General features: G+C 34.9%; 2 protein-coding genes and 1 pseudogene across 2 annotated transcripts; all 3 read right to left on the bottom strand.

Moving 5' to 3' along the window:
* Positions 1 to 942: 942 nt before the first annotated feature.
* LOC142641323 (WAT1-related protein At2g39510-like) lies at positions 943 to 4,117 on the bottom strand. The gene is made up of 7 exons (XM_075815733.1): positions 3,918 to 4,117; positions 3,708 to 3,770; positions 3,454 to 3,570; positions 3,124 to 3,358; positions 1,857 to 2,018; positions 1,579 to 1,730; positions 943 to 1,147 (listed from the first exon to the last, which is right to left on the bottom strand). The coding sequence occupies exons 1-7, from the start codon at positions 4,115 to 4,117 to the stop codon at positions 943 to 945; spliced, it is 1,134 nt and encodes a 377-aa protein (XP_075671848.1).
* A 9,156-nt stretch (positions 4,118 to 13,273) lies between these two features.
* Positions 13,274 to 40,134, bottom strand: LOC142640095 (WAT1-related protein At2g39510-like; annotated as a pseudogene).
* An 8,925-nt stretch (positions 40,135 to 49,059) lies between these two features.
* Positions 49,060 to 51,761, bottom strand: LOC142641330 (WAT1-related protein At2g39510-like). The gene is made up of 7 exons (XM_075815739.1): positions 51,538 to 51,761; positions 51,363 to 51,425; positions 51,131 to 51,247; positions 50,801 to 51,038; positions 50,096 to 50,257; positions 49,813 to 49,964; positions 49,060 to 49,410 (listed from the first exon to the last, which is right to left on the bottom strand). Exons 1-7 carry the CDS (start codon positions 51,747 to 51,749, stop codon positions 49,203 to 49,205), a joined length of 1,152 nt encoding a protein of 383 aa, XP_075671854.1. The 5' UTR covers positions 51,750 to 51,761; the 3' UTR covers positions 49,060 to 49,202.
* Positions 51,762 to 54,617: the final 2,856 nt, after the last annotated feature.

Genomic DNA, 54,617 nt, shown 5'->3' with positions numbered 1-54,617 from the left:
CCCGATCCTATTCTTTATCGGACCGGATAAAATCCGGCCCATTAGGGTCGGGCCGGGCCGAGCCGGGCTGGGTATCTGCGGGTTTGATCTAAATTACCATCCCTAGTTTAATCTTTCATAACTCAATAATACCTAGTAGATAGCAAAAATGTATCGTCTTCTAGTTTTCTTTCTTTTTTAAGTAATGAAAAAAGAGTTTGGGAATGGCCAGTTAAGGGGAAAAAAATGATTTTCACATGATTTTTAAACCTAACAACCGGGTTGGGTCAATAGGGTTTAGGTTCAAGTCAAAATGGGTAGCTTTAAGTGGATTGCAAATCCTATATGACCCTTATGCGATCGTTTCAGGCCCAAGTCCACCTAATATATATGACATGTATTTTTTTTTCATATGCCAAAAAAAAAAAAAACTTGATTATATTAGTTTTGTCTTCTTTCCAATACAAATTAGAAAATGAATAAACGAAAACACTCAAAATAAAATTAAAGTAATACATAAAATCTAAGTTTATAGAGTTCGAGGTTCACTAATTTTATTGTTATAGAGCAAAAAAAAAAAAAAAAAAAGTCATGCACCGTATGAAGTTATAAACCTCCTCATTTATATTTGTCACAAATAAAATATGAATAAAGTTAAATTACCTATACAATAACTAAATATATAAAGTTTTAAGAATAAAATATAACATGGTACGTAGGTAAAGAAAAATTAATATTATGTAAATAATTACTTTGAATTGTACCTCAATTAAATTTAGAATATAAATTATTAGTGCTTGTGAGGTGCGGGGGGCAAGGGGCGGAGTTCAAGTCTTTAAGGGAGAGTTTTACTTAAATATACATTTAGATTAGATTATAATAGAATTTCTATCTTGTAAAAAAAAAAAATGAAGTCACCAATTCCAACAGTAAGCACATATATATGTACATTATACAATATTTTCATGTAGTTTCATTCGTAGATTTTATACTTATTACATTGATGGCCATAAATTCTTGATTTGAAGTCGTTACCCTTTCATTCATAGTAGCCATATTGGCGGTTGGTACTACCTCTTCATTGTCTGACTTCAATCCTGGTTGATCCTTCCTCTTGCCCCATAAAACCAGATATAGGCCCACAATAATGACAATTGCTCCAATAATCCTACAAATAGTTAAGTTGCCAAAGTTGGCCCATAATCATTTAATTTCTATGATTCCAAATATTTATCCTACATTTTTCTTTAATCAAATGAAGCATATCTACTACAATAATTAAATATTGTATTTTCTAATATATGTCCCAATTGAAACAAAAGATTTTGATTGGACATTCCAATTAAGAACCTTTTCTTATAGTTTTTTATTATTATTATTTTCATTATAATTTAGGCATAATAGTAATGCTAGTAACAACTTTTTTCATAATTATTGATGTCGTATATTGCGATTGGAAAAATATCACTTTCATTTGAGCCCTCATTGTTAAAACTTTTATTATGCACCAATTACAACAAATCATGTTAGCACTTGCAAAAATTGTTGTGTTGCTAGTCTTATTCATATGCCTACTAGAATAGAAAAATCAATGCGCACCTTACTAAGTACATGGTCTCAAACAGAATGAGGGAGCCGATAATTGCAACTATAACTGTGCTTAAGGGATTAAAAGCAGTCAGAAAAACAGGTCCCTTTTCCTTCATTATCAGTCCTTGAATGTAAAGGGCAAACCCTGAACATACTACACCCTGCGTAAAATTTCACTTGTGAGTATAAATGCGAGTCTTAAACCTTTACAACATTTTTTTTATAAAGAAGATTGCAACGAGAAAAGGACATCAAAAGAAAATGTAACTAAATTTAGAATTTCTCACAGTGTATACAGCAGCTAAAAGCTCAACATCAAAGTGTATTGACCAGGCTGCGAGGTTGCCCCGTTCTAATGTAAGGGCTAGTATGGCACTTTCCAGTGTGCCTATCAAACATATCAAAACTGCTAACGAAAGCTCTGCAGGGTATGATTTCAGCGTAATTGCCTACAAAGCAACAATTATATCTCATCACTAATTAAGTCTAACTAAAACGTTTTGGAATTTCTTGAATTTCTAATGAAGACATCTGGGATTCAAATTTCAAATTCCCCTTCCTCCATTTTTTTAAGTATCAAATTATCATTTAAAAAAAAAAAAAAAAAGGTTTTGGAATGTCTTATACAAGAAGAAGTTAATTGTGATGTTTAAAATGGGATTCGTATATCATACTCTAATAATAATAATAACTTTGGTGATTATAAAAAAAAAGGGGACAGTTTTCTTTTAAATTTTTGTGGCAATTTATAAAACCATTTACATGTATTTTATTAAATGACTCATTTTATTATTTAAGCAAGTCGCATAATTCATTAAATAGATCATGTTGCTAAAAATATATGTGGATTGTCTTTTTGAACCTTCACATAGTAGGTTGGAGAAATGTTTCTCCAAACTGGTTTGGAGCTAGGTAAGTTCTAAATTAAAAAAAAAAAAAAAAAAGAGCTTTGGCAACAACAATAATAATATTTATTATTGTTATGCATACTTTAGATGTTGACAAGGTTTATGTGACAAAACTTTTGTCAAAGAGTGTAGCAAATTTTTGTATTTGAGTCGTTGTTGGTTTCTGGAATTCCGAGTTGCAAACGAGGTTCATTCATGAAAGAAATTTGTGTAGAATAATTCTTGAGGTTTTAGAACAATTATGGGGGAAAGGCAAGCAGGATGTTTGCTGAATTTGCATAAAAAATCTAGCTTACTAAGGTTTTGTACAATATGATTGATGGTAACTTTTTCTTTTAGTGGATTTTTCGGGGTTGGATCATCTAGAGTAATTTTTCTTTTGAATTAGATTCTTTGTTAGTTTTTTACTTCGTTATCAAATTTGTGAGTTGTTTACTTTTTTTCATTATTATTTCTTTAAATTTGGTGTGTTATACCTATGGTTGAATTACTGTGTTAGAATATCTATTTAGTCAATTGATCTGCTGCATAAGTGTTTGGGTTTTAAATTAAAATCTTCATTGACCACCAACCTCATCCAATTGTTCGTGCGAGTGCTCATTTTAAACTGAATTGCAAGTTAAATTAATGCCGATTAGACTCTTACTTGAAGAATAAAGAAACCAGACCAGCAGAAATAACCTGCTAGCACCATGAGAGCACCCTTGATGACATCTTGCTTATTTGCTGCATTAGATTCTTGATGGCCATTTCCATCTGTCCATGGCAAATTCAACATAGGTCCTTTAACCTGAGTCATAAGCATAGCTCCTCCAATCGTTACTATGGTCCCCAATACCTTTGCCCGGCCACGCCATCTCCTAATATTTACTTTCTCAAGACTGCAAAAGCATTCTCAAATTTTTGAAGCACCCCATATTTAGTATATCATGTATGCATGCAATGCGCAAACGTGAATGAGACTAAAGAGAATTACCCTAAAATCCAAGCCATTGAAAATGTAAACGCAGGCACAACATTGCACATGGCTCTTGCGAAAGTTGCTGTAGTATACTTCATCCCAGTGAAGAACATGTTCTGGTTGATTACAGGCCTGAGTAGGGGAAAATGAAAGCTTAAGTGTGGTCCAACTGAGCCAAAAAAAAAAAAAAAAAAAAAAAAACAGCAACATGTTTTATTTGAAGCTTAAGAGCGAAAGCTTAATTATTGCTTGAAGGTCCAGATTCTTACTCCAATAAGGAGAGCAACACAATCTTAGCAAAGACAGAAAAGGTCAACTTTGGCCGCCTCTTCCTGTTAGGAGTATTAATTTAAAGTGATTAGCTTTATCATCTCGCTCAACATGTAACACTGAAGAAAAGAGTTTAAACAATGTAAACAACAATAACGAGGAGATCTGAAGCAAAAAAGAAAAGAAAACAATAACAAGGAGATGGAGACCTATCCAAGACAATAGCAAAAGGAGCAATGACAACAGTGGCAATGGCACTCCGGTAGACTACGAACACATGTTGACTCATCCCCTTGTTTAGAGCAAATTTACAGATTATGGACAGCCCTGCATAGCCAAATTGCATTAAAATTACCGCCAAAAATGGTTTCACCTTGTTATACAGTTGAGTCTTGGACTCCATGGACATGTTAAGCTAAAACTTCTCTTATTTCTCAGTTAGCTCTAATGCTTATTTCTCAGTTCGTTCTAATGTGAGGTTCTAGTAAAATGAAGTATGGTGTTCACTTTATATACACAGCATTTTAAAATGTTTTTTTTCTCTCATTTTCTCATGGTTAATTATAACAACTCGTATTTCAAAAGAATTAGTCTAATTACAATTGAGGCTCTTTGTAGTAGTTAATAAAAGTCTAATCAATCTACTATATGCCCAACATGGGACTCATCACATACCCATACAATAAACAATTAATATCCAATCAGTCTTAGACATTATAATTATTGTAATACCACCACACACCCTTGGTGCGATGGTCACTCCACAAGTATAAGTGCTTGTGGGGTGTGAGGGGTAGGCTGGGGTTCAAGTCTCCAGGAGGAAGTTTCACACACATATACATTTAGTTTAAGCTAGAGTAGAAATTTTATCTTGTATAAAAAAAAAATTATTGTAATACTACAAATTGGTTTGTTTCAATATGTGTTGTGTCCCACATCAAATAGGCCTAGAAAGCTTACATTAGTTTAATGATTTTGCCAATGGATTAGTAAATGTAATTTGTATGATTATTTTTATAAAATTTGTTATAGGAACCTATTTTTAACAACAAAAACAACAACAACAACAACAATATTAAAATATAATTGAAAGTTCACTTGGTGTGTAAAACACTAGTGAATGTTTAGACCTCCAATATCAAAAAATAGCAACACAAGCTTATATTCAAACAATATATGTGCGGAATGATAAATATAAGCTATACCCAATTTGGCAAACTACTTTAACACATAAATAATCACAAATACAGCAGCAATTAATGGTTAAAGAGTAAGGGAAGAGAGATACAAACACAAGGATAACAACGACATGTGTTATCGAAGAGGAAACTAAAGAACTTGGTAAAAAGTCTCTTCGCCACTCTCCAAGCGATAAAATGATCCATTAGAGAATAAAGTTGGGATACACGAATAGTAATAGACTCTCTAAGCCTATTTTACCCAATGCACTTAAGCTCTCCAAGCTTCTTGCTCCAACAAGGTTAAGCCTAACTGTGTTTTCTCTAACTTTCTAGATCCCGCAATAAGCCCATTGCATCCGCTATTGGCTTCTTTCAATACTTCCCAAGCTCCAAAAACACTCTCAATACTTTGAATGAGTGTGGGTAGTGTTTGGGTACAAATCTTCTCTCAATGGGTATAACAATGGGAGAGGGAAGGAGAAGAGATTACAAAGATTTCTCTCTAAGAATGAGTAGCTCTCTCTCTAATAAGGTGGGTGTGTTGTAGAAACTCTCTTAGGGTTTTTCTCTTAATAGGCTCCCTACCACTTATGTGGATAATGAGGGTATATATAATATAAGTGATGGGTAAATAGGTCACACTAAAAAATCCTCTAACTAGTGAAATTCGCGGGTCACCTGAGTCATGAAAATAGCTGGCATAGCTAGCACATGACTCTTCAACTTCCACAGCTGACACTTGACTTTTCAGCTTCTAGCATGTGTTCCTCATGTGATTTTTAGCTGTCTTGATCAAATCTTCACTACTTAATACTAAATTCATTACAAATAAATCTCACAAAAATACAAGGAACTAGGGGTGTGTAGCCAACCCACCAAAACCGACTCGACCTAACCCAACCCGTCGGGGTGGGTCAGTTTTTAGGGCTTGGTGGGTTGGGTTGGGTTACAAAATTTTTTTAGATAGCGGGTTAGGTTGGGTTGGGGTCATAAAATTTCAAACCTGTCAAACCCAACTTGACCCGACCCGACCCGACCCACCCATATATTTAATATATATTTAAAATATATTATATAATTAATAATTTTTTTAAAAAATAACCAGCTTTTCCTCCTATCCTATATAAAAGCCAATATTAATGTATATTAGTTCATATATTAATGTAGAACTGAGTTGGAATATTAGTTTATATATTAATGTAAATTTTGTTTATCAACTCATGTAAATTTTGTTTATACATTAATATTAGTTTATATATTAATGTAAATTTTGTTTAATGTAAATCTTGTTAAGGAACTAAATTTATGTATTTACAACACTTTTTATCATAGAATAAACCAATACTAATGTTATGATAAAAATCATAACTTAATAATAATAATAATAATAATAATAATAATAATAATAATAATAATAATAATAATAATAATAATAATTGTAAGGACCAAAAATCACGCAAGGAGCCTAAGCCTACTTCGAATACAATAATTCAAGGCCCAACACAAAGAATTTATAGAGAAGGAACAACACAATAAAGGACGATTGCGTCCCAAGGATTCCACTCAAAATAACAGAGGAATGGAAATGCTTGTTCACAAGTTTTCCCGAGGAGAAACCCTTTACATTCAAATATCAATATTCTTTCTATTTTTAGAGTCGTGTCCTCCTTTTCTCATCCTAGCCTCCTTCATCCCTTTTTATACTCCTTACCTTTGTCATCTCAACCCTTCATCTCCCACCTAACCATTTTCTTTTGTTAACACTTGTATGTTTGCTTGTAGAAAGTGGTGGAAAGAAGCTGCCTAGCTATGATTTACACTGTTTAGGTCACCTCTACATCAATGCAGTTGATAAAGCTGGTTTTCCTCATTTAATGCAGCTAGGACACTAGGTACAGAGCAACCAATGCGGAGTTCACAGCTACCTACCCTCATACCCGATATTTTCACTCTCTGTGTCATATATCACCAGCTTACCCTTTGTACTTCTCCCTACAAACACATATTCACGTCCTCGGGTTCTTGGGTCCTCGGCCCTCATCCTAACTGAGATTTCTTTTATTCTTTAATCTTCATACTCGGTCTTCGGGCTCCCACAATAATAATAATAATAATATATATATATATATATATATATATATATATATATTTAAGGAATTTATATAGTTCTCTCTCTCTCTCTCTCTCTCTCTCTATATATATATATATATATATATATATAGGGTTGGGTTTAATTTATACTTGATGTAACTTTGAGGGCGTTTGGATCCCACGTCTGCGTCTTCAGCCCGCGTTTTGCTTCCTTTTTTTTTTTTTTTTCAAACCCAGCCGCAAGGTTTGACTATTCAGCTATGAACAGTGCACAAATGCACTGTTCATGGGTCCCATAAATTTCAATTTTCAGCCACTTTTTCATTAAAAATGGGTCTCACAGTACTATTCACACATTTAAAAATTATTTTGCTACAGTGTTTTCAGTTTTCAGTTTTCAGTTTCAGCAAAATAAGTTCTATCCAAACGGACCCTTTAAATCATATTACATCACTCAATATTTATTAATTGGATGTGAATTTTGACAAATCCACTATTAGATTACATTATCTTCATATATTCTCCATGCTTGCAAAATTTCAAGGTGATTAAAGATTAGTAGCCATGTTATTAATCAATTGTTTAGATTCAAATTTTGTAGTTTAAAATAATGCATAAAAGATGAGTTTATGGGTCGAATGGTAAATAACATCCAATTAACATGAAAATTGGCATGAATGTTAGAAACATATAGAACATATAATTCAATTGTGAGATTTTCAAAATAAGAATTTTATAACAAGTTATTGGGTGGTGTAACATTACTTAGAGTTACACCAAGTATAACTTGAACCCAACTCATATGTGTGTGTGTGTGTGTGTGTGTATATATATATAATATGCTACATCACTCAATATTTCTTAACTGGATCCCAATTTTGACAAATCCACTAAGGAATTATATTATCTTTGTATATTCTCCATACTTATAAAATTTTAAGGTGATTAAAGATCAAAAGTCATATTATCAATTAATTGTTTAAATTAAAGTTTTTGTAGTTTAAAATAATGCACAAAAGATGAGGTTATGAATCAAATGGTAATTAAATAACATTTGATTGACATGAAAATTGACATGCATATTAAGAACATAAATAATATATAAACTCATGGAGGGATTTTCAAAATATGGATTTAATAACAAGTTATTAGGTGGTATAATATTACTTATAGTTATACTAAGGGTAACTTGAACCTAATCCTATATATTAAATATTTTTTAATTGAGGATGGTTTTTTTTTTAAATTAAAAAAATGGGAGGATGAAATTTTTTTGATTTGCCTTCTAAACTTTGCCAATAAGAGCAGCGTCATTACTGACCTCAAATGCAGAGTTTGCCGATTATATTAGAGCAACAGAGGGAAGAGAGGCCATGCCATCTCGCTCTCTCTCTCTCTCCTGCCTTTTTTTCTAATTAGTTAATGATGGTAACTGGTAAGAGTTATGTTTAACTGTCTTTGTCAAATGACAACGTAATCCGCGCGTCTCATACTTAAAAAGGCAGTGTCTTCTTAGTGTGTTCGCATTTGTTGCGTTATTTATTTATTTAAATTTATTTTGTTATTATTATATTTATTTAATACAGTAACATAGAATTTCATATCATTGTGCTATCATTTGAACCGCACATATTTTAGCGTTAGGTTATTTTAAAGAACTATGTGGATATTTGGTGTAAAGGTGTGAATATTGTTGTAAAATATTTTTGTGTTATTTCATTGTTTACCCCTTAATCCGGCTGGCTGAGAAGAAAGTAGTTGTACTCACCAAACTTGGCTGCCATACTATGACTGGAGGTTTTAATTAGTGGGGTTTACTTTTATTTTTTTACTAAGTTAGTGGGGGTACTTTTCAACCTTAGCTAAAGTTTTAGTCAGAATTAATGATCCCGCCGGCTAAATTAGTGATTATAATTATATACCCCCACTAATTTAGCCGGCGGGATCATTATATATAATATTATATATGATCCCATCAGATAAAGTTTTAGTGATTAAGACTAGCCATGTACGGGCTTTACATCACATGTAGTTGGAACTTGGAAGTGGCATCCTTGCTAGAACACTCTGGTAATGCATCAAGTGATTACATAGTCAAATTCACATGGCAAGTTGAAATTAGAAACGTAATAATTCAACAATTGACTAATTTTTCAGTGGTATCGTATGCCCACAAAAGAAAAAGAAAAAGAAAAAGCCAAAGAAATTTGAAGTTTAATTGTTAGCGTTGGATTACACACTTGACTGAACTTTTGTTTAGTATTGCTGATTAGTCTTTTCTTTTTTTTGGGTTGAGAAATAACAGCATTAATTGGACGTATGTCCTATTAAACATTTGAGATGCCTTGTGTGCAGGGTAGCAGTGGCATTAACTATTGAGGATTTGTAATCATCCTAACTAAAACTAACAAACAAACATATGTACGTAGCTTTTGGACCTTAGGTCTTGCTCTGCTTCATAAAGATTGCACGCGAATGCATTTGAGATCCAAACCAAATCTTGCTCTACTCTAACTCAAATGCATTTGAGTTAGAATGGTGTACTTTCAAATCCAAGACAAAAAATTCAAGTTTAGGATGAAAAAAGTGAGTTGCAATCTGGTTCTTTCGATTGTTGTTCGATTCCTCTTGATCAATCGGAAGTCATATATTAGCAAAAAATCAGCAAACGTAAAAAGTCCATAATTTGTTTGTTTGTTTGAAGCCCAAATTTCGATATGTTTTTTTTTTCAGTATTTAAAGGACATTATAAGTTAACTCTAGATGGGGTTTTTAGAGAGAAAAGAGTGCATCTTGTGCCTCCAATTGTATATCTAAGGTTTTTATTCCCAAAACTCTCTAAAGTCTTCTACTGGCAATATTCCTTGAAGAATGTCAAGATTCAGTATTGTAGAAGTTGCTGCTACAAGATCAACAAGTAAAGGTGATTTGAAACGTTTGAGTGGGATCTCAAAGTCACAAGCATGGGTGCTTGTGTTGCAGTAAATTTAAGGAGAGAAAGAGTCTGTAGATTCGGAGCTTGCATGTGGTTGTGTTAATAAGTTACTACATGAGATAGCAATAGATTTATGGTTAAATTTGATTGTAAAAACTTTGATTCTCTTATAGTGGATTTACTTTACCTTGAAGATAGTTAGGTCAAATTCTCCTCAGGTTTTTACCTTGAAACGGTTAGTTTCATTGGTTTTCCAAGATCATCATATTGTGGTGTTATTTACTTTTCCGCATTTGTGCATGATATGATATATGCTTGTTTAACCTATATTTGAATAATAAACCTAATAATCAACTTGGTTAATTAATTAGGTTAAATAATTTGGTTTAAGGGGTCTAAACGAACAAACAAAATCCATATATTTAATGCGTGCATAAGGTACTTTATCCTAATATGGGGGTAGCATGGGGTGTATTTATTAGTAAGAGGCTCTGATTATTTCACATCCAATAATATTAACACTTTTTCGCACTATGTCTACATGACTGCATTTTTTCGTATCATATATAAAAGTGGATATTTGGTGTAAAGGTGTGAATATTGTTGTGAAATATTTTTGTGTTATTTCATTGTTTACCCCGTAATCCCCAATAGCAACATTTACCACGGAGTACCAAATTGTGCTGGCTGAGAAGAAAGTAGTTGGACACACCAAACTTGGCTGCTATATAATATATAGCAGCCAAGTTTACTTTTATTTTTTTTATAAAGTTAGTGGGGTACTTTTTTTTTTTTTTTTTTTTTTTTAATACAAGGTAAAATTTATACTCTAGCCTAATTTAAGTGTATACGTATGTGAAGCTCTTTCTTAAAGACTTGAATTTCAGCTCTTACCCCTCACACTCTACAAGCATTTATACTTGTAGAGTAATCACTCCACCAAAGGTGTGCGGAATTGTGGGGGTACTTTTCAACGTTAGCTAAAGTTTTAGTCAAAATTAATGATCCTGCCAGCTAAATTAGTGGGGGTAATAATTATAATTATATATAATCCCATCAACTAAAGTTTTAGTGATTAAGACTAGCTATGTACTGGCTTTACATCACATATAGTTGGAACTTGGAAGTGGCATCCTTGCTAGAACACTCTGGTAATGCATCAAGTGATTACATACTAAATCACATAGCAAGTTGAAATTAGAAACCTAATAATTCAACAATTGACTAATTTTTCACCTTCTAGTGGTATCGTCTGCCTCAAATAGAAAAAGAAAAAGCCAAAGAAATTTGAAGTTTAATTGTTAGCGTTGGATTATACATTGAATGAACCTTTGTTTAGTAGTGCTGGTTAGGCCTTTTTATTTTTTATTTTTTATTTTTTTTGGGTTGAGAAATAACAGAATTAATTGGACGTATGTCCTATTAAACATTTGAGATGCCTTGTGTGCAGGGTAGCAGTGGCATTAACTATTGAGGATTTGTAATCATCCTAACTAAAACTAACAAACAAACATATGTAAGTAACTTTTGCAGTAATAATAATAACATCATTTCAGAAGCCATCTGATCACAGTTGTTAGATATTGATATATTGTATAAGTTTTTATGTAATGGATTTTGGACTCTTGAAAATTATTTGGACCTTAGGTCTTGCTGTGGAATATTCATAAAGATTGCATGCGAATGCATTTGAGATCCAAACCAAATCTTGTTCTACTCTTACCATGGATGGAAATCTTCCCTTTAGATTTCGACTTTTGTGTATTATAGTTTTGTAACTAAACTTTGCATAATATAACATTACTCTTTTGTGCTTTTACTCATTTTTGTTTCCTTTTTTATTTTTGTTTTTATTTTTCTTTCTCTTTCTAACTACTTTTTAGCTATGAAGCACGGGTGCGGGTGCGGGTGCGGGTGCTGGTGCGGGTACGGGTGCGGGTGCGGGTGCGGGTGCGGGACTCGGCAATTTTTGAAAAAGGTGGGTGCGGGTGCGGGACTCGGCAATTTTTGAAAAAGGTGGGTGCGGGTGCGGCGGGACTCGGCAATTAAAAAATTATTAAAAATATTTTTATTTATATTTTCTATATATTTTTACTATTAAAATATTTCTTAAAAAAATATTACTATGCCTTGATTCACAAAACAAAGAAAGAAGAAAGCAAGAAACACAAAACAAAACCCAAAACCAAAAAGAAAACACAAAGGAAGCAACAAATATTCAAAATAAAATTGAGGAATGACAGATTTATGGTTTTTGGGTCTCATTTAGAGCTGATTTCGGCTGTTTCGGCATGATTCAAGGCTGATTTCGGCCTGTTTCGGCCGTTTCAGGATTGTTTCGGCTATTTCGGCCGTTTCGGTCGCCGGCCGATACGACCCGATACAGCCGATACGGCCCGATTCTGGCCGAATCGGCGGGAATTGGCGTCAAGTCGGCGCGATTCAAGCCACGTCGGCGTGAGTCGGCTGAAAAAAAGAAGAAACCACATGGTAGACGCGGCCCGACGCGCGAGCAGCGGCGTCCCTCGTGCGTCGCCGCGTCGCGTCGCGTCGGACGTGGGTGCGGCACCTCCGGCACCGCGTCTGTGCATCATTGCTTTTTAGTTCCATGCATGTTATCACATTGATGTATTCAATTTTTTTTTCCTTCTAATATTTAGAAATTGGAATTTACTTAATTATATATGCTTTGTAATTTGTGATATCATCAATCCCACCACCAGTTGAATCGAATCTTTAAAAACAATGTTTATCATACTTCAATATTCTGTGCAGTGATCTCCAGAATCAACGGATAGGAGGAAGGTGGTGGCATAGGTGTGCTTTAACACAGTCTTAAGCATCGTCTATGCAACTCTTTGTTAACAAATAGAGACATACTTTCTTTGCCTTAGACATACTTGCTTATTCCCTCAAAGGTTAGGCCCTTTTGATGGGATAAGTATTGTAAGCTCTTGTGGGTCTTACTTCTCCCTCTCTTGTGTGTGTGAGTTTAACTAAACTAACTTTATCCAAAAAAAGAAAAGAAAAAGGAATACGTAAGAACCATGTAATGGAGATGCACTTGGTGCCTCCTTTAAATTGAAGCCACGTCCAACACGTATTGGAAGTGTAAAAACAAAATTGTTAAACAAAATACTACACATTGATGGGAATTTTTTCATATTTAATATTATTTTAAATTTCTTAAAACTTAAATAACAGAGTTTTAGTTAAGTCAAATTATCATAATAATTAATAAAATAAAATAATTTAATAAGTAATGAGAGTGTAACCACTACTTCTTGGATTTCTAGAACCTTTTTCATATAGAAAACACCAATTTCAACAATAAGCATATATACATTATCCACAATTTTTATGTAGTTTGATTTGTAGATTTTATATTTGTTACATTGACAGCCATAAATTCTTGATTTGAAGTCGTTATCTTCTCATTCATAGTAGCCATATTGGCGGTTGGTGCTACCTCTTCACTGTTTGACTTTGATCCTGGTTGATCCTTGCTCTTCCCCCAAAAAACCAGATACAGGCCCACAGCAATGACAATTGCTCAAATAACCCTACATATAGTTCGTTTGCTAAAGTTAGCCCATAGTCATACAATGTTTATGATTCCAAGGAGATGTTTAAGAGAGGAGTTTGAGTTATATTGTTTGGGTGTTTTTAATATACGTGTAGATAAAAAGTGTGAAAATGTGTGTAATGTTGTTTAAAATGTAATTTATTGTGTTAAAACTAACATGCCTAACAAGGCCCAAAATCTTTTTCGTACAGTTTTTTTTAATCAAATGAAGCATATCAACTACACTAATTAAGCATTGTATTATCAGATGAATGTCCAACGAAACGAAAGATTTTGATAGGACATTGAATTCCAAGCACCCCCCCTTCCCCCCAACATGTCAATTCATAAGAGCAATGTTGGGACACATTCTTGCCCAACTATTAAAATATTATATTGTGATTGGAACAACATTATTTTCATTTGAGTTCACTATTGACACAATTTTTATTATGCACCAATTACAGCAAGCCATGTTAGCACTTGTGAAATATGTTGTGCCATTAGACTTATTAAGGGCCTAGTAAGATAGGAAAATCAAATGCACACATTCCAAAGTACATGGTCTCAGACAGAATGAAGGAGCCTATAATTGCAACATGTGCTTAGGGGAGTAAAATCTGTCACAAAACAGGTCCCTTATCGTTCATTACCAGTACTTGAATGTAAATGGCAAACCCTGAACATACTACGCCCTGCATAAAATTTCATCTTAGACATAGCTAGCTTCACTACATTTTCATAAGAAGCATTGCAAAGAGAAAAGGACAGCAAGAGAAAATTTAACTAAATTTAGATTTACTCAGTGTATACAGCAGCTAAGAGCTTAGCATCTAGGTGTATTGACCACGCTATGAGGTTGTTCCATTCCATTGCAAGGGCTAGTATGGTACTTTCTAGTGTGCCCGCCAGACATATCAAAACTGTTAGGGAAATATCTGCGGGATATAATTTCAGCGTAATTGACTAATTGCCTACAAAGCAACAATTATATCTCATCACTAATTAATTCTAACTAAAATGTTTTGGAATTTTGGTGATTCTAATGAAGACATCAAGGGTTTAAATCCCCCTTGTCCCTATTGTTGTAACTATCAAATTATAAAATCTAAGAAACAAAAAATAAAGGTTTTGGAATGTCTTGTTCAAGAGAAGTTGATTGTAATGTTTAACATGGGATTTGCGTATCATACATTGATAATCATAATAATTTTGGTGATTATTAAAAAAAAAAACAAGACATAGTTTTCCTTCAAATTTATGTGGCCAATTATAAAATCATCTACATGTGGATGATTTTATAATTGGCCGCATAACTTATTAAATCATATGATTTATTAAATTATTTAAATAAGTCACATAGTTCATTAACTAGATCATGTAACTAAAAGTACATGTGAGTTATCTTTTGAATCTCTGCATAGTGGGTTGGAGAAATGATCCTCTAAATCGATTTGGAGCAAAGTTCTATATTAAAAAATTTTAATAAATTTGGTAACAACAATAAAAATGTTGATTACAGCTATGCAAGTGTTAGATGTTGACAAAGTTTATGTGAAAAAACTTGCGTCAAAGAGGGTTGCAAATTTTTGTGTTTGAGTCACTACTGGTTTATGGAGTTCTGTGTTGCAAACGATGTTCATTCATTGAGGAAATTCGTGTAGAATAATTTTAGAGGTTTTAGAACAACTATGGTGGAAAGGTAAACAGGATGTTTGCTGGGTTTGCGTAAAGAGTCTAGGTTATTAAGGTTTTGTACAATGTGACTGATTGTGACTATATCTTTTAGTGGAATTTCTTCGGGGTTAGATTCTTCAGAGTGATTTTTGCTTTGAAAAGGTTCTTTATTGGTTTTTCCATTTCATCACCAATTTTGTTTATTGTTTACTACTTTGATTATTATTTCTTTAAATTTGGTATGCTACAACTATTTGTAAATTACTGTATTGGAATTTCTATTTGGAACGTACAAAATTTATTCAATTAATCCGCTGCATAAGTGTTCGTGTTTTAAATTAAATTTTCTGAGGACCACCAACCTGATCCACTTCTTCGTGCGAGTGCTCACTTTAAACTGAAATTGCAAATTAAATCAATGCGGATTAGACTCTTACTTGAAGAATACGAAACCAGACCAGCAGAAAAAACCTGCCAGCAAGCATAATGAGAGCACCCTTGATGTTGATATCTTGCTTATTTGTTGCACTAGTAGATTTTTGATGGCCATTTACATCTCTCCATGGAAAATTCAACATAGGTCCTTTATGCGGAGTCATAAGCATCGCTCCCCAACCGTGACTATGGTCCCCAATACCTTTGCCTGGCCACACACAGTCGCCTAATATTTACTTTCTCAAGACTACAAAAGCATTCACAAATTTTTGAAGCACCCCATATTCAGTACATCATATATGCATGCAAAAATTTGAATTGGACTAAAGAGAATTACCCTAAAATCCAAGCCATTGAAAATGTAAACGCAGGAACAACATTGCCCAGTGCTCTTGAGAAAGTTGCTGTAGTATACTTCATTCCAGTGAAGAGCAAGTTCTGGTCTATTACAGGACTGAGTAGGAGAAATGAAAGTTTTAAGTGTGATCCAACTGAGCCAAAAAGAAAAGAAAAGAAAAAAAAAGAGTAAAATGTCTTTTTTTTTTTTGAAGCTTAATAGCAAAAGCTTAATTATTGCGTGATTGTCCAGAATCTTACTACAATAAGGCGAGCAACATAATCTTAACAAAGACCGAGAAGGTCAACTTTGGCCGCCTCTTCCTGTTAAGTGTTAAGAGTATATCGAATTAAAGTGATTAGCTTTTTCATGTCGTTCAACATGTGGCACTGAAGAAAAGGTTGAAACACTTGTACACAATAATTAGAAGGGAGGAGATGGAGACCTATCCAAGACAATAACGAAAGGAGCAATGACAACAGTGGCAATAGCATTCCGGTAGACTACGAACACATGTTGACTCATTCCCTTGCTCAGAGCAAACTTACCGATTATGGACAGCCCTGCATAGCCAAATTGCAATAAAATTACTGCCAAAAATGGTTTCACCTTGTTATACAGTTGAGTCTTGGACTCCATAGACACGTTAAGCTAAATGAACCATGGAGTTCACTTTATTTAGTATTTTTTAAATATTCATTTTCTCATTAATTAATGTAATAGGAAACAAACGGAGCGTAAGTTATATCCTAAAAGGACTAGTTTAGTCACAATTGAAGTTCTTTGTAGTTGTTAATAAAGTTCTGATCAACCTAGCTAATAAATGCTTGCTGTGGGACACATTACATTTTTTTGAAGGGTGGGACACATTACATACTCACACAATACACACTATATCAATGTACATATCCAATTAATCTGGGACATCACAATTATTGTGATACCACAAATTAGATTATTTGAGGGCGTGTTGAGTCCCGCACGGGTGTTTATTAGTTGGATCTTGGGTTTATAAGAGATTGTGGTTAGCCACAATTGTAACTAGAAGTCTTTTGGGGTATAATGTAAATGTAACTAGTGCTTCTTTTTTTTTTTTTTTTGAGGCATTACAAATGATATCGGACCCAACCTGATAACCCTATGTGGGTTCAAAACCTTGAGGACGTCATATATTTAAAGGGAGGGGAGGGGGGAGGGCGTTGGAACCACTAGTTACGACCACTAGTTACAATTAAAAATCAATCACAACACTTACCTTATATCTTAGGGGAATGGAAGGTATAAAAAAAAAATAAGAATATTCTTTTGACTTGTACACTTGCCTTTATAACATAGGGGAATGGAATGTATAAAAAAATAAAAATAAATAAAGAATATTCTTTTCGCTTTTTTAATGGGAGAGAATTTTTTTTTTTTTTTTTTTTTTTTCATTTCTTTCTAATTCATAAGCCCATTTGTTTAATCTCTCCAAAATTAGGAGGAATCAAATGAAATGAAAAATGTTTTATGAATTCTTACTGAAGTTCTTATAATACTCTTTTTTTTTTTTTAATATCTTAAATGCATGACTTTTCCCCCCTAAAGAAATGGCATAATATATATATATATATATATATATATATATATATATATATATATAAATTTAAGGAATTTATATAGTTCTCTCTCTCTCTCTCTCTCTCTCTCTCTCTCTCTATATATATATATATATATATATATAAAATATGTTACGTCACTCAATATTTCTTCATTAGATCCAAATTTTGACAAATCTATCATTGAACTATATTATCTTTGTATATTTTCCATGCTTATAAAATTTTAAGGTGATCAAAAATCAATAGTCAAGTCATCAATTAATTGTTTAAACTAAATTTTTTGTAATTTAAAATAATGCACAAAAACTAAGTTTATGAAACAAATGATAAATAACATTTGATTAGTATAAAAATTTGCATGCATGTTAAGAACATATAGAATATGTAAATTCACGGTGAAATTTTCAAAATATGAATTCAATAGCAAGTTATTGGATAGTGTAACATTATTTAGAGTTACACTAAGTGTAACTTGAATTACCTAACCCTATATATTAAATATTTTTCAGTTCACTTAAGAAAGAATTTCATACTCTTACATATAATGATCATAATAATTTAGATTTTCTTTCTTTACAATGATGTGCAATCTAATTAGAATTAATTTTTTTAAGTATTATATCATGTAACTAATGAGTATTATATATACATTAATTGTAGAAATAATTTTTCATTATAATTTTCAAAATAAATTTATACACAAATACATTGTGTGGGACATCAGTTAGTAATAATAATAATAATTTTTTTTCATTTAAATCCCTAACATGATTACTTCACTATTAATTCATTTCCTTTCAAACATTTAAATCAGAGGGAGGAAAATATTTAATTCTTTTATATATGTTTATTTACGTTTTTATTCTACTCTATCCATTTCGTTTAATTCTTTATAAACCTCCAAGGTTTAAGAGTCTTAAGACTCCACTCGTGCACCAACTGACTAATGATAAGGAGAGGAGAGCGGGGGACTCAGTGCACCAAGAAAACGTGTCCACAATGTGGGCCGGGCATTGGTTGGTTTTACCTAATCGTAATTGAGGATGAATCAAATTGAGGATTTCATTTTTTTTAAAAAAATTTTAATTAAAAAAATGGGAGGACGGAAAGATTTTGATTTGACTTGTAAACTTTGCCAATAAGAGCAGCGTCATTACTGACCTCAAATGCAGAGTCTGCCGATTATATCAGTGGCTCTTGTAAAGTTTTAATTTACAATTGTTTTGTGTTGGTTTTAATTCCGTGTCAAATTTAATTGTAATTTTGTTTAATCTTTTCTACCCTATATTTTATGTGGTTTTTATTTGTAAGGGTTGTGTGTGAGAGAGAGAGCGTGAAGACTCAAGGCAACATTGAAAACAAAAGAAGTTTTCGCTGGTAGCTTGTGGGTAGCTCGTGAATAGCCTTCTCGCAAAGTGAAGCATATACTCAGCACATGACTGGAATGCGAAGAGTCATGATAGATGGTGACAGTTGGTTTTCGCGAGTGTCTCGCGAGTAAGGCATTCCTGTGAGTTACCCGCGAAATAGTCTGTTTTGCTATTTTGTTATATCTGCTTCACTACATCCTCATACATACAATATATACTTGTAGAGAGGGAAAATTCCCGACCTATCACAAGCTGACACATCATACTACCAAGTCCACAAAATACAACCAATTACAAAGCACCACGTATTGCTGCTAGGTTTTTCCATCACTATTTAGAAACCAATAGAAATTTGCCAAGTGTCATTGAAATAAAGGCATGAAACTGCATCAGCATGCGTAAGCGATGACACAAGCAGCCCTGCACGTGTAAGCGATGACACAAGCAATCCAGCACGTATAAGCGATGACATAAGCAGACCAATCAGGCTGTGACGTGTGTCACCAATCAGACTCTGCCACATGTCGCTCACCCACCCCTAAACTCCTATAAATAGAAGCCTTCCTGAGACATTTAGGAGGACAGACAGACAGATGACAGGAGGACAGACAGAAAAAAGAGATCTTGAGTTTAGAAATCTAGAAGCTCTGCCGGAATCAAACCCCGAAACCTCTAGGAATTTCAAGAACTTTAACCTTGAATACAGACAACATTCGAAGCAAAGTCATCCAAGCTACTTGTCTAGATCTCAAAGGTCACTGGAATCAAGCTCAAAAGCCTCTAGAAACCTCAACAAACCACAAATTGGTGAAGCTCTACGGATTCAAGCTTCCAAAACCCCGAAGAACTTCCACCACAAACCTTCAAATACGAAGAACAATCGAAGAGGAATCATCCAAATCATATTCCTAAATCTCAAAGTTCACTGGAATCAAGCTCAAAAGCCTCTAGAAACCTCAACACATCATAAATCAACGAAACTCTACGGAATCAAGTCTCTAAAGCACCAAAGAACTTCCACCACAAACCTTCAAAGACGAAGAACGCCATGAACACGAAGAACGTGAAGAACACAAAGAACAAAGAATTTCTAACAAGCTCATAGCCAGAGATTCATTGTAATTCCGTTTTAAAGATCTTCGATCCATTCTTCAGCTAAGTTGAAGTACATTCGGTGTTTGAATCAAAATCACATTACCACAATTCCAATCAACAAATCTTTCAAGGAGATCGAATCAGAGGATCATTCTTTTGTAATTACAGAGAATTGTACCACATATTCATCAATACAAATTCGCATTTGTGAAACTATTTTACTTGTTTGATTTATTTCGAACTAAGAAATTTAGTCGTCTACAAATTCTGGCACGCCCGGTGGGACCTCGCTGCCTCTCATCTCATTCTCCTTCAAAGAAAGAAATTTTCATCATCTTGCTATCAACTTCAATGGCCTCTAGCAAGAATATTCAAGCTCCAACAATAGCTGCTTCAATTAAACTTGGTACGACTACCACCAGTAGTTGCATTGGAGTAATCAATTCTAGCCAACCTGAAGCTCACAATCAACTTCAATCTCAATCAACCAAGGAAGCCAAGGTCCAGACAATCATCTCCTTAGATCCTCTTAAAAGAAACAAGGTCATCAACAAGGACATCTCTACCTTGGAACACCTCAAGTATGGGGACAAATCCCCTTCTTCCTTCACGTGAAGTTGGTCGCACGATTTCTCTCTCATCAAAGGGAACCCAAAAGATGAGATTTCACGTGCTCACTTCAATTCACTTCCTTCTCCATCATCTGTGGAAGTTGTGTCAGTCATGATGACTAACACCTCTACCATGGAAAAAAAGATGGCTGAAATGGAACAAAGAGTCGTCCTTCTCACAAAAGCACTTGAAGATAAGGACCTCCAAATTGCAACTTTAATGAACAAACTCGAAGTACAAGATCTTGGTGAATCAAGCCATGGTCATAAATTCATATCTGCGAAGGATGATGAAGGGAAAGAAATTGAAAACACTCCCCAACAAGAACAATCCACCTTAATGGCCTCAATATCTGTCCAACAATTGCAGGACATGATAATGAATACCATACGAGCACAATATGGAGGTTCTTCTACAAATTCTCTCATATATTCAAAACCCTATACGAAATGTATTGACAATATGAGAATGCCAAATGGGTATCAACCCCCTAAGTTCTTGCAATTTGATGGAAAGGGAAACCCTAAGCAACACATAGCTCACTTTGTAGAAACTTGCGAGAACGCAGGGACTTAAGGAGGCCTCTTTGTAAAGCAGTTCGTTCGTTCACTAAAAGGGAATGCCTTTGATTGGTATACAGACTTAGAACCCGAGTCAATCGATAGTTGGGAACAACTTGAAAGGGAGTTCCTTAACCGGTTTTACAGCATACGCCGTACAATAAGCATGATGGAGCTTACCAATACTAAGCAGTGGAAAGACGAGCCCGTTGTTGACAATATTAATCGATGGCGTTCTTTGAGTCTAGACTGTAAGGATAGACTTTCTGAAATATCTGCTGTAGAAATGTGCATCCAAGGCATGCACCGGGGACTTCTGTATATCTTGCAAGGGATAAAACCCCAAACATTCGAAGAATTGGCAACTCGTGCGCACGACATGGAATTGAGTATCTCTAGCCACGGAAATACAAAACCTCCCATACCTGAGGAAAGCAGAAAGGAAGTAAAGATGAATGACAGGAACACAAAAGGCAATCTCAAAGACCCAATAACTGTTAACACTGCCATAATTAAGGTTCCAAGGAGAGAAGCAAAGGCAAATGAAAAACAACTTGAAGGATGGCAAAAGAACGAAGTGCGTTGTTTGACCTTTAAGGAACGTGAGCAAAAATCATATCCGTTCCCCGATGAAGATGTGCCAAACATCTTAGAACAACTATTGCAATTAAAGCTGGTTGAATTTCCAGAATGCAAGCGACCAAAAGACATAAGGAAAATTGATGACCTTAACTACTGCAAATATCATTGCATCATTGGCCGCCCAATTCAAAAATGCTTCGTCTTCAAAGAACAAATCATGAAGCTTGCCAAAGAAAACAAGATTGATCTAGACCTTGATGAAGTTGTCGGGTCAAACCATGTGACCATTGCTTGTGATGTACTTCCAACTCTCAGGCAGGGGGCAAACACCAATAAGGCTTACAAGTTGATTGATCAGGAGGGTGTAAGGATCGGTCCCATCAATGGGAAGTTCCTCAAACGCTTTTATGCTTAAAAATCGAGAACTGCTCCACGGTAAGAGTTTAAACTGCCTACTGTAGCACTACAAGGGTACATGATGTCTTTCCATTACCTTTGAAAGTGTACAAATAAGGAGAAATTAATCCCACTCTATGTCACCATTTGCGAGTGTGGCGTAGTGGTTGGATGCCCATGTCGCCCTTGAGGCCAAGGTCTCGGGTTCGATTAGAGGTGATACCCACTATTGCGCAATTGGTACCTATGAAATGCCGTGGGGTGTAGGGCGAGGATTACACACGTGAGCCCTCCTTTTTTGTAAAAAGAAACAAAAAAAAAAAAAAATCATGAAAAAAAAAAAAAAACAACAAAAACAAAAACAAAGAAAAAAAAAATCATCAAAAAAAATTTATTGAACTACGTAATGACTTGATCCCTCTCCGGGGTACGTAGGCAGCTTGGTACTTTTCACTAAGTTCAGTCACATGAAAAGAAGAAGAATTGCCAGTCTAGCTTGAGGAGTTTTTCAAAGGTCGTTGTAGTAGAAAATGAAGACTGTAAGGAGCTAACGTTGCTTAGCTTTCCTTGAAATGATGATAAATATAAGTTGCTTCTTGGTTGTGGAGTAAAATAAAGTCTTAAACTTCTTTTGCAAGAAATGAAGTCTGCATGGCATTTCCCATATTCTATAGACATCCTCCCACATTTATGAAGTATGCTTTGCATCACTTATCTCCTGGGGGCATCTTCTTGTACCTTGTAAGTCTAAGCTACATCATCTCTCTTCTAGGTTGTACTACTTCATAGCTTTGAAATTTGAACCACATCATCTCCCTTCTGAGTGGTGTTGTTTCACATCATGTCTCTGAATCTAGACAACGTCACCTTCCTCCAAACATCTGAAGTTGGTGTTGCATCATCTCTCCTCTAAGGGCATGTTTGTGCAATGTCAAAATAATGGCGGCATTCTTCTCACAACTTCAAGGTTTTGTTGGCGTCTCTTTGCATCCTCAAGGTCTTGATGGGAGCTTCTTGAAACTTCAACATCTTGTTGGAATCTCTTTGCATCCTCAAAGTCTTGATGGGAGCTTCTTGAAACTTCAAGCTTTATTATAAAGGCCAATATTAGTGCAACTTCAATGCGAATGCAAGTGCCAAATGTGGAATGTTGACGTTGCTTCATAGTATAAACAGATGTCCGCATGGCTTTGGTGCAGATGAATTGTTGACGAGACTTCATGGTAAAGATGGATGTCGGCATGGCTTTGGTGCAAATGAACTGTTGACGTGGTTTCATGGCAACGATAAATATCGGCACGGTTTCGTTGCAAATGAAGTGTTGACATTGCTTCATGGTAAAGATGGATGTCGGCACGGCTTCGGTGCAGATGAATTGTTAACGTGGCTTCATGGTAAAAATGAATATTGGCACGGCTTTGCTGTGAATAAAGTGTTGATATGGCTTCATGGCAACAATAACTATCGGCATGACCATACAAATAAAGTGTCGAGGCAGCTTTATGGCAAAAGAAGAGCGTCAGTGCAGCTTCAGTACAAGGACAAATGCTGGTGCGACTTCAATGGCCAAGACTCGTGATGTGGCTACTTTGCAAAGATTATTGATATTGCTGCATAACAAAAACAAGCAACCACAAAGAACTTGTCAGAAGAAAATCTCATGGCACGTCTAAAAAAAAAAAAAAAAAAAAAATCAACAAAGAGAGAAAGCTTCAGTTCCAATCTCTAGCCTGTCAAAAAAATAAATAAATAAATAAATCAATCAATCAAAAAGTGAAAAAAAAACAACAATTAAATAAATTAAAAAAAAAAAAGATCTATACACTTGTATTGTGTTACCCAGGAGATTATGCTTTGATAACTTCATGCATGCCCTGGTGGCTTTATATAGAAAACTTCTAAGATAACAGACAAAAAAAAAAGAGGAGATTTGGTAAGCCATGAAAATGCTGCCACCAAACGGATATTATTTGAAGTCAGATTTTGCAACTCAAAAGTATTCAAAGTCAAAAAAATACTGCACTTAGTACCCAAAAGAAGATCATGTTGTCAGAAAGAATTTATTGCATTAGACTTGGGATAAAGTTCTAGTCCGCATATTGTTCGAGAGTAATGCTACCGCCACAAATTATTTTACAAACATTTTTTTTTGATGTGGTCAATTTCTTGTTGGTTTGTATGAGCCTACCATTAATATCACTTTTTCATACCAACAAACTACTCACTACATTAGCAGTTTGTAAAATTATTTGTATCTCTAGCATTATTCATGGTTTAAGCTGACTGTGCTACCGACTTGAAAGTCTGAGATTTCAACTATGTCAGAACCACAGAGAAGACTAAGATGGCAACCAGTCCAACAATGTGCGTCGTCTCCTCTTCTGAATTTCAAAATCCTCTAACAAGATGACCCAAAAATCAACCCTTGAGAACAATAGAGGCACTTAGTGGTTACCCTGAACCTACGTCCTGCCTAAGTTTCTACATGCTGTCAGAACGACCACCGCCAAAATAGACTAAGAGGACTACAGGTCCAACAATGCCAGCGGACTTCTTTTTCAAACTCGTGGGAATCCAGACCTCATTTCACAAAACTGACACCACAGTAGTCTTCTACGGCCCTTGATGTACAAAACCCAAAAAGATGATCAACACCGGGGAAAACACGCGCTTCCACGCGCCACCATAGGCTTCAAAGATCGTGGCCTACTCCCTCAAAACTGTACAAATCCAGACTTTATTTCACAAAAATAACACTACCACTCGATCTAGCGACCCCAGATCGACAAAACCCAAAATTCTCAAGTCCAAAACATGAGCCACGCGCCTCCACGCGCCGCCAGAAGCTCCGACGAACGAACACATGCTCCCACGCGCCACGCTCGCCTGCCACGTGCCGGCTCGTCTCCCCCACGCGCTTCACACGCGTCGCACGCGCCAGGTGCAGCGTATGACGTCACTAATGACGTCACCATACGCGAACCGGTTTGACCCGGACCGACCCAGATCCGGACCGCCTGAAAAAAAAAAAGAAAAGAAAAGAAAAGAAAAGAAAATGCTTTGACAAGTTGGAACTTTGACTTCGACCAAAAAGCCAAAATTTTCAAAACGGGCTTGTCCCATTCAGTTTTTCGCGTACTTTTCAATTTTAGAATCTGTTTCTTCAACTGAGACTCGAAAATTGCATAACAGTCCAATTTCTAAAAAGTTGACTTTTGCACAAATCTTGACCAAAAGTCAAAATTTTTGAGACGGGCCTGTCCCACTCAGTTTTTCACGCATGTTCCAATTTTGGGTCAATTTATTCATTTAAGAATCTAAAATTGCTCAAATAGTTTTTCACGCATCTTTGACCGAAAATCAAGATGTTCGAGCAAAGCTTGTCCTATCAGGTTTTCACAAAGATTTTGATTTTGAAATCTAAGTATTTGTTTTAAACTTAGAAACTACCAATATGATCCACTTCTGCGAAGTACTAGCGGTGTCCAAAATTTAAGCTCTCAAGATCATAATTCGAGATCCATCCATTTGGTCTGGATTCCCTCAGGATTATCCTCCAGACTTGATCAAGGCTCCCCTTTCAAAGACCAGACGAACTCTCACAAGTATGTCTCAAAATTGAAATTACATTGGGTCACTACTTCAGCCTACTATTTTCGTCGGTGCCTACTAGTCTCCAACTTAACATTCCCATTCTGTGCCTACTGTTTTCCTCCACCATTCTCACCAAAAGGTCTCGTCCACCGTTCTTAACTACCCAACTATCGTTCTTCATCTCTTCGTTATAAATAGAAGGGCCGGATTCACTAAAGCCCATCAAGAAAAAAAACACATATACACTGAATCATGAAATGAAAATTTACTTCTTTCAAATTTTCAAATCCTCCTTCTCACAGCCAGTTCTCACTATGGCCTCATTATTCTTAATACCTAGCAACCAAAATCGCTTCATAATCAGTTTGAAATCAACCCCTTCGTGGTTCAGTAGTAATCCTTCTCACAACATCATCGTTGTTTTAGGATTCAAACAAATTTTGTTTCCTTACATAATGACCACGTTTGTTCATAAAGTTATTCATAACAAGGTCGGCATCGTTGTTCCATGCTTTCTTGGATTTGGTTGACTAGGAAATCCAAGTCCAGCAGAGACACCCGTTCCTAAGACCAGGGCTTCCGTAGTCTCTCTCCAACTGTTTGGTCTCCCATCAGAAGCAGTGGTTCAAAACAAACAGCAACCTGGTTGGTTTCTAAAACCAGGATCACAAGTTAGCTCCATCTTTCATCTTTTGTGCTTTTCCAACAAGTGGCATTAGGTGAAGGTTGTAAAACGTGTTGGGGTATCCTACAAATTGTCTCCTATCCAACACTTACGATGACTTCCAAGGTACCAACTTATTAGAAATCAGCCTTTGGTTTCGGTAAATAGTCGCCAAGGCCTCATTCCATGTTCCCACCAGCGTGGGGTCCAAAGGTCATTGTTGCTAGTACCAAAAAACACACTTTCTGGAATTACTCCAACTGAAGATCAGCTTGAAGAATTTCAGAAAATATACTTCTGAAATTACTTCAACTTAATGTCTGTCAGCATGGTCTAGTTACACAAGCGCATTCAATGACTTGCTGTCAGACCTTATTCAGCATGCAGCCAGTCCCACATCCGAAGGTGTACTTCCCAGAGACATCTACGCCAGAGAGTCCCCAACATGCAGGGTCAGTACTATGGTGTCATATGTTTCACTCATTCACTTCATCTTCATCACCATCTTCTTCACCATCAACATCAACAAACCCAAAATACTCTTCTGAAATTACCTCAACTTAACTTGAGTGATGCAATAACACATGCACATCCAACCACACTCCCACATGTTCTCTCTGTGATCCGAAGTATACCCTTCAGATATAACTTCACCAGAAGTTCTTAAAAATAAGAGGTTAGATCCAGAGCTCTGCATGCTGTACCCAGCCAACATTCTCACCTCTTCTCCATCTTCAACACCCTGTGATCGCCACCAATGATCCAAAATACTCTTCTGAAATTACCTAAGCTTAACCTCTATCGAAATGTTTCAATCTTGTAAGTACATCCAACTTCTTGCAAATAACTTTCAGCCCCACCAACCCACTCTAAGTACCATTAAACACTCTTTTGAAATTACTTCGACTTAACCTTTACTGAAAAAGCTTGGTCACGCGAGTACATTCAAATAATCGTAAACCCCTTCTCGGTCTTATCAAAGCCTTTCATATGGGTGGGTCTACTCTTCTGCAATTACTTCATCCTGCTAAAAGCTCCACCACCTTCAACTATTTCACTAGAAGAGTCAAGTATAAAAATCCATTTTCTTTCAAGACTCACTCACTCACCACACTCCAAAACTGTGTGCATGAACGAGTCTCGAGGGGGCATTTGTAGAGAGGGAAAATTCCCGACCTATCACAAGCTGACACATCATACTACCAAGTCTACAAAATACAACCAACTACGAAGCACCACGTACTGCTGCTAGGATTTTCCATCACTATTCAGAAACCAATAGAAATTTGCTAAGTGTCATTGAAATAAAGTCATGAAACTGCATCAGCATGCGTAAGCGATGACACAAGTAGCCCTGCATGTGTAAGCGATGACACAAGCAATCCATCACGTGTAAGCGATGACATAAGCGGACCAATCAGGCTGTGACATGTGTCACCAATCAGACTCTGCCACGTGTCACTCACCCACCCTTAAACTCCTATAAATAGAAGCCTTCTTGAGACATTTAGGAGGACAGATAGACGGAGGACAGGAGGACAGACAGAAAAAAGAGATCTTGAGTTCAGAAATCTAGAAGCTCTGCCGGAATCAAACCCCGAAGCCTCTAGGAATTTCAAGAACTTCAACCTCGAATACAGACAACATTCGAAGCAAAGTCATCCAAACTACTTGTCTAGATCTCAAAGGTCACTGGAATCAAACTCAAAAAGCCCCCAGAAACCTCAACAAACCACAAATTGGTGAAGCTCTACGGATTCAAGCTTCCAAAGCCCCGAAGAACTTCCACCACAAACCTTCAAATACGAAGAACAATCGAAGAGGAATCATCCAAATCATATTCTTAAATCTCAAAGTTCATTGGAATCAAGCTCAAAAGCCTCTAGGAACCTCAACACATCATAAATCAACGAAGCTCTACGGAATCAAGCCTCTAAAGCACCGAAGAACTTCCACCACAAACTTTCAAAGACGAAGAATGCCAAGAACACGAAGAACGCGAAGAACACAAAGAACAAAGAATTTCTAACAAGCTTATAGCCAGAGATTTATTGTAATTCCGTTTTAAAGATGTTCGATCCATTCTTCAGCTAAATTGAAGTACATTCGGTGTTCGAATCAAAATCACATTACCACAATTCCAATCAACAAATATTTCAAGGAGATCGAATCAGAGGATCACTCTTTTGTAATTACAGAGAATTGTACCACATATTTATCAATACAAATTTGCATTTGTGAAATTATTTTACTTGTTTGATTTATTTCGAACTAAGAAATTTAGTCGTCTATAATACCATCATTACCTACATATTGAGTGGAGAGCTTTTCAGAGAGGAAACCCTAGCCACAAACCCTTGAGAGTTAGAGATTATCATACCCACAATCTTCTACACCATCCTTTGTGGTTTTCCTCTACTCCTACCTCTCTATATCCAAATCTTTGAGAGGTTGATAGCCCAAACACTTACCACACCCATATTGAGTGTCAAGTAAGGTTTTGGTGCTGCTGGAAAGTACTGGAAGAAGCCAAATTTTGGCGGATGCAATCGGGCGCATTGCAGGATTTGGAAAGCTAGACAAGACATGGTTTCGAGAAGCCTTGTTGGAGTGAGAGCTTGGAGGGCTTAGGTGCACTGGGTAGATTAGGCTTAGAGGGTCTTTTGCTATTCGTGTATCCCAACTTATTGTCTAGTGGATCGATTTACTGCTTGGAGGGCAGCGGAAAGGTTTTTCGCCGAGTTTTTCGGTTTCCTCTTTGATAACACATCGGCGTATTATCTTATATTTGCATTTCTCTTCCCTACTCTTTTAGCTTTCATTATTACTGCTGTGTTGTGATGAATATGGCTTAGAGTAGGTGTTTTGATTGTTTTATCTCATTTACTCTATTCCGCACTTAGTTTAACTTAGAGTAAAATCAATCGAGCCATAATTTTTTTAATTTGGGGTCTAAACAGCTTTTGTGTTTTTTAACACAAGTCCGAGCATTCAGCTCTAATTAAAGCAACAGACCACGTCATCTCTCTCTTTTTCCCTAATTTGTTAATGATGGTAACTAGTAAGAGTTATGTTCAACTGCCTTTGTCGAATGATAATGTAATCCATCTCATACTTAAGAGCAGCGTCATCCTAGCGTGTTCGCATCTGTTGCACTGTTTGTTTATTTATTTTAATTTTTTTTTGTTATTACTATTATTTAGTTAAGACGGTAAGATAGTACGTTAAAGAGGGGAGGTGAAATTTAAACTACAATATGGACTTCTCTATATCATTGTGTTATCATTTTAACCACATTTGTGTGTTTTGTTATTTCAAAAAGCATAGTTATAATGAACCAATTTTAAATAGGAACTACCACTATGCAGTATACACACACATACATATACATACATACTAGTCTTATTGCTACGCCGTGTGTTTTATTTTATTTTATTTAAATTTCCGTTTGTGTAAAATAAGCTTTCTTTTGTGACAAAAGTTTCAGTGACTTCCTAATTCTAGATTTATAATAAGAATCAAAATTAAATTAACCAGAAACAATAATATTACACTCTGGCATTGTTACAAATAGGGGACAATACTTATTTTCATGTATTTGATATATGTATTTTTTTCTCTCATAATGTTGTGAGAGATCTACACGTTGCGAATAGAAGAATCCATATATTTAATGTGCGCATGAGGTACTTTATCCTAATATGGGGGTAGTATGGGGTGTGTTTATTAGTAAGTGGCTTTGATTATTTCACATCCAATAATGTTAACACTTTTTCACACTATGTCTACATGACTACATTTTTTTGTATCATGTATAAAATGTGGATATTTGGTGTAAAGGTGTTGAATATTGTTGTGAAATATTTTTGTGTTATTTCAATGTTACCTTGTAATCCCCAATAGCAATATTTACCACGGTGTATCAAATTGTGCTGGCTGAGAAGAAAGTTGTTAAATTACCGATTGTCCCAAAATCTTAAGCTTTTGGGACAATCAGTAGTTTAACATGGTATTAGAGCATAAAATTCTGAGTTTGATCCTTGTCTTCTCCACTTTACCTCCCATTTAAATTTTCATGTGTTGGGCCTCACCTATTAAATGGTAGTTTCGGCCTACACATGAAGGGGAGTGTTAGAAGTATTGGTTAAATAATTAAATTTACCATATCTCAATAGTTTAAGGTTTTGGGACAATCGGTAATTTAACAAAAGTAGTTGGACTCACCAAACTCGGCTGCTATATATGACCAGAGGTTTAAATTAGTGGGGTTTACTTTTAATTTTTTTACTAAGTTAGTGGGGAGGGGGGGGGGGGGGTATTTTTCAACGTTAGCTAAAGTTTTAGTTAGAATGATCCAGTCAGCTAAATTAGTGGGGGTATATAATTATAATTATATATAATCCCATCAGCTAAAGTTTTAGTGATTAATTAAAACTTGCTGTGTAGTGGCTTTACATCACATGTAGTTGGAACTTGCAGGTGGCATCCTTGCTAGAACACTCTGGTAATGCATCAAGTGATTACATAGTCTAATTCACATAGCAAGTTGAAATTAGAAACCTAATAATTCAACATTTGATTAATTTTTCACCTTCTAATGGTATCTTATGCCCCAAATAGAAAAAGAAAAGCCAAAGAAATTTGAAGTTTAATTGTTAGCTTTGGATTACGTACACATTGAATAAACCTTTGTTTAGTAGTGCTGATTAGCCTCATTTTTTTTTTGGGTTGAGAAATAACAGCATTAATCGGACGTATGTCCTATTAAACATTTGAGATGGTGTGCTGGGTAGCAGTGGCATTAACTATTGAGGATTTGTAAGCATCCTAACTAAAACTAACAAACAAACATATGTACTAGGGGTGTGCATGGGTCGGGTTGGGTCGGGTAGAGGGGATTTTTTGACCCAACCCACCATAGTGGCTAAAAAAAAATTCAACCTAACCCAACCCATCAAATAAGTCCAACCCAACCCAACCCACATGGGTTGTGTTAGGTCGGGTTGAACCCATGGGTTGTATAATTTTTTTTAATACTATTATTATTAAATTGAGCAGAAAAAATAAATCACACTTGCCACCAGAATTGATAAACAAAATATACATTAATATATAAACTAATATTCCAACTTAGTTGTAAACAAAATATGTTTAAGTATCCAACTAAGTTGATAAACAAAATATAAATGAACTAGTATCATAATTCACTTATAAACAAAATATACATGAGTTCCTAACTCAGTTATAAACAAAATATATCTAAAATTTTAATTTTTTATTAATTATATAATATATTTAAATATATATTAAAAGAACTAATAGGATTTTATATTATATGATAGTAAGAAACGAGGAAGTGATCTACAACTGGTTTTAAAAAAAATTTATTAAATATATAATATATTTTAAACATATATTAAAATATGGGTGGGTCGGGTTGGGTTTGGTGGGTTTGTAATTTTATGATCCAAACCCAACCCGACCTGCTATAAAATTTTTTTTGTAACCCAACCCAACCCACCAAGCCCTAAAAATTGACCCAACCCGGCGGGTTGGGTTGGGTTGGGTTGGGTCGGGTTTGACGGGTTGTCGAGTTTTCTGCACACCTCTAATATGTACGTAGCTTTTGGACCTTAGGTCTTGCTTTGGCTTCATAAAGATTGCATGCGAATGCATTTGAGATCCAAACCAAATCTTGTTCTACTCTTACTATGGATGGAAATCTTCCACTAAGATTTCGAATTGCGTGTACTATAATTTTGTAACCAAACTTTGTCTAATATAAAATTAATTTTTTGTGATTTTACTCATTTTTCTTTCCTTTTTTATTTTTTGCTTCTTTTTCTTTCTCTTTCTAACTACTTTTTAGTTCCATGCATGTTGTCACATTGATGTATTCTAGTGGCGGCTCTAGGAATTTTATTTAGGGTGTTTCTTAAGAAGCATAAATTACACAATCTTATTTTTTTTTAGCCTTTAGGTAATTAGGTTTGATTCAATGTTATTAATTTCATTCTGTTTCGACCATAATGGCCAAAAAATACAGTGCCAGTAAACAAACCAGAACAGTAACCCACCTTATTCCACTTCGGAAAAAATTTCGGGTCATTTCGGTCTATTTTGGGTGTTTCAGTAAATACTGGGCCAAAATTCAAGATTCGACCGACATGAAGTTTGTGATTAAAAAAAAAAATTGTTCTTAAAACCAAAACAAATTTGCATTTTGTAAACCAAAAAAGCTCAAAAGGAAAAAAAAATGTAAAGAAATGAAATGAACAAAGGTACCTGTATAGCTAAAAAAAATCGTATTAAGAATTTTGAGACTCAAAACTTGAGAAGAGGCACTGCCGCATTAGTACTGGTAGAAGACACAGAAGTTATGAACAAGGAGGAAGGTAAAACGTAAATGTAAAAATGTAGATGAAGATGTGATAAATTTTAAAAATATGAAGTGTAAAAATTGAAGAGACAGAAGACGTGTGTGGTTAAGAATAAACACTACAACAAAATGTATCTTTAGTGACGAATTTTAGTGAGGAAAAATTTTTCGTCACTGAAAACTTACATTTAGCGACGAAATTTGAATTTCGTCACCAAAAAAAAAAAAAACCTTTAGCAACGACATTTAAATTTCGTCGCTAAAAATGAAAAACTAATGACCTTTTGCGACGAAATTCAAATTTCGTCGCTATTTATTGATTTGGAACAAGGGCACCTTTTTAGCGACTGTAGATTTTGCAGGGAGATTATCAGCGACGAAAACAAGTTTCGTTGCTAAAAGAATCTAATATCGACGAAACTATTTCATTGCTAAAAAATCAAGCCTATTATCTTCATACATTTTAGTGACGAAAATATAATTTGTCACTAAAGGCAAGAAATAGCGACGAAAACCAAGTCGTCACTAAACAAGAAAAAATAATTAAAAATGAGAAGTAAGTAATATATATCTGGTGAGGAAAAATAATATTCTAATAAAAAATAATAAAAGGTTGAAAATTGTGTTGTATTGGGCAGTGTACTTAATTAGTTGAAGGAATCAAGCGACTGCCTAGCTTGTAGTAGTTTTATTATAATTTTTTTTCCAGATTTTAGGTCAATTTTTTTTTTGAGTTTTTCATTTTTACTTGAAAGACCCCAATATATTGTTAAGTTGCTCAAATTATGAACCAAAATTTAATTTTATTGGCATAAAAAAAATTCAGGGTGGTCCCAAAATTTTTTTTTAAAGGTAAATAAATATAAAATTTTAAATTATTATATATAAATTTTTTTTAGGACCACCCTAGCCATAAGGTGGCGCAGCCACTAATGTATTCGATTTTTTTTTTTCTAAAATTTGGAAATTGGAATTTACTTAATTACATATGCTTTGTAATTTGTGACATCATGAATTAATCCCACCATAAGTTGAATCCAATCTTTGAAAAGCAATGTTTATAATACCTCAAGTAATATTCTGAGTACTGCACACCTTTGGTATAAGTGCTTGTAAAATGTGGGGAGTAAGGACTGGAGTTCAAGTTTCTAGGATGAAACTTCACACACATATACATACATATTAAAAAAAAAAAAGAGAGTAATATTCTGTGCAGTGGAAGGTGCTTAACACAGTAGCATCCTAGAAATAGACATACTTCCCTTGCCTAAGGAATATGTATGAACCGAGTAAAGGAGATGCAGTTGGTATGCCCTTTAAATTGAAGCCACGTCTAACACGTACTGGAAGTGTAAAAACAAAAATATTAAACAAAATACTACACATTGATGGGAATTTTTCATATTTAATATAATTTTAAATTTCTTGAAACTTAAATAACAAAGTTTTAGTTAAATTAAATTATCATAATAATTAATAAAATAATTTAATTTAATAATTAATGAGAATATAACCAATACTTCTAGGATTTTTAGAACCTTTTCCATATAGAAGACAACAATTTCAACAATAAGCATATATAGATTATTCACTATTTTTATATATGATTTGTAGATTTTATATTTGTCACATTGACAGCCATAAATTCTTAATTTGAAGTCGTTATCCTCTCATTCATAGTAGCCATATTGACGATTGGTGCTACCTCTTCATTGTCTGACTTTGATCTTGGTTTGGTCCTTGCTCTTGCCCCATAAAACCATATATAGGCCCACAGCAATGACAATTGCTCCAATAACCCTACATATAATTCGTTTGCAAAAGTTAGCCCATAGTCATACAATTTTTATGATTCCAAATCTTTTTCCTACAGTTTTCTTTAATCAAATGAAGCATATCAACTACACTAATCAAGTATTGTATTATCAGATGAATGTCCCATAAAACAAACTATTTTGATTAGACATTCAATTCCAAGCACTTTTTCCCCCTCAATGCATAAGAGCAATGCTAGGGACACATTGTTTGCCCAACTATGAACATATTATATTGTGATTGGAACAATATTACTTTCATTTGAGTCTACCATTGACATTATTTTTATTATATACAAATTACAATAGGCCATGTTAGAACTTGTGAAAAATATTGTACCATCAGACTTATTAGTAGGGCCTAGTAAGATAGGAAAAGCAAAGCGCGCCTTCCTAAGTACATGGTCTCAAACAAAATGAAGGAGCCTATATTTGCAAATAGAACTGTGCTTAGGGGACTAAAAGCAGTCACAAAAACAGGTCCTTTTTCCTTTATTATTAGTCCTTGAAGATAAATGGCAAACCCTGAGCATACTATGCCACGCGTAAAATTTCAAATGAGTATAAAGAGAACACCTAACTTTCTATGGTGTTTTTGATCAAGTTTAGGTTCTTCCAATTACGTACAAGTCCAATTGATTTTGTGTGCTTGCGTGTGTTGGCACCTTGTGAGCTTTCATATGATAGTCAATTTCCTAATCATTCAAAAAGAAACTTTTGTAATAGTCAAATTCCTAAAATATATACATATAATTTGAAAGCAAATAAAAAATCCTTTAGAAAGCTATTTTTAGCACTTATTGGGTATAGGTTGACCTGTTTTTGTTCATAGGTCCAAAAATCTCTATCTATATACGCCTAAAGTTAACTCGTTTAAGATGTTATTTGGATGGGAAATAGTTAAATTTTATTTTTTCCTTGGATTTTATTCTGCAATAAGAGTATTGATATAGCGTAGGCATGTAGAAGCAGAATCTGTAACACATAATTATTACAACTCTTCCACAAAACCTAAGTTCCACAAGAACACTAGGCTAATAGGCAAAATAATAGAGAAAACGTCTCTAACAAGTTTTTATTAATCAACACATAACAAATAATCAACCTCTCTATAAAGAGTATTTATAGGAATAGAATTTCTCCTACTCCTTTTAGGAAAAGAAATAATAAACCTACTTCTACATTGGTACGGACACCACATGATAGCACATTTGTGGAGATTATCTTTATCATTTATGTTATCTTTATTTGGGTTTATCTTTAGTACTGAATTAGTATTTGAGATTGTTAGGATTATCGTATTAGTATTTGAGATTGTTAATTTAGAAGTTTATTTTTATCATTATGATTCCTAGAAGCTGTATATAAAGCTCCAGATGGTTCCTTTTGTATTTTTACTGACTATTATTATTATTATTATTATTATTATCATTATTGAGATTATTAGCATTAATTTGTTTGGTGGTGATTCCAAACACCTTAGGTGGGAAGCCTAAGGTCTATGGTAGGACTAATCTAGGTGGGAAGCCTAGGTTGTCTTGCATCAGCTTGGTATAAGAGCCAAACCCAATCACCCCTTTCAGCAACCCAAAATCACTACTGACAATCCACAACCACACTCACCATCAGCAAACAAATCAACTGCCAGACATGCCATTACTCAAATACTTACCCCACAAGATTTGCAAACCAACACAACCCAATTTCTTACCTCACGAGATCTGCAAACCAGAGCCAGAACTAGCCTGAACCATATACCCTCTTTGGCCACATGAATTCTTCATCCCAAAACCAACAGAAAAGCCCACTACTCCCCCAAAACCTGTGACCCCAATCCGTGCTCGACTCTGAGGACTAACCACCAGATCAGAAATAGACAACGTAACTTCCATAAAAAAAAAAAAAAAAAAAAAACTCAGATCCACAACTTCAAACCACCAGATTGAGAACAAGAGAGTTGAAAGCCAACCCCAAACTGCCGATCCCACCAACGGACTTACACCATTGCATAACCCACCGCCGGCGACATGCCGTCACCATCTCTCCCAAGATTTGACTCACCAGCTCCGATCTCTACCATCAAGCACCACCAACAGTGAACGCCAATGAGCCACGCCACCTCTTCGCCGATGATTCTTGCGAGCGTTGATCCCTTCTCTTTTTAGTTTTCCTCCGTTTCTAGTTTCTTTAGCTTCCGTGAGTAACGTTCCAGTTTGACGTGCTACTGTTTAGCACTAACAGGTTTTAGTTTTATATTTTGGTCTTCCTTTATTGTATTAAAAAAAAAAAGTCAGGTCAAAGCAGAAGTCTCAAGAAGGTCCTAGTGCCACATGAGGAACCACAAGCCCAACTTTCCATTGTTAGTAGCTGACCCACTGTCCAGTGAGGCCCAGGTTGTTAAGTCAGCCCAACAAAGGTGTGGACTTTCCTATCTTAATGAATTGAAATGCACCTTCAAATTTAATATCAATTTGTCTACTATGTGCCTCAACCTTACCTTCATAACATGCTATTGTCTTTACCCTTTGTCCTACTTAAACTTTCACATGACTTTGTTATTTTAGCTGCAAGTTTATTTTCTTTCAGCTTTTTATTTTAGCCACACAAAAAAAAAAAAAAAAATTATAACAAAAAAGAAATCCTTTAAAGTAATTAATTCTCAGTATTAGTAGTTGAACTAGCCTAATCACATGGTAACAATTAGGTCCTTTTTAATTTAATTCTTGTTAAAGCTAGTACTGCTTGAATGCAACAACCTATGGAATTCATGACTTTTCTTCACATATAATTTAACTTGAGTTTTATCCTTACTATTCACTTGCTAGAATTAGTTTGTTGATCTCTTTGCATGCATTTGCGTAGTGGTCGTCTAGTAACTAGTTCTGAAGAACAGTCTAATTCCAAATCAGAGTCTAGTTTTTAATCTTACTTTAGTCCCCAACACTACAACAAAATGTATTTTCAGTGACGAAAAAATTCGTTACTAAAAGTCCAGTTTTTCGTCACTAAGAACCTTTAGTGACGAAATCAGACTTTTAGTGACGAAATTCATTTCGTCGCTGAAACCCCGTCACTAAAAGTCCCGGTGACGAAAATTTTCATCACTAAAAGTCCGATTTGATTTAAAAAAAAAAAAAAACCTTTTAGAGACGAAAACGTTTCGTCACTAAATGTTTTCCTCACTAAAAACACCATTCAGTGACGAAAATATTTCATCACTAAAAACACTTTAGTTTATTAAATCATATTTAGTGACGAATAATTTCATGACTAAAACTATTTTCGGGTACATATAGTGACGAAAAAGTTCGTCACTAAAACTATTTTTAAGAAAATCCATGCACATATAGTGACAAAAATTTTCGTCACTAAAACCATTTCTTACAAAATTTTGCTACATTTAGTGACGAAATATTTCGTCACTAAAACTTATTTTCTGTTTTTATTTTTTTCATGGCTTTGATATTAACTTGTAACCTGTTATTACATTACTAAAACCTCACATTTGAATAATACATTTATTTCAACAACACATTTATAAAAAAAGATCCATACATTCCACAAGTATAAAATAAAACAAGTACCCAATTCAAACTCCTTCTATACAATAATTGTTTGCAATACATACAATAACTCAAGATATTTTATAACAATATAAAAGGGTAGCATAATATAGTTAAAACTAACGGAAGATGTCCTTATATGTCTTCAAGTAATGCCAAAAGTAAATCTCCTAAAAGCCATCTATAAGAAATCTGCACAAATATAAAAACAATACTACATTAAAATCGTAAAGTAAAAATATTAACTATGTTATAAGAAACATTTCTAACAATACATTAAGAGTAGCCACACCAATAAATTAAAATCATGACTCCTAATGTATAAATTGTAGAAAACAAATATAGATTTTCATGTGTAATATAATACAATTAGTCGACAACACTAGCTCTATTCCCCCACAGCTCTATTTTCATGTGCAAATATAGATTTTGGCTAAGCTTTGGTCTTTGACTTTCACAGATCTAAGCCTCTTTCTATTCCCCCACAGCAACCCAAACAATCACTAACATTGTCATCACATTCAACCAAAAACCTTGTCACCAATACTTAAAAAAAAAAGCACTCAGATTATGTCACCAATGGGCATTCATCAAAAGCCTTTACAAACTATATACAAAGAAAATTCAATTGATGGGTCTCCTATTAACCAAACCCATATAGCCAACAAACTAATAATATCAACAACGTGCACAGAAAGACAAACTCCAAAAACAATTCATTTATGTCACCATGTCCATTCCTAAAGTATTAAACATTAATTTGACTTACAAAAGGTTCCTATCAAAAACGCATTTCCTATAAAATGAAAAAAAAGAAAAAGAAAAAGAAGAAGAAGAAGAAGAAGAAGAAAGCAGCCAGTACAGCTCAAACATTAAAAAATTTTCAACATGCATATCGCCCAAGCAAGATGGAATCAATTTAATAAAAGCTCTTAATCATATATGACAATGAACACCCATGTGGGGGGTATATGTATATTACCTAAATCTATAACTTTTCATTTATCTAGATAAATTTCGGACCGTAACCAAATCTCATAGTACCTTTCAATCAAGATGGAAATGTCAAATTACACCTATTATGCATCAATTTTAAACTTTTATGTTAAGTACATATATACCAAAATCCTTAAACTTCTACCTTAAAGTGCATTGGCAGTATTTAAAGTAAAATAAAAGTGCTTCTGTTTAAACTAACCAGTGCCATCATGATCCTCATCAATACTAGTGTTAAATTCTAATTCCACAAAACCATTCACTTCACCTGTAATGTCATTCATATATCTCTATAGTCTATATCCTCATTCTATGCTAATCCCAAAAGATTTGAATTTAATCTTATGATAATTGATAACAAATGACCCCACCCCCAAAAAAAAACAACCTTCATCAACCTGGTTTTAGAGACAATGCCATCCTAATATTCCTTTCTCAGATTGAACACTCATTTTGTCATCAAAATGGATGATAGAAAAAACTAGCAATTAGGGAAAAAAATCTCATCATTTGTCTTGCAAGAAATATTAATAGAGTAGCACAATGTATATAAAACATAATCTAAAGAACAATCCCCCATTAAATCAAGTAAAATAACAATCAGAGGAAACAATCCCATTGTGAAATCAGAGTATCATTACCTGAGCAATAATCAACACAAGAAAATTTAGAAGATGGGTAATCTCATTTTGAGTTCATACATTACACCTAATGTATAGGAACTTGTACACTACATATATCTAACACTGGTATCAATGTGGAAACCAAACCAAGAGAGTGAGGATCCAAAACTAGAATCATCCAAACAATAAGAACCTGAAGTGTTGCGATCTGCGAGCTGAAGTGTTGCCGATCGCGACGCTTTAGGTCGCCGATCGTTGGCGACGTTGAAGCGTCGCGATCTGCAACCTGAAGTGTCGCAATCTGCGAGCTGAAGTGTTGCTGATTGCGACGCTTTAGCGTCGCCAACAATCGGCGACATGAAGCGTCACCGATCGCGTCGCTGAAGCATCGCCGATCGCCGGCGACCTGAAGCGTCACCGTTGAGCTTAATCGGCGACAGTGGCTTCACATGTGGTTTGGGTTTTTTTGGTTTTTGACCGAAATGGCTCTTGGTTTTTTTTTTTTTTTTTTTTTGTGACCAAAATGGCTCTTGGGTATTGAAATGTTTTGTGGTTTAGCTGGGTTTTGAAATTAGGCTTTTAAGGTTTTAGTGACGAATTTCAGTTTCATCACTAAAGACCGGGCTTTGTTAAGTTTTTTAGAGATGAAATTCATATTTCGTCGCTAAATCATATTTTTAGTGACGAATTGTGATTTCGTCACTAAAAACATATAAGTGCAAAACTATTATTATTTTTAGTGACGAATATTTTTCGTTGCTAATTCTTCTTTATAGCGATGAAAAGATTTTCGTCACTAATACTATCCACAGCAATACCTACAGTGACAAAATATTTCGTCACTTAAAATTTCAACTTTTAGTGACGAAATATTTCGTCATTATAGATTAATTAAACTCGCGCCAAAGTTTCCCTCCATTGGCGCCCATTTTTCAGATGACAAGAGTGACGAAATTCATTTTTCGTCGCTAAATGTTATAATTTTTTTCATTATTAGTGACAAAATTTATATTTCGTCACTAAAGCTGTATTTTTAGCGACGAAAAATATTTCCTCACTAATTTTCGTCACTAAAAATACATTTTGTTGTAGTGCAATCTCACTTGAACATGGATCCCCCACCCCAAGATGAATTAAGACAAGCCATTACAGAGCTTATTGCCCGTCTAGGCCACTTAAAGGCCAGGTATGACGATGATAATGCACATAATGGAAGAAATAATAATAGACATGGCCCTCATCCTAGGCAAGACCATAGAGACAATGAAGAAAACTTAGCAAAGCATATCAAAGTAGCGGCCCCTACCTTTGATGGTGTTAGGAACCCTTAGGTCTATAATGATTGGGTGAGAGATGGAGCATTGTTTTGAGTGTTATGAATTATCTAAGGACAAAAAGGTTAGGTTTGCCAAAATAAAGCTTGTAGGAAGAGCAAATCTCCTTCCACCTAGGCCCCAAGGTGGAAGGAGGTTTGATAATCGCATGTTGCCTCACAACAATTTTGAAGATCCCTACGGTAGAAATAGGCCTTATCCCAACAATAGAACCTACACATAGAAGACAATCCTCAAGGTAGATACCAACAAGGTCCTCAAAATAGACCCAATCCCATCAATAGACCCTTGCGCCTAGAAGACAAAGGGAAGAGTGTGGTTAGAGAGACATATAGGCCCAATTCTAGAATCCAGTGTTTTAAGTGTCAAGGCTTTGGTCATATGGCTGCTCAATGTCCTAATAACTTTGTTGATTGAAGAATTGGATTGAGAGGCTAGGAAGAGGTAGAGGAAGAGGTAGAAGAAGTAGTTTATGAGCCTAACATTGAAGACATCGTAGAAATAGGAGAAGATGATTCCACCCAATTAGCTTGCATTAGAGCCCTACCATCTTTTGATAATCTCAGTGAGGATAGTCTTGATACTCCTATAATGAGTGTTGTTAGGTGTACTCTAGCACAGTCCAAAGATAGTGATGATTGGAAAAGAAATACTATCTTCCAAACCTTTGTCAAGTGTGGGATCACAAATTGCAAGGTTATCATTGACAGTGGAAGTTGCATTAATGCAGTTTCTTCTAAACTTGTCTCTCTCTTAGGTTTGAAGTTAGTTGCCCATCTGAAACCCTGTAAGGTTTCTTGGGTAGATGATTTATCTATCATTATCGAGGAAAGATGTCTTGTTCCTATTCATATCCTCTCATACAAGGCTTAGATTTCATGTGATGTGATTCCAATGGATGTAGGACACATAATTTTGGGACGACCATGGCTCTATGATTTAGATGTCACTCTTTATGGTTGCTCAAAATCTTGTTCTTTCATGCACAGTGGAGGATTAAGCTTAACCCAGTCAAAACTAAGTTTGTTAGTGCAAGTAAGGCTAAAGAAGAGCCCAAAAAGCAAAGTATGAACCTCATTAGTCCAAAAGAACTTGAAACAGCTGTCAATCAAGACTCCATCATCTTTGCTTTGGTTGTTAAGGAAGCTACACTAGATAGCTTTGAAGAACCAAGAAAAGAAGTACGGTCAGTGCTTCAAGAGTTCCAAGATGTTTTCCCTAAGGAGCTCTTAAACCAGTTGCCTCTTATGCTTGATATTCAACACGCCATAGATCTTGTCCCAGAAGTAGCACTTCCAAATTTGCCCCACTATAGAATGAGCCCTCCTCAATAGGATGAAATGGCTAGACAAGTGGATGAGCTCTTGCACAAAAGGATTTGTGCGTGAAAGCTTAAGCCCATGTGCACTCCCTACACTTTTGACCCCGAAGAAAGATGGATCCTGGAGGATGTGCGTGGATAGTCGTGCAATCAATAAGATTACTGTGAAGTGTCGTTTTCTTATCCTTAGGTTAGATGATATGTTTGATATGATGTCAAGAGCCACAATCTTTTCAAAGATTGATTTGAAAAGTGGATACCACCAGATTAGGATCCTCCCAGGTGATGAATGGAAGACTGCTTTTAAGACAAATGATGGTCTATATGAGTGGCTTGTGATGCCCTTTGGTTTGTCAAATGCTCCTAGTACTTTTATGAGAATGATGACACAAGTGCTAAGGCCTTTCATGGGCAAATTTGTGGTAGTGTACTTTGATGACATCCTCATTTATAGTAAATCAAAGGAACATTTGGACCATCTTAAACAAGTTTGTTCCACTTTGAGGAAAGAAAACTTGTATGCCAACCCTAAGAAATGCTCTTTCTTCACTGATAGTGTCATTTTCTTAGGTTTTGTGATCTCATTTAAAAGAGTTTCTACTGACCCACAAAAAGTCAAGGCCATAGCGGATTGGCCCGAGCCCAAGAACATTCATGAGGTTCGTAGTTTTCATGGGCTTGCAACTTTCTATCGTCGCTTCATACGTGGATTTAGTACAATAATGGCACCAATCACTGATTGTATGAAGCAAGGTGAATTCCAATGGTTAAATGCTGCTGGTAAAGCATTTCAGGAAATTAAGAAGAAAATGACAGAAGCACCGGTGACGCGCCTACCAGACTTTGATAAGGTCTTTGAAGTGGAATGTGATGCACCTGGTGTACGCATAGGAGGTGTTCTTAGCCAAGATTTTCACCCTATAGCTTACTATAGTGAGAAATTAAATGAGGCTAAGAATAAGTATTCAACATATGACAAAGAACTCTATGTTGTGGTACAAACTTTAAGATATTGGAGCCATTATTTGACACCCCATGAGTTTTTCATTTATTCTGATCATGATGCTCTCCGCCACATCAATTCCCAAAAGAAATTAAATGCTCGACATATCCCTTGGGTTGAGTATTTGCAAAGATTCTCTTTTGTTTTGAGACATAAATCTGGTGTTGAGAATAAGGTAGTTGACGCTTTGAGTCGTCGAGTCACCTTACTTTCTGTGATGAGCACAAAATTCATAAGGTTTGAAAAGTTGCGAGAGGAGTATGAATCTTGCCCAGATTTTAGAAAAGTGTACACTACACTTAGGATTGAGCATTTTCAGGTTGTTGATGATTTTATCCTTCGAGGTGGCTACTTGTTTAAAGCTAATAAGCTTTGTATCCCCCGCACATCAGTTAGAGACTTTTTGGTTTGGGAAGTGCACGTGGGAGGACTTTCAGGACATTTTGGACGTGATAAGACAATTGAAGAGGTAAAGAGGCAATTCTATTGACCAAGTCTTAACTAGCTAAGCATTGCAAGCAAAATACTGGCCTTTACACTCCTCTACCAGTTCCACACCGTTCTTGGGAGGATATTAGCATGGAATTTATACTAGGTCTCCCTCGTACCCTTAGGAAGTTTGATTCCATTCTTGTAGTGGTAGACCGGTTTTCTAAGATGGCTCACTTTCTTCCTTGCTCTAAGACATCTGATGTAACCGAGGTAGTCAAGATTTTCTTTGATGAGATTGTTAAGTTGTATGGGTTACCTAAAACAATTGTGTCAGATAGGGATGTTAAATTCATGAGCTATTTTTGGAAGACCCTTTGGCACATGATGGGAACAAAGTTGAAATTCTCCACAGCATACCACCCTTAAACTGATAGTCAAACTGAGGTTGTTAATAGGAGTCTAGGAAATCTTTTAAGGTGTCTTATAGGTGAGAATGGTAGGACTTGAGAATCTATACTCCCTGTAGCCCAATTTGCATACAATAACTCAGTCAATAGGTCTATAGGTATGAGTCCATTTGAAGTTGTCCATGGATATACACCTAGGAGACCTTTAGACCTTCTCCCTATGTCCTTACATGATAGGGTTTCTGTGTCTGCAGTAGAAATTGCTAGTGACATGCATGAGTTGCATAAAGAGATCAACAAACGAATTCATGCTAGTAATCTTAAGTATAAGACTTAGGCTAATTTACATCGACGTCATTTAGACTTTGATGTAGGAGATTATGTTATGATATCAGGCCTGAACGGTATCCTTCAGGAACTGTTAAGAAACTGCAGGCCCGCAACGCTGGCCCATTCAAGGTATTAAAGAAACTTGGATCTAATGCTTATGTGATTGATATACCTTTAGATTATGGTATTAGTTCTACTTTTAATATTGCTGATTTAATTGCTTTTAAAGGTCCAACAGTTATTCCCTATGACCCTTTTGATGACCCACCCTCTTCTTCTTTGGCTAACCCTGTCCCTAGCCCTACACCATCTTGTTTCCAAAAGGCACATAAATATATTATTGATGTTATTTTGGATGAGCAGTCTCTTTTCACTAGGGATGGAACAGTTCAATGCTTCTTGGTTCGCTAGCGAGGACAACCTGATTTTGATTGTGCATGGATCACTAGAGAGGAGTTGCAGTAGTTTGATCTCGCTCTTTTGGAGGCTTACTTGGATACACTTACTACCACCTCATCTCTACCTCCTATCATCTGCATATATGAGCATCGGCCATGCTGACCCAGTGAGCTTGTGGCTCGATGGAGCTTATTCTGATGTCACTTGATCCTTATGAGCTTTACTCAACGAGGTCGAGTTTCTCCCACCCTAGGGGAGTTGGTGCGGTCACCACATGATAGCACATCTGTGGAGATTATCTTTATCATTTATGTTATCTTTATTTGGGTTTATCTTTAGTACTGGATTAATTAGTATTTGGGATGTTAGGATTATCGTATTAGTATTTGAGATTGTTTAGGATTTGTTTAGGAGTTTATCTTTATTATTATGATTCCTAGAAGCTATATATAAAGCTATAGATGGTTCCTTTTGTACTTTTACAGACTATTGTTATTATTATTATTATTATTATTATTATTATTATTATTATTGATTTGTTTGGTGGTGATTCCAAACACCTTAGGTAGGAAGCCTAAGGTCTACGGTAGGACTAATCTAGGTGGGAAGCCTAGGTTGTCCTGCATCATACATGAGAAAGGAAAAACAATTTAACTAGGAAAAGAAAAACAATTAAAATCCTAATTCAACTAGGAAAAGTATTTTAAATAAAATTATAAAAGCAAATAAATTCTAATTCCACTAGGAAAGATAAAGCAACATAAAATATTAAAATATTTTCTTCTCCCTTAACTGATCTGCATTATCCTCTTGGGGTGGGGGAAAACTTGTCCTCGAGTTTTGTGGCAATCTTCCACAATTAATTGAAACCCCAAATAATTCTCTCCATCCTATTTTTCTGTGCAAGACAAGACAAATTAATATGCTACTTATCAATCTTTTCTCACTCATAATAAATCTTGATGTACGAATTTTTATTCATGACCTCTTTTGCCACAGTGGGATATATGAAGCAAGTACTAAAAAAGTATCCATGCACACATCCATAAACTTCATATTTCCTCCTCCACAAAGAATACTTAAAATCACTCGTTCACGCCTCTTGTTGACCTCTATCAATTCTTGTTCAATAAAATCCTCCCAAAAGGGATCAGTAACATCTTCCATTAATCTTTCCAAATTAATGTTTACTTTATTACCAAAAAAATTTGAGAGAAGCTCATCAACCCCAATGAAATCATAGAGTTTAATGTGTTCAAGTTCAAGCTTTAGTAGATTGAAACTTCATTCATCAATTGAGAACTCATTTGCTACTGAACAAACCAATTGTACCAATGTATGATTGTAATCAGTAAAATCAATAACCTTTTGTTTCTGAATGTCAAAAGTCTCATCAATGATGTGAGTTATGGGCTCACCTTGTATGTATATGACTTTATTTTTATCAAGCTCAATCTTTTCTCCTTGACTAAAATCTTCAGGATAGTCATCATAAATTGGCAGAGAATCCCAATCTACAGGACAAACTATTTCAATGTATTTATCATCCTCTTTGACATCGCAGCCCTTCTGCTCGATATCAAGATCCTCCTCCTCCTCTACAAAACATGGATTTGGATGGTAGTTTTGTGGTTGATTTCCAACGGCTAAGGCAATGAGCTGCTTTGAAAGCACATCAAACCACTCCTCTGTTCGTTGATAGAATGCCTCTAATTGCACATTGCGTGCAACCTCATCGCATTCATACACGTCATCTATGGCAACATGTTTTCCCCCATGTACTCCTCTTTATGCCATAGTAGGAACCTAGCCTGACTCTGATACCAACTGATGCAACGTAGGCGTGTAGAAGCAGAATCTGTAACACACAATTACTACAACTCTTACACGAAATCTAAGTTCCACAAGAACCCTAGGCTCATAGGCAAAATAATAGAGAAAACCTCTCTAACAAGCTTTTATTAATCAACACATAACAAATAATCAACATCTCTATAAAGAGTATTTATAGGAATATAATTTCTCCTACTCATTTTAGGAAAAGAAATAATAAACCTACTTCTACTTGAGAAAGAAAAAACAATTTAACTAGGAAAAAAAAATTAAAATCCTAATTCAATTAGGAAAAGTATTTTAAGTATAATTATAAAATCAAATAAATCATAATTCCACTAGGAAAGATAAAACAACATAAAATATTAAAATATTTTCTTCTCCCTTAACCGATCTGCATCAAGTATAGTCATTGCCATGTTTCAAAAAAGATTATCTGCCCATGACTTGGTTTTGGTCTAAAGTAGAAAAAAGGTATTTTTCTTTGTGAAGACATGAAGGCCCTTGTTGAACGTGGAGGTAGGGTTGTAAACGAGCCGAGCTTTGTTGAGTAGTGCATGTTCAAGCTTCGCTTGCCAGGAAAAATCAAAAGCTCAAGCTTGGTTTGAGCTTGTGACAAGCCCAAAAATAGTGTTTAAGCTTGAGCTCGTGGGAAAGCCAAAAAGCCTGAGCAGCTTGGCTTGGCTTGGCTTGATTAATTAGTCAAGCCAAACTCAAGCTTAATATCAAGCTCAAACTCAAGTTCAGGTCAAGTTTTTGAGCTTGAGATTTAAAAAAAGTACATTATTAAATGCTTAAATCTATAAAATTAAGAAAAAAGAAAAAGAAAATAGTATACTCATTTTATTATGCATCTAGTCTTACTTATGATTAGCTATTATTCAAATTAATAATTTACATAATTAAATTTATTCATTCATCATTCCTTATCTACAGTTTCTGCAATTGTTCAAAATATAATTTTTGCATTCACATTAGATGGTGAAGGACTAGAAAAATACTTGTTTGTAACTATTATGAATGTGAAAATATTAACATGTTTCATAACTTTACTTTAGATGATTAATAGGGAAGGATCATATATGATCTACTTAATTAATTATTTATTTTTAAATGTAACTATAATTTAAAGTGGTTCTTGATCAGTTTAAAGGGAAGGAAAAATTAAGGTAATATAAGTAGTGGCCTTATGTTGGCCATGTCATTATTAAAATACGTGTAATGAGTATATTTAGCTAACACATATAAACTTATAAATGAGTCTATGTTTGAATTGTTGTATATCAGGCCTAATAGCTCACGAGCTTGTTTGCGAACAAAATTTTTTGCTTGAGATCGACTTGTTTATTAAAAGAGCCTAAAACTAAGCCTGAAGCTTGACTAATTTATATACAAACAAACATGAACAAGTTTTTTATCGAGCCGAGCTCGAGTTGTTCATGATCGACTTGGTTAATTTACAGCCCTACGTGGAGGTGGACCTAAACAACCATATAATAAGACTAGTTTAACTATGGCTCACATAAGCAAGAGATAAAGCCCATTTTTTTAAATTGAGAATATAGTTGGAAAAGAAGGAAGGCTTGACACCCAGTTGTTCAAGAATTGTGGAATAGTAGCTTTGAGTTTCTCGATCTTTTGACTTAGGATTATTCAATTTTATTTCTTGATTTGGGGTGGGTGGGGGTAAGGGATATAAATCAGTGGTAAAGTGTCACATTGACGTGGTGGAAGTCATCAATTTGAGCTTGATTATCCCTAAATCTAATGTAAAATTTTCTATTTTGACTTGCTCACTAGCCATGATCGAATGAGAATAGATAAGTGGCTCATGGGATTGATGCGAGGGGGTAGGGATGGCTATATTTTTGTGAGAGAACTCTCGGAAAATCTAAAGTGCATGTTTAAAAGTTGATAAATTAGAGGTAAAATATGATATAATGATAAAATAAAATATTAAATAATAAATCAAAGTTAACACGACAAATGAGAGAGGGATTGGAGAGTTTACGCACATCTTTTAATTTGTTCCTTCATCATCGAGGGGATGCACACGCAAAAGGATACGAATCATAAACTCTCCATTATAAATAGAATAAGAAATAGAATTTTTAATTTCTTGAAAGTTAAGGTAATAGAGTTTTAGCTAAATTAAACGATCTTATAATTGCTAAAACTTAATAAGATAAATTAATTTAATAATTAATGTGATCATAACCACTTGTAGCTAAAAGAATAGAAAATAGTCACTTAGTGCAACCACGACTTCTATAACCCAAATTTTATTATAAAGCATATGATTTCACATATAATTGAATCTTTTCCATATAGAAGACATCAATTACAGCAATAAGCATATCCACAATTTTCATGCAGCTCCATCTATAGATTTTATACTTGTCACATTGATGGCCATAAATTCTTGATTTGAAGTCGTTATCCTCTCATTTGTAGTAGCCATATTTTGGGCAGTTGGTGCTATCTTCTCGCCGCTTGACTTTGATCCTGGTTGATCTTGGCTCTTGCCCCATAAAACCATATATATGCCAGCAACAATGACAATTGCTCCAATAACGCTAAAAATAGTTTAGATGCCTAAGTTAGCCCACAGTCATACAATGTTTATAATTCCAAATCTTTTTCCAACAATTTTCTTCAACCAAATGAAGCATATCAACTACAATAATTAAACATTGTGTTAGTCGATGAATGCCCCAAATGAAACAAAGGTTTTTGAATCGACATTCCAAGCACTTTTTTTTTTCCCTTACTTTGTGCATAATCATAGTGCTAAGGACAACTTATATTACAATTATTAATATGACATATTGTGATTAGAGCAATGTTACTTTTCTGAATTCTCCGTTGATTCCGCTCTTATTATACACAAATTACAACAAGTCATGTTAATAGTTATGAAAATATTGCATGTCTAGACTTATTAGTAAGCTTAGGAGGATAGAAAAATCAATGCGCACCTTCCTAAGTACATTGCCTCGTATAGAAAGAAGGAGCCTATAATTGCGACTAGAACCGTGCTTAGTGGATTAAAAGCAGTCACGAAAACAGGTCCTTTTTCCTTCATTACCTGTCCATGAACGTAAATGGAGAACCCTGAAGCTACTACGCCCTGTGTAGAACTTCACTTGTGAGTATAGATGCAAGTCTTAGACATAGCTAGCCTTACAATATTTTTGTAAGAAGCACTGTGAATAGAAAAGGATATCAAAAGAAAATATAACTGAATGTAGAGTTTCTCACAGCATATACAGCAGCTAGGAGCTTAACATCTAAGTGTATTGACCAGGCCGTGAGGTTCCCCCATTCCATTGCAAGGGCCAGTATGCTACCTTCCAGTGTGCTCATCAAACATATCAAAACTGTTAGGGAAAGCTCTGTGGGGTATGATTTCAACGTAATTGCCTACAAATCAACAATTATATCTCAGCACTAATTTAGTCTAACACATTTTTGGAATGCTAAGAGCCTTGTTGTAGTTCAATTAGTACTTTTCAGTGTTTCTAACATACAATACATCCTATATCAAATATTCTACTTTTGCATACAACTCATTAAAATAATATAAACAACCCGTTAAATAATATAAACAACCTAAAATATTAATAAAAATCATTAAGAAAAAGAGTTGCTACAATGAACTTTTATAAATAAAAGTTCACTGTAGCTGAATGTTAAAAAGATATTTTAAATATACCACACTTTTGATGTTGCATGATTTTTGTGGTTTTAACTTTGAGCTGCTAAAATAAAGTTACAACAATGATTGAATATTCACGTGTTGGAATATCTGTTTGGAACATGCATAATTTATTCAATTAATACACTGCATGAGTGTATGTGGTTTAAATAAATTTTCCAATGACCACTAACCTGATCCACTTTTTCGTGCGTGTGCTCATTTTAAACTGAAATATCAAATTAAAGTAATACCGATTAGACTCTTACTTGAAGATTAGTGAAAGCAGACCAGCAAAAAGAACCTGCTAGTATCATGAGAGAACCCTTGATGACATCTTGCTTATTTGCTGCACCAGTAGCTTCTTGATGGTCATTTCCATTTGTCCATGGCAGACTCAACATAGGTCCTTTAACCAGAGTCATGAGCAAGGCCCCTCCAACTGTGACTATTGTCCCCAATACCTTTGCCTGGCAACGCCATCTCCTAATATTTACTTTCTCAAGACTACAAAGGCATTCACAAATTTTTGAAGAACGGCATATATACTATATCATGTATGCACATGCAAAAACGTGAATGGAACTATAGAGAATTACCCTAAAATCCAAGCCATTGAAAATGCAAACGCAGGAAGAACATTGTCTATGGCTCTTGCGTAAGTTGCTGTAGTATACTTCATTCCAGTGTAGAACAAGTTCTGGCATATTACAGGCCTGAGTAAGAGAAAATGTAAGCTTAAGTGTGATCCAACTGAGCAAAAAAAATATAAGTATTGTTTGAAGCTTCAGACCAAGAGCTAAATTATTGCGTGATGATCCAGATTCTTACCCCAATAAGGCGAGCATCACAATCTTGGCAAAGACAGAGAAGGTCAACTTTAGCCGTTTCTTCCTGTTAAGAGTATTAAATTAGAGTGATTAGCTTTTTTCATCTCGCTCAACATGTAACACTGAAGAAAAGAGTTGAAACACATGTAAACAATAATAAGGTAGGAGATGGAGACCTATCCAAGACAAAAGCAAACGGAGCAATGACAACAGTGGCAATGGCATACCGGTAGACTGTGAACACATATTGACTCATCCCCTTGTTTAGAGCAAACTTACCTATTATGGACAGCCCTGCATAGCCAAATTGCACTGAAATTACTCCCAAAAATGGTTTCACCTTTTTATACAACTGAATCAACTGATGAGTCTTGGACTCCATAGACATGTTAAGCTAAATTTCTCTTTAATGTGAGGTTCGAGCAAAATGAAGCATTGAGTTCAATTTATATACTTAGGATGTGTTTGGTTGGGTGTAAAATATTTTCTGGGTGTAAAATAATTTCAGCTGAAAATATTTTCGGGAAAAGAAAATATTTTTAGGTGTTTGGTAGCATTTTAAAAAATACTTTGGAAAATATTTTCAGGTATTTGGTTATGATCTTGAAAATATTATAGAAAATACATTTTCTACTTGTTGCTCACATTTTCTCACATTTTCTCAGCTTCCAAACAAATATCATTTCTCAATACAGAACAACAAAACCCAAAAAAAAAAAACTTCTCAAATCCGGTCAGAGAAGAACGAAGAGAGATTTCTCAATACAGAACAACAAAACCCCAAAAAAGAAAAATTGCTCAAATCCGGTCAGAGAAGAATGAAGAGAGAGGCGACTGGGTTCGACGATGAGACCGGGTTCATCAGAGATGGGTTTGAGCGTTGAGCGGCGCGAATCAGATCAGCGATGGCGATGGCGAAGGTGCGATCTCACCGGCGTGGGTTGGGGCGTGATCTCGCCGACGTGGGTTGGGGCGCGATCTCACTCTCTCTTCGTGCTCTCTCTCTCTCTCTCTCTCTCTCTCTCTTCGTGCTCTGTCTCTGTTTTCTGGAAAATTTCTATTTGAAGGTAAAATAGAAACGGAATTTATTTTACAGGTGGGAAGGGCTTTTTTACAGTCAAAGGTAAGTGATTTTCCGGTTGACCAAATTTTCAGTTGCTACCAAACACACACAAATGCAGAAAATAATTTCTGAAACTAATTTACCGTTGAAACAAACGCAGCCTAAATGTTGTCTTTTACGCACAAACCATATTTGTGTTATATTTAAAAAGAATTAAACTAGTCACAATTTAGGTTCTTTATATATATAAAGGCTCTTTATAGTTGTTAAAAAGCACTGATCAATCCATTATATGCTTGATGTGAGACTCATCACAACATTCACTTAATCAATTAATATTTGATTGATCTTGGACATCACAATTGTTGTGATACCACAAATTGGATTGTTTGAGTGTGTGTTGAGTCTCACATCGGGTGTTCACTAAATGGATCTTGGGTTATATAAGATATTGTGAGGAGCAGCTATTGCTACTAGACTAATTATTTTGAAGTATGACGTAGATGTGACTAGCACTTTTTTTCGAACCATTATAAATGATATCAAAATCAACCTAGTAACCCTATGCGGGCTTAAAGATACTACCCCATAAATGGGTCCTAACGAGGACATCATGGATTTAATTAAGTGGGGTTAAAAATCAATCACAATACTTTTACCTTTATAACTTGTTTGGGAGGAGAATATGCTGAAGGGAAGGTAAAAAAAAGAACTTTTAATGAATATTTTTTTCTTTGGTCTAACGGGATTTTTTCCCTTTTTTTCTTTCTTTCATAATTCCATTTTTTAATCTCTCCAAAATAAGGAAGAATAAAACGAAATGAAAAATGTTAAATGAATTCTTTCTGAAGTTTTTATAATACTTTTTTTTTCTCTTAAATGCACGGCTTTTCCCCCCTTAAAGATTGGCATAATAATAATAATAATAATAATAATAATGTTTTTAATTTTTTTTTTTCTATTCAAATCCCAAACCTGAATATATTTACATTCTTCATTTCCTTTTAAGCATTTGAACAAGTGGGAAATAAATATATAAGTCGTTTATATTTATTTACATTTTTTTTCCTACTTTACACATATCATTTCATTATTCCTCATAAACTTCCAAGGTAAAGAGTCTTGATGCTCCACTATAAACCAGCTTTTTCCTAAATTTAGGAAAAAGCTGGTTTATAGTGGAGCATCAAGACTCTTTACCTTGGAAGTTTAAAGAATGTTAAGCACTATCATATTAGCAAAAAACAAAAGAAAAGAAAAAAATGCTAAGCACCATTGTAGCTGACTAAGGGATTCAGTGCACTAAGAAAACGTGTCCACAATGTGGGGTTGGTTGGGTTTGCCTAAACGTAATTATGAATGAATCAGATTGAATTTAGTTGTGGATGGAAATTTTTTGTTTGTCCTTTTAATTTTTATATTTTTCCAATAAGAGTTTGAGTCAAGATATTCTAAGATATAAAGAGCCTAATTCCTGACCACATATGTAGAGTTTGCCGATTATATTAGTGCCCTCTAATTAAAGCAACAGACGGAAAATAGGCCATGCTGAGGCCATCTCTCTCCTGCCTTTTTTAGTTAATGGTGATCACTGTCGTTGTTGAATGACACTGCAATCCATCTCATACTTAAAGCAGAGTCTTCATGCTATGTTCGCAATTGTTGCGTTGTGTTATTATTATTTATTTAAGATAGGTAGATAGTAGAGGAGTAAAAAACATCCAAAGCTGGAACCCTTTACTTCTAATAACATGAAATATCACATCACTGGGCTATCATTTGAACCCATTTGTTGTGTTATTTCAAAAGGCACAATTATAATGAACCAACCAATTATTTTAGGTAGGAACTATACCATGATAGTGACTCTCTCTCTCTCTCTCTCTCTCTCTCTCTCTCTCTTTTATATATATATATATATATATATTTTTTTTATACCTATCTTTAAACCTAAAAAAAGTGTTACGTCTGACTTTCTCTCTACGTTTCTCTCACTGTCTCTTTCTCCTCCACAATTGTTCCACCTCTACGTATAGGTTGCCGGCACGAAAAAAACAAAAATAAAAACAAAAGAAACAGCGGAACACTGAAATTGAAAGGAACACTCACTAGTTTTTATCAATATCTCAAGTTGTGACATTTGAGAGAGAGAGATTATAACTATTTACTTGATTTTACACATGCAATTTGACC

This window comes from Castanea sativa, chromosome 6 (assembly GCF_040712315.1).
Source record: "Castanea sativa cultivar Marrone di Chiusa Pesio chromosome 6, ASM4071231v1".
NCBI lineage: Eukaryota > Viridiplantae > Streptophyta > Magnoliopsida > Fagales > Fagaceae > Castanea > Castanea sativa.
This window is presented reverse-complemented; position numbering and strand designations above follow the sequence as displayed.

Bases quoted from the DNA above. Each gene is read 5' to 3' on its own strand.
- LOC142641323 (XM_075815733.1), bottom strand. From the start codon at position 4,117: ATGTCCATGGAGTCCAAGACTCAACTGTATAACAAGGTGAAACCATTT. The intron at 3,771-3,917 runs GTCTCCATCTCC...TACTCCTAACAG, and splicing joins TTTGCTATTGTCTTGGATAG to GAAGAGGCGGCCAAAGTTGA. The intron at 3,571-3,707 runs GTAAGAATCTGG...TCCCCTACTCAG, and splicing joins GTGTTGCTCTCCTTATTGGA to GCCTGTAATCAACCAGAACA.
- LOC142641330 (XM_075815739.1), bottom strand. From the start codon at position 51,749: ATGTCTATGGAGTCCAAGACTCATCAGTTGATTCAGTTGTATAAAAAG. The intron at 51,248-51,362 runs GTAAGAATCTGG...TCTCTTACTCAG, and splicing joins GTGATGCTCGCCTTATTGGG to GCCTGTAATATGCCAGAACT. The intron at 51,039-51,130 runs GTAATTCTCTAT...ATGCCTTTGTAG, and splicing joins TCAATGGCTTGGATTTTAGG to TCTTGAGAAAGTAAATATTA.